The 72,089-nt window shown below is 39.1% G+C and overlaps 1 long non-coding RNA gene and 1 pseudogene across 1 annotated transcript; both read left to right on the forward strand.

Annotated features, from left to right (window-relative positions):
- Window positions 1-5,262: 5,262 nt before the first annotated feature.
- LOC144220022 (uncharacterized) lies at window positions 5,263-15,648 on the forward strand. Its single transcript, XR_013331588.1, has 3 exons — window positions 5,263-5,346; window positions 14,304-14,381; window positions 15,393-15,648. It is a non-coding gene; the product is annotated as an uncharacterized LOC144220022 (long non-coding RNA).
- Window positions 15,649-22,226: 6,578 nt separating this feature from the next.
- Window positions 22,227-52,467, forward strand: LOC144220014 (vomeronasal type-2 receptor 1-like; annotated as a pseudogene).
- The last annotated feature ends 19,622 nt before the right edge of the window (window positions 52,468-72,089 follow it).

Genomic DNA, 72,089 nt, shown 5'->3' on the forward strand with positions numbered 1-72,089 from the left:
TAAGTGTATTTGTTTTTTTTTTTTTTTTTTCCCCAGATTCTTCCATCTCTTAAATGATGCCCAAATGAAAGCTGTCCTCTAAAACTAACACTTTGAAACTCGAAGAATACAAATAGAGATGTTTCTATGTTTTCTTAAAATTTACATTTTTATATTTAAAGCCCTAAATAATAGAACCCTTGCCGTATCTTGAAGCTCAGCAGTTTTTTTCCTCAAGCATGTCTAGTCTACTAACAAGCTTATCAAAGGCTTATTCATTCTGTTACTGTGTTTGGTCTTCAGCATTACTTTTTCATTCCTTTTTTGGAATTGCCATGTCTGTGCTTACTTTACCCATCTGTTCTTGCATGTTGTCTACTTTTTCCATTAGAGCCCTCCGCATATTAGTCACATTTGTTTTAAATTCATGGTCTGATAATTTGAACACCCTTGCCATATCCGAGTCTGGTTCTGACGGTCTATATTTTCAAATTGTGTTGTTTGCCTTTGGGTATGCCTCATAATTTTGTTGAAGGCCAGATATGATGAACTGAGTGAAAAGAATGCCAACAAATAAGGCTTTAGTGATAGGGTGGTGAGGTGATAGGAGGTGTGGGGGTAAGAAAGGTGTCCTACAGTCCTATGATTGGACGTGAAGTGAGCCTGTAGCCCTGGGCTGAGAACATGGCAAGTTCTTTTTAGTATCAGATCTACTGCTCCCTACCTTAGCTGGGACAGAAAGGCTAGGGTGGAAAAGGTTGGCTATTTCCCTTTCCTTAGTAGGTTAGGCCCTCATATAATGGTTTCTCTTGAGGGCAGGTCTTGTTAAGACAGAGTGTCCTGGTATATTTCAAAGTGGTTTTTTTTCTTCTCCCACTGCTGGAAGCGTGAGGGGCTTTTTCTCTGATATCACTGTGGGAAATAGGTTCGGTTCCAGGAGGTGAAACATAAAACTATGTCCCTCCTCCCTGGAATTTTTGACTCTCATATTTGTCCACACCGAGTCTCCAACACTTCAGCAGTTGCAGTTTAGGTTTTTCTACCCTGTCCTGGTTTCCACAGAGGCTTCTGCTCTGGTAAGTCGTGATTCCTTGTACCTGCCTATCTACAATTTTGAGGGTAGCGGTTTGCCCCATGACCTCTCTTTTCTGACATATCTAAAAAGAGTTGTTGGTTTTTCTGTGGGCCCAGGTTTTTACTTGCTGGTTAGGACAAAATGGTAACTTCTAAGTGCCTTACATATCAGACTAGAAACTTGAAGCTGGTACATCAAAGAACTCTTAAAATAAAAACCTTTTAAGCTTAACTCACTCCTAAGTTCTGAAAGTACTTTTCAACGACACTAAGTAAGCAGTGTGCTTAGTAGTCTGGTGAAAAGAGTACTCAGTGTTAGGGCACAGAGGCCATGACAGTAATTGTATTTATTAACAGATAATCTCAAAACAAAACAAAATCACCCAGAACATTGAAGAGAATTGGCAAGAGAACATAACATAAAGCACCATGAATAGTTTGTAAGGAAAGTGTCAAAACATGCAAGTGACCTGAATTTATTGTAGTCAATTTTATCTGTCACTTTAGGCTGTTATGTTGTGGTAGCAAATATACCCAGGATCTCAGTGGCTTATGACAACACAAGCCTATTTTCACTCATGCTGCATATCCCCTGCAGGTCAGCTGAGCCTTTGCACAGCTTTATTCTTCAACATAGTTTGAAGGAGTGGGTGCTCTATGGGACATGCCAGTCAGAGGAAAAGAGAAGATTTTGCTCAAGAGGGCCACACAGCCCAGCCCCTCTGTTTACCTTTCTTTGCTCAAAGCAAGTCATCTGGATGCTCCTGAGTTCAGTAAGGTGGGTTTCAGGAAAAGGTACTTATAAGTCACATGGCCAAGCATGACATCAGTGTGATGGGAGGTATAACCTTTCTACAGAAAGGGGTGTAGATATTTTGAATATTAATACAATTTACTATATGGGTTCTACCAAGTTTGCCCCAGAAGTGAATTGTCTGTGTAAAATTCTCCTTAAAAATTTTTTAAAAATATAATTTATTGTCAAGTTGGCTAACATATCAGTGTATATACAGTGTGCTCTTGGTTTTGGGGATAGATTTCTGTGAAAAAAACATTTTTTAATGTTTGTTTATTTTTTGAGAGGGAGACAGCATGAGTAGGGGAGGGGCAAAGAGAGAGGGAGCCACAGAATCTGAAGCAGGATCCGAGCTCTGAGCTGTCAGCCCAAAGCCCGACACAGGGCTGGAACTCATGAATCACAAGATCATTACCTGAGCTGAACTGGATGCTTAACTAAGCCACCCAGGCACCCTTGTGTAGAATTCACTTATCCATATTGTTGCAGAACTGTGATGACTACTGGGCAGTTGTTATTGGCCACCTCCATGCTTACTTTGAGGTTGAATTCTTTGACATTCCTTTGCTAGAGGATGAGGGGACAAAGGAGCTCATCAGATAAATACTTTTGTGAGGCACCCTTGGGCATCGGGTGGGACTGAAGACACCTCACTGGCTCTCATGGTATTTACAAAACAGTGCTCTCCAGCAAGTCCTTGGGGTAAACCTTGTTCCTGGAATCTCCACTGAGGGACAGGTGGTAGAAAAATGACTCCTCTTTTATGCCACATAAATTTTGGCTCTTGAAAAGTGTGTAGCTACCCCATTGCCATCAAGTTACATCTGTGTAATAAGAAGGAAATATGCTGACAGAATTATTCCATCTGTTCATAGATGGGGCTAAATTTCTAAATAGGCAGGATTAGGAACATGTGCAAGATAGGTAAACTAATAAATGGGCAGAAAAAATGCAGGAAGTGCTTGTTCTAGCAATAGCTAGAGGACAAAACTTCAAAAGTCAGGTCAAAATATTAACGAGATACTTTATGATTCAAAGACCATAAGCTGGCAGCTCACAGGATAAATCTGGACCATATATACCTCTGTTTGGGTAACACAATGTTTTAAATATTAGGAGATGTTGGGGCACCTGGGTATCTCAGTTAAGCATCTAACTCTTGATTTCAGCTCAGGTCATGATCTCACGGTTGTCAGATGGAGCCCCACATCAGGCTCTGCACTGAGCAGGAAGCCTGCCTGAGATTCTCTCTCAGTCACTGTCTCTGCCTTCGACCCCCTTCAAAAAAAAAAAAAAATCAGGAGATGTTATATTGAAAGAACCCAGGTTTCTGGCCTTTATTGAAAAATGGTAAGGTTTGTCAACTTTTGCTGACACCCTCGTTGGCAAAATTGGCTGGAGCATTGCTGTTGCCCCCTTGAGAGGCAACATGAATCTCCAGCTCTCTACTTGGGATCTGGATGGATTAAACACCTTAATATCAAAAATAAAACTTTGAAGTTTGTGGAAGAAAATGTAAGAGACTATCTGTCATGCTGTTTGAGGATATATTCTTTAAAAATTTTTTTTTAATGTTTATTCATTTTTGAGAGAGAGAGAGTGTGAGTGAGAGAGGAGCAGAGAGAGAGGGAGACACAGAATCTGAAGCAGACTCCAGGCTCTAAGCTGTCAGCAGAGAGTCCGATGTGGGGCTTGAACCCACATACCAGGAGATCATGACCTAAGCTGAAGTCAGATGCTTAACCGACTGAGCCACACAGGCGCCTTAAGGGTAGATTCTTAAACAAGAGTCCAGATAGTCAACATTATACATTAAAAATTTATTTCTAATCAAAATTGAGGATCCTTCTTTAATTTCTGAATATAATCAGAAAAATAACTCCATTTTGCAACAATCCGGTTGGCAAAAATTACGAAATCAGGTAATAGCAAATAACAGCCAAAGATTGGGGGGACATGAGATTCCTCATAGAACTCCTCATATAGTTGCTGGTAGAACTATAAACTGCTATTCCAGTGAGCTGTCTTGGCCATGCAAGGTGAAATCAAGAATACGCATATACTATGCCTAGAAATTCCTTGCCTGAAGAAATTTCAATATCTAGAGAACCACTTGCATAGAGTTAAAAAAATTGACCTCAGAGAGGCATATTACAATGTTCATGGCAATATTATGGATACATGTATTTGTAAGAGAACACGTATGAAAAATGATGAGACTCTAAATACATTAGAGTGACTGTCTATACCTGGGGAGACATTGGGATTGGGACTAAAGAGAATTAAAATAAGACAAATTGAAATAGAACAGAATAGGGGCGCCTGGGTGGCTTAGTCGGTTAAGCGTCCGACTTTCGCTTAGGTCATGATCTCGCGGTTCGTGGGTTCGAGCCCCGCGTCGGGCTCTGTGCTGACTGCCAGCTCAGAGCCTGGAGCCTGTTTCCGTCTGTGACTCCCTCTCTCTCTGACCCTCCCCTGCTCATGCTGTCTCTCTCTCTCCTAGAAATAAATAAAAATATTAAAAAAAAAAAAGAAATAGAACAGAATAACCTTGCAGGTGCCACCAATGGTAGCAGACTATGAACTGAGAAGTAGGATCCATTCAGTTCTGTAAACCTCAAGGTATAAAACACATTAGCAAAAAATTGCTATGTTTAAATTTTTGTTCTAAGATAACCCTCTTAGTCTTTTTTCTTTTTTTCCTTTTAACTTGCGTGGATGGAATGAATTCTGTGGTTTGGTCTGACTCGAGGAGCTCCACGGCCAGATGCTAAAGTGGTCGCTGCCGTTTCCTGGACGGAGGCATACATCTATCTGTGGTCTTCCTCGTGTGTTCATTTATCTCCATCCAATAAAGTCTAACTGCCAGATGACCTATACCTCTTTTCCTAAGCAGTGCCTTTGTAGAAACCAGAGGGAAAATTCCTGCACATTAAACTACCTTACTGCTGCTGGATTTGAAGTAGCAGATGTTGGTTGGATTTTACAAGGCCCCTTTGCCCTCTTTCTTCCTTTTCTGCCTGTTTTGACATTAATCTCTGTGCAGATCTGGAAAGGTATGTGAGGCATCCCCCAAGGAACTGTGTTAATGATAAGTCCAGATCTGGGCCTCTAAAGAGTCATACCGCCTTGCATTCGCAGAGTCTGGGGGGCCCCTACTGGCCTTTTTCATATTAAAGTTTTGCAGCAACTGTGGTAATTCAGAGAGAACACACATGCAGGATTGGGAGGTAGGGCTTGTCGTCTCCTGGGCAGAGAGCCTCCTGGCAGGCTGGATTTATTGGACTTTTCACTCTCCTTTACCATTTGGATTTCCAAATACGTTTTACTAGTTCAGGCTTTAAAGCTGAGAAATTCAGCCAAATTGTAAGAAAACACTGCAGGCTTAGTCCTCCAGGATCCAAGAACAATTGCTGAACTTTTCCAACTTAGCTGTAGCAGTCTGTGCTTAAGTGTCATGCCCACCTCCACAGCCAAAGGGACATCGCGCTTATTGGGTGAGATTTTTGTGATAAACCATTGAATTAGTGTATCTTATGCCTATCTTTTCAATATGTTATGCTTAGTGTTAATATTTCTAGTTTAGTAGTAACTGAACTGATTTTACAATGCTTAACAGCAAGATTTTTTCAATCTAGTTTTGAGTCATTCATTCATTCATTCATTTGTTTGTTCATTCATTCACCAAGTGTTTTCTGAACATAGGTGTCTGGTATGTGGCTCTGACTCCAGCCAGGTAATTGTTAGGTTGTCCTCTTCCTTGGGTGATGAGATTTGTACTGTGGTTATTGGCCTGAGCTGATCATAGTTCTGTCAGGTAAATAAATGCTGGAAATTAAGTGGCCATTCTCTCGTCAAGTTGCTACATGCCTTTCAAACTATTGGAGAGTTGATATTCTTAGAGACAGGAAGAAGAAATATGGGTGTCTTATTACTGACTTAAATTTTCATTCAATAGTAAACTTCACTGCTAGGTTTTAGTAAATATTACCTGCTTTCATGCTGTGCTTGAGGAAGGCATAGAATAATGTGGGATGGAATTGTATGGTGTGGTGTGGTACCGTATCATGTGGTGTAGTATGGTGTGGTATGGTGGATAGTACAGTACTATATAGTAGGGGGACCCCAGATTCACATGGCTCAGGCATTAACTTTCCCATTAACTTCCTTTGTGATCTTAGGTAAGTGTCCTAAATTTCTGGGGCTCAGTTTACTTAAAGTTATATGAATGTTTGTAATTGGAGTTACTGAAAGAAGTGAAGTGAGGTCTGTTTGTGCTCAGCACATAGTAGATGCTCGTTAAATGTCAGCATCTCCTATGGCATTCTAAGAGAAATGTACGGTGGATAGAAAGCCCCATCCTAGTCCTCAGGAACTAATAGTCTAGTTATGAGACATAGATACTATGTATAATCACCAGAGAAAGTGCCTCTGAGAAGAAACTTAAAAGGTGTAAGCTAACTTTTTTTTTTAAAGCTTATTTATTTATTTTGAGAATGACAGCAGGGGGAGGACAAAGAAAGAGAAGGAGAGAGAGAATCCCAAGCAGGCTCTATGCTCTCAGTGTAGAGCCCAATGAGGGGCTTGAACTCATGAACCTTGAGGTCATGACCTGAGCCAAAATTAAGAGTTGGCCCCTTAACCTACTGAACCACGCAGGTGCCCAGCACAAGTTAACTTTCTCTTCTCCATCAGTACCTCCAATTCTGGAAGTGAATGACTGACTTTTCTTTAAAAATGTATTTATACTTGATGTCCAGATGGCTTTCAATAAGCCAAAAATCCTTCTTCTTGGGGAAGTGCAATGCTTGAGTTTTAAATTAGGCTCAAACACACAGCCTCACATATGAATATTAGTGACTTAAGTTTGATATCCAGGTGAAAGTTATGTAAATGATCCATCTTGTGAAAACTCATGGAACATGTTATTTCTAGTGTTTGCTAATAATTAAATAGAAATCTAGTTGGGGTGCCTGGCTGGCTCAGTCCGAAACATGTGACACTTGATCTCAGGATCATAAGTTTGAGTCCCATGTAGGGCATAGAGATTACTTAAATAAATTTAAAAAAAAACTTAAAAAAAATCTGCCTTGAAGAGATTTTATTTAATGTGTATACCCTGAAAAGCAATTTCCTTTGCCATATTATATATTAAAAGATTGAAAAGCTTCCTTACATTTACATATCTCCATGCTATTTGAGGTGCAGGTGGTAGCAATATAGCTTGAATGTGTCCTTTGGTAGTGCTGGGTTAATGCGGGTATGATCTCTTCTTGAAGTAATTTAAAATTTGCATTGGTCTATGCTGGTAGATTCAGAAGAAAAAGCAAGGACTTCAAGGCTAATGGGATTTAGATTCTAAATCTATACCGTTTAGAATGAAGTGTTCAAAATTTGGCGAGATGGTGGTAGTCACATTTGCACAGAACCTTCTAGGATCAAGGATTGATACTTCCCCCTTTTCATGATAACTATTATAAGAACATTTCTGATCATTCAAATCATCCCAGGTGGTGAGCAGTGTGAGAATGGCCACTCGATTCCTCCCTAAGGGGCATTTACTAGGAAGGTGACCCCTCGCCCCATGCCAGTTTTATCTTGGGAAGGAAATGGTTCTGGACACAGCCTGTGCCTGAGCTTGGCATGTCAAATCTTATCCTTTGGTGGTGAGCTTAGCAATGCTTTGGAAGAAGTCTTAGTGCCCAGCTATGTACCTACTGACTTTGCAGCTCACAGGGACAATGTAGCTGGAGGTTCTTTGGGGACACTTGTGCTAGTCTGAAGCCTTGAGGTGGCACTTGTGAGCTTCAACTGCATTAGTGAAGTTGGGGCGGGTGTGCAAGTAGGAGAGCAGAGGGTTGGAAATGAGGTGATTCCAGGTGTGGTGACAGTCAGAGAAAGGGACTGATGGAGTTTTTAAAAGAAGTGGGGATTGGGAAGTGCCAATCGTTCCTCCCTTCGGAGGAGCGATTCACAAATTACTCAATGGCAGAGTTGGGACTTGAACGCAGGCCTTGTTCTGCCTCCAGTGCTGACTGTCTCTCCAGTCTGACTGCCCCTAATGAGACGATGTACTTATGCACCTAGGAGAAATAGAACTATGTTACTTGGCTAGTCTTCCCCTCTGTGCTGGACTGCCCATGGCTGAGGTGTCAGGGACCACTACTCCTGAAGCCCTGCGCAGTGCCATTAGTGTGTCCTTCTAGGAGCTCCCGCATCCCCAGTATATTTTTTGAGGTGATAAATTTAAACGTTTGGCTCTTTCCTTCACTACTCTCCCTGTGTTAGAATATTCTCAGGGTGGAGAATTCAGAGCTCCACATGGCATTTTTCATAACCCCCTGAATGAACTTGCATATGTCTCAACCTCAGTGGGTGTTGGAGACAAAAATACCTATTTTACTTGCTTTACATCTTGGGTGCTAGCTTATCGTGAGAAAATGCATATAGAAGTACATTTTAATAAGACACTTTAGTAGAAATGGGAGAATACAAAACATGCAGAGGAAAGCATTTTTGAGGGTTCCTATAAGATCAGAATAAAATTTACTATTCCTTTAAAGTAAATAAGTTTGGGCACCTTGGTGGTTTATTAAGTTGAGTGACCGAATCTTGGTTTCAGCCCAGGTCATGGTCCTAGGGTTGTGGGATGGAGCCCTGCATGGGGCTCTGTATTGAGCATGGAGCCTGCTTGGGATTCTCTCTTTCTATCCCTCTGCTCCTCTCCCCTGCTTTCATGCTTGCTCGCTCCCTCCCTCACTCCCTCCCTATCTCTCTCTCACTTTCTCCCTAAAATAAATAAAATGAAAAAAACATTAATAAAGTAAATAAGTCATTCCCTATTAAAAGCCCACCCCACAGAAGGTCATCAGGAGCACACTTATTATATAAAAAGAAATTAGGTTTATATTTCTTGCCGTAACAATACTGAAAGCACTCCGAAAGAACCATGAGGAGTTAAGAGAAGCTTCTTATAGGCTATGAGTGTGTGTTGGATGATTCAAGATGGGTTGAAGAGAGTGAAGGCCAATTCTGGATTGGATGTTTCCAGAAGCAGGAGCAATTTTGTGATTGTACATCTTAACAGTACTTATTGGTCACATAGGAGAACCACAGAGGGATGGGTGTTCTTGGTAAAGCAGAGGAGTAGCAATCACTTCTGTTAGACAGAAGAGGGGGATCTTTCATCATTTTTGTGTTTGAGGCGTGGCCTTATCTTTGTCCCCTTCCAAATATGGTAAAGGAGTGGCCTCAGTTAAACATTGTTCCTACTCTGTGAGTGTGATTTATATTCAACTTGGGAGCCTCACAGCCTAGCTGCCAGTAGGGCTGGGTTTGGGGCGTATTTATTCACCCCCTTTCCCAGAAGGCAAAGAAGGAAGTCATATTCCAGGGAGTGCCAAGGCTGAGCACTAGGGCAGACTGTCCCTAACTGGGTTTTGGAAGTTGTATAAAGAACAAGAATTAAGTTACGCAAACAAAAGAGGGAATCACTACCACCACCAAAAACCAAGGAGTGGAGCCTGTCTGGGAGGGCAAGTGATGGAGTGTGGGCCTGAAGCAATTCTAGATACAGACTGCAGCTTCTTGTCAGGCTCGGATCTGTACACAGGTATGTGTGAGGAGCCCACAAAAGCCAGGCAGGATTCCTATTTCCTGACTTTAAGTCCAGTGACCAGGCTTTCTCTCCAACACCAAGGCCAAGTTATCCCTTCTTCCTCCCTATTACCTTCCCAATAGTCTAGATCTATATACATAGTCTTCATTTTAAACTTTATTTTATCTAGGTAAAAATGAGAGAGGTAAACTATTAACATTGGTTACTGCTGGGAACTGATCCATAAGGGTTTCAGAAGAAGTCATCAAACTTTGCTTTATACACTTATTTAAATTTTATGGGTTAATTTATTTTTTAATTAAGTTAAAAGTGAAACCATGTAAAAATGGCAGTGATGGTGGAATGTGTGATTTGTCGCTGCTGATGCTCTCTGAGGTATAATTTTAGAACTAATATTTCCTTTGATTTTGGAAGGGAAATTTGAAATCCCCTCTTGTGAAGAGCATGATATGGATGTCTCAGATCTGTTTAAAAGATTTTTAAAAAAAATTTAATGTGTTTTAAAAATTTATTTCTGAGAGAGAGAGAGAAAGAGACAGCGTGAGGGTAAGAGAGAGAGGGAGACACAAAATCCGAAGCAGGCTCCAGGCTCTGAGCCAGCTGTCAGCACAGAGCCTGACTCAGGGCTTCAACCCACAAACCGTCAGATCATGACCTGAGCTGAAGTCAGTTGCTTAACCGACTGGGCCACCCAGGCGCTTCAAGGTTATTTTAATAAAATGCTAAAAAATCAAGATTCTCATACAAATGTAAAATGAAAAATGGCAATGATTTTATTTGATCACTAGTTAATGTAGAACCAGTGAGCTGTAGAACCAGTTCAAGAGAATTCAAAGAGCAGACATGTATACAGACAACCAGGAATGCTGAAATGAATTTGCTTAATAAATGTAAAACTGGCTTCTTGAAGACAGATGGATATCAATTTGCACCTCTACCTGACAAAATTCATTTGCAGTCTGTAGACAACAGCCATTTGCTTTTGGAAACTTAGTATAAGAAGGACATATTGGAGTCAGTCAGATTCTTCCCAGGGACAGTATCCATATGTCCCGGTAGAGGGAGGAGGTGAGGCAGTAAAGTCTTTTTTAAGTCCTCTCTTTTGCTTTGAAAGACCAAATTTCTGAAAAATTTCAGAAAACTTTCGTTAATTAGAATACTATCCACACTTCCTTAAATGTAGACTCTGCTAAGCCAAAGAAGCGGATGGTATTACTTCTGAAGACAGATATCCTCTAGGAGAACAGCTCTGGCTCTGATTCTAAATGCTATATAGTCTCCTTAGTTCAAGCTCCACGTAGTTTAAAATCCTGAGGGACTAGTCTGAGGTTTGCTTTGCAACTCCTTTCTTCATAGATGGTGAAAATTAGTACTATAAATAAGATTCTGGTAGTGCTGGGGTGGGTGTGACTTATAACAGCAACTATATCCCAGGCATCTAAGAAGTATCATTAAGATATTTAGTTAAATTAAACTCTTATTTATTATTTAGACTGCTAGGTTCTAAGAGGAAAATGGAAAAATTGTGCATTCTGTTATGGGTTATTGAAATTGCAAATCTGGCGCATTTTGAAGATCTCTCTCAACCACAGTTTGAGTGAATGAATCAATGGACAAAGAAATATCATTGCCAGATTTGAGTTATTGTATGTTTCTCAGTAACTTAAATAAAATTTATTTTAGGCCCCAGATATCTCCATCATGGTGATTTCTAAAGAATTGGATTTGGTTCAGGGTTGTGTGATAATCTTGTGCTATTCAAGCAACTTTGATTGAGAGTGCATGATTGTGAGCCAAGCAAACTTATTAGCTTGTTTTATTAAACTGCATTTGTACAATGAGACAAATTGGGTTTTCCAGGTTTCAAAGTGCTTCTCAGCCATTCAGAAGTGACTTGGGCAATAAAGCCACAATAATCAGATATTACTGAATACTTGACAATTGTACATGGAAAACTATATACTGATAATTGCACTTACTAAATAGTATAGAGACATTTTCAATGCTAGTAAAACATATGGTATTAAACAGATCATTTAAAATGTACATGTACCTTTTTTTTTGTAGCTATATCTGCTGGCTGGTTTTAATGTGCATGTGTATGATAGCCCCTATATTTTCACCTAAGATTTTTGTCAAGATTTTTGTTGGTTTGAACTATGCCCTTACTCTGAAATCCAGAACATATTTTCCAAGGTTTTAATAAATAAATTCTACCCAGTGCAACATTGCCATCCACGGTTAGTCTGGCATCTCAGCAATGACTTCCTTCAAGGAGATCTAAAATGCTGGAGGTAGAGTTTTATTGTTATTGTAGGAAAAGAAGATAATGGATATCCTTCATTCAGTGTTTTTTTTCTGCACATGAAATTCAAATAGGTGAGTGAATGACTACCTTCATAGTTAGGGGACAAAGAAACACTTAGTTTCTAATGTTAGCTAGGTACTCCACTGTGTGCCAGTGACTATGTTGAGTGCTTTAACTGCTATTTCTATTTTTTTTAATGTTTTATTTATTTCTGAGAAAGAGAGACAACTTGAGCAGGGGAGGGTCAGAGAGAGAGGGAGACACAGAATCTGAAACAGGCTCCAGGCTCTGAGCTGGCAGTCAGCACACAGCCCCAAGTGTGGGCTTGAACCCATACACTGTGAGATCATGACCTGAGCCGAAGTCGGACGCTTAACCGACTGAGCCACCCAAGCGCCCCTATAACTGTTATTTCATAGTCATGATTAATCCTCATCACAAGATTAGTATTGTCTCTATTTTTTTATGTATCAGAAAACTGAAATGTAGAATAGTTAAATGACTTGCCCAAGGTCATGCGGTTGGTAAGTGGTGCACCCGTGGCTCCAAACCCTGGAGACAGAGCCTCAAACTTTACCATTGCTGTTGTAAAGAAGTGAGTATTTTAAAATGATTCCTCATGAACTTGCCTTTTGGGAATTAAAAAAAAAATTGTTTTCTGTAGTCCTTCCACCATTAGGGCTAGATCATAAAAGGCTTTCTCTGCTAAGGAAGGGAAAAGATATTCATCTACCTGTAGAAAACGGCACTTGTGGGGATGACCACTGGGTGTTTTATGGAAACCAACTTGACAATAAACTATTAAAAAATAAAAATGAAGCTCATGGGCTGAGTCATGCATTAGAGAATTGTCGAATAAATATGTTGTACACCTGAAACTAATATAACATTGTATATTTTATTTATTTATTTTGGAGAGATAGAGAGCTAGAGACAACATGAGCAGGGGAGGGTGAAGAGAGAGGGAGACACAGAATCTGAAACAGGCTCCAGGCTCTGAGCTGTCAGCACAGAGCCCGACGCGGGGCTCAAACCCATAAATTGTGAGATCATGACCTGAACTGAAGTAGGATGCTTAACCGACTGAGCCATCCAGTGCCCCTAACATTGTATGTCAATTATACTTCAATAAAAATTTTGATTAATGAGAAAAAAAGGAAAAGTTCATTGGATAGGTAAGAAGGAGGCTATGACATAGAATTGCTTCCAGAAGGGAATGTTAAGTAGAAAATACTTCCCATGCTATGGGAAGAAAGGAGCTGAGAGAGGAGAGCCAGACAAGAGTTTCTTGGCTCTCTGTGTCCTCGGGGTTGAACGGGGTGGATGTGGTTAAGCATCTAAACAGGTTTGGGCTGTCAGAGGGTATCCAGGCTGGTAAGACTACATGTTGTTGAGGGAAGCCTTGAGTTTGTTATGGCACCTTGTTCAACAGAGTGCCATGGCATGGGCTCAGTTTAGAAGTAATGTCAGGGAGGGGTGCCTAGGCAGTGCAATCAGATAAGTGTCTGACTCTTGATTCCACCTCAGGTCATGCTCTCATGGTTGTTGAGATTGAGTCCCATGTCAGGCTCTGAGCTGACAGTGTGGAGCCTGCTTGGGATTCTCTCTCCCCCACTTTTTCTGTCCCTCCCCTGCTCGTGTATGCATTACTGTTATTAATTGATATATTTTGAACTAACAGTTGGAGGACTTTATATGTATAAAATAAGCATGTGCAAAGCTATGTATATGGTTTTATGAAGCATCACACCATCATTCTTTTAAAATCCAAGCTGTGTACCTTAATGTGTTATTGCATATTGCCTCATTTTCCATTTTACTTAGTTTTGTTAATTCTTTCCATCTAAATGATCATTTCTAGGCAGGCACTGTGTCTTATGGTGCATAAATAATAGAGGTTCTAAGATGATATGTATAGTACTTACAAAAGCTATAAAAATGTGAACTGGAGATCAGAAATACTCATTTATAACCAATTTACAAGCCAGAAAATTTCTTGAAAGCAATGCTGAACAAATTATACAGGAAAAGCTGGACACATAGAAATTAGAAATTAAATCAAATCCAATCAAGGGTTTAAAAATTCTGAATCTTTTTCCTTTATTTTCTCATTTCTTTCATTGTTTAATTTTATTTTTTTGCCTTTTCTCCCTTATTATTATAGAAACAGTGCAGCCTTAGGCTCACTGCAGATAAGACAAATAAAAGGATAAGCATAATGAATACTAATTATTCTATATACTTTAAAACTTGATAGATAGCCTTCCAGATAATTGTTAATACATTTTTTAAAAATGATCAAACCACACCTATTCTTTTGAAAATTATCAGAGGCTATACAACCAATTCCATCCTGTGGACATTTAGGTTGTTTCCAATTAACCCTCTTATTGGATATCCAGGTTGTTTTCAATTGGTCCCTTTTGTTGGATATTAGATTTTTTCCAACTCATTACTATTGTATTGCTACTGTCACATATCACTACAAATTTAGTAGCTTAACACAACACAAACTTACTCTCTTACAGTTCTGGAGGTCAGAAATCTGAATCAGTTTCATTGGGCTGAAGTCAAGATGTCAGCAAAGCTGATTCCTTCTGGAGGCTGTGAGTGGACAGTTCATTCCCCTGTCTATTCCAGCTTCTAAAGGCTGCCAGCATCCTACTCTCTGCTTTTGTCACATTGTCTTCTCTTTGGTATGGTATCTCCCCCTCTTTTTCTCTTATGAGGATACTTGTGAGTACATCCTTGGACCTACCTGGGTAATGCAGGCTACACTCCCAATCTCAAGATCCTTAACCACATCTGCAAAGTGCCTTTTGTGATATCATGTACCATGTTCCCAGGTTTGGGGAATTAAAATATGCATGTCTTGAGGGGCCATTATTCAGCTAGCCAGAAACAAACATTATAAACACTGTGAACAGGAAAATAGTCTGGGGAAAATTATAGGAAAAATCATCCTGAAAATTTTATGAAAAGTGGTAACAATGTTTAAAGACTTAGGAGCAGACATAAGTCTCAAAATTTCTAATACTGCTTAAAATAGGGACCAGCAGTGTCCATTTTAACCAAGACATTTCAACCAGTTTGAGGTCTTGACCAGCCTGTTTTCCACCACTTACCCAAAGTCCACCATGTAAAGACAAAGTAAATAAGGTAGAGTGGGGGTGGGGTTGGTTGGTGCATATCAGGATATGAGTCTCAGAAGAAGTGAAAAGTAAGCAGAGATATGAAGGAAAAGAAGTGGCTCAGGTGATGAGGCCTAAGGGAGAAAGGTCCTGACATGGGGAATGTGGTGCATATGTGAGTGAGGAAAGACCTAGAGATGAGAGAGTGTCCTGAGTTTCAGGCACTGATGGCAGGATTATGTGGCTAATAGAGTATTTGAGTTGTCAGTAGGAGGGGGGTGCTGCAAAAGAGGAAGCTGGTTAGTTAAGTAAGAGCTGGATCAAGATGGGCCTTGTAAGGCCTGTTGTGTGTAGATTTTATCTTAAGACAATTGCAGAGCCCTTGAAAATGACTGGGGTCTTCTAGTACATGAATTTAATGTTGCTAATACGGCAACACTCCCCAAACTGATCTATATTAGTCTGTCTGTCTTTTTTTTAAATTAGCTCTATGCCCAGTGTGGGCCCTGAACTCATGGTCCTGATATCAAGAGTCACATGCTATCGAAGAATGAAACTAGATCATTTTCTCACACCATTCACAAAAATAAACTCAAAATGGATAAAGGACCTGAACGTGAGACAGGAACCTATCAACACCCTAGAGGAGAAAGCAGGAAACAACCTCCTGGACCTCCACCGCAGCAACTTCTTACTTGACACATCCCCAAAAGCAAGGGAATCAAGAGCAAAAATAAATGATTGGGACCTCATCAAGATTAANCATTTTTTAAAAAGTCACGTGCTATACCAACTGAGCCGGTCAGACACCCCTCCACATTGATCAAGAGTCTTTCTTCCTTTTTTCCCTAAAAATTAATGAGCTAATGATTCTAAAATGAAATAGAAAGGGCTCAGAATTATTAAAACAGTCTTGAAAAAGAACAAAAGGTTTGGAGGACTTAAAGTTCCTGATTTTAGAATTTATGTCAAAACTAGAGTAATGAAATAGCACAACAGTGGCATCAAGATAGCTAGACATAGAGACCAATGGAATAAAAGTCCTTGCATTCACAGCCAGTTGAGTTTTGACAACGGAGCCAAGATAATTCAATGGGGAAATAAATAATCTTTCCAGCTAATGGTATTAGGATAGTCAGTTATTTACAATTTAAACAATGACAGCATGAACTTTGGCCTGACTGTATATCATACATAAATGTCAACCCAAAATGTGTTGTAAACCTAAATTTAAGAGTTAAAATTCGAAAGTATCTAGAAGAAAATGTATAGTTTTCTTTGAGCTATTGAGCTAATCAGCTATTAGGAACATGCAAATCAGAACCACAATGAGATACCACCTCATATCCATACTATAATACCTGCTAATGGCTATGGTAAAAGAAGGCTAATATAATACCAAGTAGTGGCAAAGCTGTGGAGATGTTGGGACTGTCACACATTGCTGCAGGCAATTGTTCTAAAGTGGTTCAGCCACTTTAGAAAACAGTGTGGCACCTTCTCAAAATGTTAAACATACAGTTTAACCATATGACTCAGCAATTCCACTTAGGTATCTACGCCAGAGAATTAAAATGTACTTCCTCACAAAGCCTAGTATGACAATGTTTCTGGCAGCATTTCTCGTACCAGGCAAAGAATGGAAAGAACGCAAATGCCCGTCAACCGATGAATGGATAAATAAGATGTGGTAAATCCATACAATGGAATGTTACGGGCAATAAAAAGGAAAGAATAAAAAGAGTAAGTACTGATGCATGCTAAAACATGGATGAACCTTGAAAACATGCTATATGGAAGAAGCCAGTAAGAATGATCACATAGTGCATAATTCTATTTATATAAATATCCAGAATAGGGAAACCTGCAGCAGCAGAAAAGTAAGCCAGTGGTTGATTAGATTAGGTTTGAGAGTAGAGGTGGGGGAAAGGAATGATTACTAATGGTTATGGGCTGCTTCTGGGGGTGATGAAAATGTTCTAAAATTAGATGTGGCAATGGTTGCACAAGTCTGTAAATATGCTAAGAATTTGAATTGCATGCTCTAAGTAGGTGAATTTTATGATATGTAGATTATATCTCAGTAAATGGGCGCCTGGGTGGCTTAGTCAGTTAAGCCTCCGACTTCAGCTCAGGTCATGATCTCTCGTTCGTGGGTTCAAGCCCCACGTCGGGCTCTGTGCTGACAGCTCAGAGCCTAGAGCCTGCTTCAGAGTCTGTGTCTCCCTCTCTCTCTGCCCCTCCCCCTCTCCTGCTGTCTCTCTCTCTCTCTCAAAAATAAATAAAACATTTTAAAAAAAGATTATATCTCAGTAAAGATATAAGAATACTTTTTAAGAGTGTACTGGGGATTGACATAGTAAACTTCCATCAGTGTGGGAACAGATTAGAAGGAGGACAGGATTGGAGGCAGGCAGGCATATTAAATTTTTCAGGTGTGAGTTAAAGCTGGCCATGCTGTTTTAATTTCAAGTTTTATTAAAAATAGATGCTTATTCTCTAGAAGACTGTGATTATAATAGTTTCCCAGCTCTAGTCAATTGCTTACCATCTTCACAATGTTTGTTATAGCCACAGCACACCGTAGCTCTGTCACATGTGATGCATCCGCAGAGAAAGGATGCTTTAGGTTTTATATGGTAAGAGTTTGCTGCTTAGCGAGTCAACTGATTTAGAGGCAAGGGATTAATCAAGCTGTCAAATTGTTTCCCTGGAAATAGATGCAGCAGAAGAGATAGTAACCTGTGGCTTTCTGAGTTCAGCAAGGCAGCTGTTTAAAATTTTTTATGCCTGCAACATCTAAGTGTCTCTCTCCTTGACTCTAATTGAGGGCTTTCTCTATTTAGATGTACAGGAGGCTCTCTGTAACAAGTACTTAGTATTGACATGTTTTAAAAAAATTCCCTAAGCCTGCTTTTTATGTATCCCAAGGCCACTCATCAACAACTTGTGCTTCACCCAATAATACACTTATGAAAACTAATTTATTTTCAGTCTTCCTTTCTTCTCATGATAAAGATACAGGCAAACCATAATTTCCTAATGTCACAAAATTCAATACAAGTAGTAATTTTTTTTAACTGTTGGAGACATACATTAAAAAGCACTAGTATATACTTTGTAAAGCAAAAACAGCAATTTAAACAAATAATGCTTATTTCTTGACTGCTTAGGACAACTCTGGATGAGATATAAGAAGATGAAGTAGGATTAATGTATCCATCCATCTGAAGGTATGGCATGGATATTACCTAGGATTCTAAATGCTTATAAAGCTAAGAGAATGATAGACAGGAAGGTAAAAGTCAAATAATACCTGACAAACTGTATCTGACCAAGTGCCTGTAACCCGGCCATGAGGTCACTGATCGCTCTAATGCTTGGGCTTTTTAGAAGCAAACAGAAAGAAGTGTCATCTGCAGTTGATTTGGAATTTGAGCTTTCCCTGTAAATTTTATAACAACCTTTAAATACTCTTTTGGCTTTTATTAATAAGATGGTTCTCATAAACTTTAGAGGCTCAGGTGTTTCCTTTGCTTGAAGACAGAGACAAGTCTGTACAGAATGTGTTACTGTTCCTGGAAGGGAGCCTGACCTTCACCAGGGCCCTTAGAGAACAGCTAGGACCAAACAAGTCCAGGGGTAGGTGGTGAAAACATACAGACTCAGATTTAGGAGTCTGAGTGTGGCCACATGGGACTCAATATTCATGGCCATTTGCACAAATATTCATCTGGTATCTTTTGCTTTGATGGAGAATTCTTGAAATCAGAGTCCAATGGAAATGGTAACTAGGTTCAAAGTATTATTGAAGGAACAATCTCATCTCGACCGTTAACAAAACAACTTGCTACTTCTTGCTCTGGCAACATATTGTTGAGCTATCATTGAATATGAGCCTTGGAACTAGAAAATCACTGACTCCTTAGGACTCATGGACTCTGAAAAAGACCATTAGTCCAAAGCCACCTGTTTTGAGCTGGGGGGCTGAGAGTCCAAAGAGATGAAGAGAGAGCTGGGTAGTGAAGAAGCTGGATCTAGGATCTACCCTTTAGACTTGGTCTGTGTCCTCTCTAGCACAAGGGCTTTGTGATCTGCACGTTATCATGTCCTAGCTGTGAGAACTCACGTTTCTCCATTTGTAAAATGAACAAAAGAAAACCAGTCAAGTAGGATGTTATAGGGAAAAAATGAGGTGTTGAGCATGCATTTAATAAAAACCCTCTGTGCCAGAGCAGTGATGTTGTTTTCCTATTCTTTGCCTCATCTTTGATGAATTCTACTACATTGGAGGTTGTAGTCATTGTGGCCCTGGTAAAATATACTATCACCCTGGGAATTATAAAAACATTGGAGACCAGAGGCTGCTGCACAAGTCAGAAGGCTCATCAACATTAAATCTTGTTCCTGACCTAGAGGAAGAATAATGTACGTGGAAACAATCTGCAAAATGTAAAATGCTATAAAAATGCTGGTTTTTGTTATTAATGTAAATTAATCTATTTTAGTGATTTTTTTAGTGGTCCCTAGAACAGCTTTTGCCCAGAGGATTAAGACAAATCAGCTTTGGTGATAAACATATCTTTGTACAAGGGTAGCCCTTGGCAACAAGAGGGGTAATTGCATAGAAACAGCTGCCTTCTTTCTGGTGAGAGAGAGAGAGAGAGCAAAAAGGAGTGAGGAATACTTCCAAATAGTTCCCAGAAAGACCATGGACTAAACCTTTATGGTTCAAGAGAGGTTTTCTCAGACTATTGGTGAGAAGTGGTCTGTCACCCAGGGTGCCAATTTGTTTGGATGAAGCCAGACTCTGAAGCATATCTGGGAAGAGAGTCCTCTGGAAATGTGTCTTTTTCCATAAGTCTTTTCAGTATCATTTTGAAAGTCTGAGGGTAGAACCTGTGACCATCCACATCTTACAAAGCTGAGATTAGGGGTGCCTGGGTGGCTCAGTCAGTTAAACGTCCAACTTTGGCTCAGGTCATGATCTCACCATTCATGGGTTCGAGCCCCGCATAGGGCTCTGTGCTGACGGCTACCTCAGAGCCTGGAGCCTGCTTCAGATTCTATACCTCCCTCTCTCTCTGACCCTCCCCTGCTCACACACTCTCTCTCTCTCAGAAATAAATAAAAAAACATTAAAAAAAAAAAAAAAAGAAAGCTGAGCCTAGTCAGCAGATGTCATTCAAAGGCCAGGGGTATTTTCACCTGTGAAGGCCTTGTTGGCTGTGGGGAGACTGAGGCATGGGAAGTAATAATAGGAGAGACTCTCTTTTGGGATTTCCCCGTGATAGGGTAGAGATTACACTTAACCAACAAATATGAGCTGGAAATCCTTCAGTGGGTTGAGGTGAAGGAAATAACTTCTGTGTGGAAGTTGGCGGGACGCACATGACTGATAATGCTAATGATATGAGGGTGGTGTGTGTGTGTGTGTGTGTGTGTGTGTGTGTGTGTATGTGTGTCAGGGGTGGTATTGGAATTGAATGTGCATGTGTGGAGGAGTTATAAAAAGATGTGGGAGGGGTGTTTGGGTGGCTCAGTCAGTTAAGCGTCTGACTTCGTCTCAGGTCATGATCTTGGTTCCTGGGTTTGAATCCCATGTGGGGCTCTGTGCTGACAGCTCAGATCCTGGATCCTGCTTCGGATTCTGTGTCTCCCTCTCTGCCCCACCCCTGGTTGTGCTCTGTCTCTCTCTCTCAAAAGTAAATAAACATTAAAAAAATTTTCTTAAAGATGTGGGAGTTTTTTCAGTATTCTTTCTTTGTTTATAGAAGAAATATAAGAGTATTGTGAACATATAGGAAAACAGAAAGATATAAAGAAGAAAATTAAAATCACCTGATTCTACCACCGAAAATTAATTAATAATACTATATGGATGTTGATCTGGACTGGAAGTGAACACGGAAATATGACAACTATTGGTTTGTTAAAATAGTGGGGAAAGGGATTTTTTTTGTCTTTTTTCCTTTTTTGAATTTCAGTTTGCAGTGTTATTTTCTTGTGTTTTTAATGGAAATATATGGATGAAAAAGAACTATAACAGATTGGTAATTTTTATAAATTTAGTTCGTACCTGTATATACCGCTTTGTTCTCTGTTATCTTCACTTTTAGCATATTGTGAGCTTTTCCCTCATGAGTAAATATTTTTCTAAAAAATAGCTCCTTTGCATTTCATCATGTGAATATAGATTACAATTGATCTTAGAAATTCTCTATTGTATATATTTTTAGTTCCATCTTTACTTTTGTAAATAAAACTGTACTTAAAATCCTTATACACCATGTTTGTGTGAATCTCTATTCCTTCCCTGAGATAACTATTTCAAAGTGAAATCACATTATCAAAGGGTATACACATTTTTCATGTTCCTGATACATTTTATTGGGTTGTTCTCTGAAAATAGTCTATGAATTTATACTCCCAAAGGAGATGTTTGAGTAGCATCGAAGATGGAGCCTGGGGATCTATGATGAGTTGACGTGAAGAAAGAAGAAATTGGGAGACATCTCTCAGAGGGGGCTAGCAAGAAGGCAGGAGAGGAGTTTCTCATGAAAGCACCCCAAAAGTCTCAGACATTTGTGTCTGAACCAGTGACAAAAGTGGGCAAAGTGAGCTGAGGGCAGCACTTCACCTTGAAGAGAAGGTCAAAGAGAATGATGTATGTGGAAAATAAACTCTTGATCGAACTCTTATGGGCTTTATGAAACTGTTCTAGGGTGGCTTACGGGGAGTCACCGAGGAGGACCTGAGGCCCAGAAGTGAGGCGACTTGTCCACATCACGCTAACGCAAGTGACAGAATGCAGACTCAAAACAACGTCTTCCAAGTCCTCCATGGTTTTCCACTTGACTTTTCCTATACCTCTAAGTAAAGAGGTTGGCCTTTCTTAAAATACTTGGTGATGAAGCAGAATGCCCGTCCTCACCTTTGGGGCAAGAGCAGCTCCCACAAGGATGGCTGAAGTGAGACTGAATGAGGCTGAGATAGGATAAACAAGAAAGGGACAGTTTTTACAAAGTGAAATCACTCTTTCAAACTCAAAACCCACTATTTTGCCATCATATATTATTGCTAAGCACAAAAGAGACTTTTATGAGGCTCATTTCAAAAGGATTACTCAGCTTCGAGTCCAGGTTGATGAATTGCAGGTGAGTGGAAGGCCCTGTGATTGATTGAGACGTGGCAATTATGTAGCAAGTGGTGCAAGCTGAGCCCACAGGGACCCATGCACACACTCACTGTAACACTCTATTAAGGTGCCTCCATAAAACTTCTAACACTGGACATTTCTGCCAAACTCACCTTATTAACATGGCCAGCAGAAAGAAATGCTTGGTTCTAGGATTTCTTGCTTTTTTATGGGCTGAATTAGGCATTGAACACAAAGAAGAGAAAGAGGAAGAACATACCCGTCGTTTCCTGGGCAAGTTTGATCTGAACGGGTATGTAGATGCCAGAACCCATTCACCTGTTACTGGAGGATTGTTGCCTATTCACTACAGGACCATCCCATCAAATGAGTCTGATTTGGAGCCAGTATTAGCAAAAGGTGAAGGGAAACTGCTTTTCTTGTCTTCTTTTCACATCAAGCACAGTGGTGGGCGTGAAGGAATGTGTGAGGGGTGGGAGTCAGAGTCTGGAGCTGGCGCCATGAAACCAGCCCTGACTGTGACACTATTTATTTGATGCAGGATAGGTACTATCTGTTTCCAGGTCTCAGTTTCTCCAGGGTGGACACTCTAGGATTACTTAGAAACAAGAAAATCTTGATCTCAACTGTGTCCTTCCCTACTCCCGTACTGCAGAAAGAAAAATGACAGGCTTTGTATAACTGTAAAACATGGCTTTTCAGAGAGTGGTCTGCGTACCAACAGCACCTAAAAGCTTGTTAAAGATGTGGACTCTCAGGCTGCATCCCACATCTGCTGAATCAGAATCAGCATTTTGACAAGGCTTCCTGGTGATTCATGTACGTTAAAGTTGGGGAAGTACCAGTGTAGAGTTATGCAGTGTTGCAGCCTTCTGTGAATTGTCAGTAGACTAAAATCTCCTCAAGTGGAAACACAGTGTGAGGATACCGATTTTATTTCTGAGCTGATATTCATAGTAAGATTCCTTCCCCTGGGAGGTTTCTGCCCTACTTGTCTCTCACCAAAATTGCCATGTCAGGAAATGGGTCCCATGACTGATAATCTGGATTTACTAATAATGCTTTGTAAGAAAGACAAACAGGGCTTAGGTTTGCATGCATGCATGCATGCGTGCGCACACACACATACACACACTTTAGATATGAAAAGTGCCAGAAATTGAAACAAAGGAAAACAGCTGTCCACTATGTTACTACCATTACAAAGCAGCCCTTTTCCTATATTCTTGCTCAGCCCTTTATACAAATGCAGCTATAATTTTTACATAGTTGTGACCATAGCATGGACACAATTCATTATATAGTAAGCATTTCTATAATGCTGGATGATAATTATGATTATAAATGCATGCTGTAAAAATCTTAGCACCTTCTTATACAATTAAATCTTTACTGATCACAACTCTTTTACTTTTATTTCATTCTACATATTGGAAATATCATTAGAAGAGTAGATAAACAGTAATGTTGTTGGCAAAAGGAAAAGATTGCAATCTATAACTACTTATTTTTTTCCTGGGCCTTCTAATTCTTTTCCAATCTTACAGCTGCACAAAGGAAATAAGGATGAGAAGGGCTTTTGCTGACAGCTACATTGTTGTAGAGTCAGTTAACTATTTATCACAGAAGTTTACACATTCAATCCCTAAAATATAAAATGAAAACTAGAGTTTGTATACTATTATTTTGTAAATGGAATCACTTAAGTTGTTCCTCGCCTTTCATCAGAAATTCTTGTTATCTTTCTAACAAAGACCAACTAGATAAAAAAGCCAATATATAAGTTTTTAATAAAAATCTACCCCTCTCATTAAAAAAATAATTTGGCATGTCCATTGTGTTTGAAACAGTGGTGAGAAGTAAGTATGTCCCATTTAAAAACTAATTCACTATTCAGGGATATTTTTCCTACATAGGGCACCTATTCTTATTTTTTTTTAATGTTTATTTATTTTGGGGGGAGAGTAGCTGAGAGAGATAGGGACAGAGGATCCAAAGTGGGCTCTGCAATGACAGCAGAGAGCACAATACAGGGTACAAACTCACAAAATGTGAGACAATGATCTGAACTGAAGTCGGATGCTTAACCGATTGAGCCACCCAGGCACCACCCCCCACCCACTGACCTGTTCTTATTTAATTTTCAGAGGAGTCTGATAGTTGCTTTATATGTTCTGTCCAGCAGTTTTCTTTGTAATCAGTAGAAGAGATAAGGTGTGTGCTTATTCCATCTTTAACTTGAACCTTAGGAGTCTCTGAAAGGATTTCTTCAGCATCTTCTGACTTTCAGTGTTACTGCTGAGAAGTCTGTGACACTTTGATTCATGATATTGTGTGTTAAGCTTATTTCATGTGGTCCGGAGCATCCAGAAACCCAGTTCCTCATCCTGAATGTGGCTCAGTAATGCAAGGCATCGTTATGGGGGCTGGTCTGGTCTTCCAGACTCATTTGACTGAAACCCATATTGTCCATCTTTATGCTATACAAAGCTAAAACTTTCCTCAGCACCTTAGTCCATCTTGAAAATACTTATACATTTTGGATATTAACCTTCCATGTTTTAAAAATTGACACATAGTCTTCAAGATTATAATTCATTTTCACCTGTACCATCAGCAGTTTCTTCCCATCTCCGTCCAACCCCAGTGTTCTCCAAGACTCCTTTTTAAAAGTTTTTTAAAATATTTATTTACTTTTGAGAGAGAGGGAGAGACACAGAGTGAGAGCGGGGAAGGTACAGAGAGAGAGGGAGACACAGAATCTAAAGCAGGCTCCAGGCTCCGAGCTGTCAGCACAGAGCCCTATGAGAGATCATGACCTGAGTTGAAGTCGGATGCTCAACCGACTAAGCCACCCAGATGCTCCTCTCCAAGATTCTTAACACTCCTCCCTGTGTTGCAACTTTCCCTCTCAGTGAGACAGTCCCACTGAGACTGGCCTGGCCTGGGACGTGCTCAGAAGCCAAGCCTGGTCTAATCAAATCTCAAAATACTTGATTTTAGCATCATCAACATACCTTTCCTGATCTAGAAATTTAAGTTGGGGTTTGGAGAAGTCTCATGTTCTAATGTTGCCAAGGTACTAGTTTTGCTTGGCCATCAGCTAAAGCATACAAAAGAGGGAGAATTTTCTGTTACTTTGAAAATGTTGTTCAGGGAAGAGAAAGGCAGTAAAATGGGAGGTGAAAATGTATTTTAATTCTTATTTTGGTTGATCTAAATGAGGTTAGGATTTAGAGAAATTTTCTGGGGGAAAAGGTATATGTTGTACAACAGTACTTGAATATCATAGTGGAAATCAGAGAATGAAAGAAAAATCATCCCAAATCTCACCCTTTCCAGTAATTATCTTGTGCTCATTTAAAATATTTCCCTGTTGAGAGGCACCTGGGCACCTCAGTCAGTTAAGTCCGACATGGGCTCAGGTCATGATCTCACTGTTTGTGAGTTTGAGCCCTGCATCAGGCTCTGTGCTGACAGCTCAGATTCTGTGTCTCCCTCTCTCCATTCCTCTCCTGCTCATACTCTGTGTCTCTCTCTCTCGCTCTCTCTTTTTCTCTCTATCTCTCTCAAAAATAAATAAGCATTAAAAATTTTTAAAAATTCCCTGTTGGTACTTAACCAAATGTTCACATAATTTGTATGTAGTTTTAATTATAGTATGGAAATAACATTGCATATGGCCTGTTTCACTTAATATTATATGCATGCTGCTGTGTAATCTAATTATAGTTTTTTTAATGATGGAAAATGTTCCCATCAAGTCACTATACCATAATTTGTTATCATTGTATATGTAAGTTCTAGTTCTTCAATATTATAGATAATTCTGTAATTAATAGTTTGGGGGCATACATAGCCTTTTCCTTTGAGAAGAATAGTTTGTTCAGATAAATTCTCAGGGGCAGAATTATTGATTCAAAGTAGGTAAACGCTTTCCTAGCTCTTGAAATATATTGTTATGTTACCTTAAAAAAGATATTGCTAAGATACTGGGTGGCTCAGTCAGTTAAGCACTAGACCCTTGATTTCCTCTCAGGTCATTATCTCATGGTTCATGGGATTGAGTCTCCCATCAGACTCCTGCTTGGGATTCTCTCTCTCCCTGTCTCTCTGCCTCTCCCCCACTCTCTTGCTCTCTCCCTATTTCTTAAATTAAAGAAATATTTAAAAAAGATATTGCTTGGCACAAAGACACATTGGCCAATGGAATAGAATAGAGAACTCAGAATTGGGACCACAAATGTATGGCCAACTAATCTTTGACAAAGCAGGAAAGAGTATCCAATGGAAAAAAAGACAGCCTCTTTAACAGATGGTGCTGGGAGAACTGGACAGCAACATGCAGAAGAATGAAACTAGATCATTTTCTCACACCATACACAAAAATAAACTCAAAATGGATAAAGGACCTGAATGTGAGACAGGAAACCATCAAAACCCTAGAAGAGAAAGCAGGAAAAAACCTCCTTGACCTCAACCACAGCAATTTCTTACTTGACACATCCCCAAAGGTAAGGGAATCAAGAGCAAAAATGAACTACTGGGACATCATCAAGATAAAAAGCTTCTGCGCGGCAAAGGAAACAATCAATAAAATAGGCAACTGACGGAATGGGAAAGATAGTTGCAAATGACATATCAGATAAAGGCCTAGTATCCCAAATCTATAAGGAACTCACCAAACTCCACACCTGAAAAACAAATAATCCAGTGAAGAAATGGGCAGAAGACATGAACAGACACTTTTCCAAAGAGGACATCCAGATGGCCAACAGACACATGAAATGATGCTCGTCCCTCATCATCAGGGAAATACAAATCAAAACTACACTGAGATACCACCTCATGCCCGTCAGAGTGGCTATAATGAACAAATCAAGAGACTCTAGATGCTGGCGAGGATGTGGAGAAATGGGCACCCTCCTACACTGTTGGTGGGAATGTAAACTGGTGCAACCCCTCTGGAAAACAGTATGGAGGTTCCTCAAAAAATTAACAATAGAACTCCCCTCTGACCCAGCAGTAGCACTGCTAGGAATTTGCCCAAGGGATACAGGAGTGCTGATGCATAGGGGCACATGTACCCCAATGTTCATAGCAACACTCTCCACAATAGCTAAAACATGGAAAGAGCCTAAGTGTCCATCAACTGATGAATGGATCAAGAAGATGTGGTATATTTATACAATGGAATACTACATGGCAATGGGAAAGAATGAAATCTGGCCGTGTGTAGCAACATGGATGGACCTTGAGGGTGTTATGCTGAGCGAAATAAGTCAGGCAGAGAAGGACAGATACCATATGTTTGCATGTATAGGCAGATTAGGAGGAAGTTAATGGAGGACCATGAGGGAGAAGAGGGGGAAAGATAGTTGGGGAGAGGGAGAGAGGCAAACCATGAAGAGACTCTTGAATGCTGAGAAGAAACTGAGGGCTGATAGGGGTGGAGAAGAGGGAAAGGGGGGTGATGGGCATGGGGGAAGGCACTTGTTGGGATGAGCACTGGGTGTTATATGGAAACCAACTTGACAATAAACTACTTAAGAATTAAAAAGATATGCTATACTCATTTCAAAAATATATATGCCAATTTATATAGCCTCCATGTAAATTTGGAAACCAACTATCACAGGATGACGAAACCTTTCATGCTCTGGCACCTTCTGGTTGTCCAGTCTCCATTTCTCTGTGTCACACCCACTCCCACTTTTATCCTCCAAACGTACTGATCTTTCCATTCCTAGAATGTATCATGTACTATTTCTGAGAACATGCCTTCACACCTATAGTCCCCTCTGTCTGCAGCTTGCATCCCTGTTTTTGTGTCCTTCTTCAAGCCTCATCTTGGCCGTTATGTCCTCTAGGGTGAGGAGTCCATCCTCAGGGCCCCTATGTTTATTCCTCTCATTATTTTTATAATTTGGTGCATTGGTTGGCTCTTTTTCTGTTTCTTCACCTGTACGCTGCGGTTCCTATCTTGTTCTGTTATACCTATAAGGTCTAGCACTAGTGGGACTCAGTAACTATTTAATTAAATAAATAAAAGACAAAGTCAGCCTAAATGAAAAAACCCAACTAAAGAAATACTAATCTGCAAGCAGGGCTATTTGATATTAGACATTTAATCAAAAACATTTATTGAGAAGAAGATACAGAGTTAGATACTATAGCTAAGAAGATATTAAGACAAACATTCTTGAGGTCCTTGCTTTTAAATAGATTTAGTTAAAACTGGGGAGGACAGGAGTTGGGAATAGAATAGTTATTCTTCAATGGAGAAGAAACTGAACAAAAATGTGGTGATGGATTATAAGAGAAATATTTTTCCCTTTAATGGCTGGGGGATAAAGGCAGAGGCATCTTCATCATGGTTTCATTTTTCATTTTTCAATTAAAAAATTTCTCAGCATTACAATCAGATCATGGCAGGAAAAATGATTAAATTGGAGTCATAGGCTATATAGTATAGATGAATTTTATATTCTTCTTTGATGCTCTTTTATCATATTTTCACATACTTACATACTTTTTATTATAATTAATAGGAAAGTAAAGAGGAGGTAAAGGAGAGCCCTATGGCATCAAGGACTCCCAATGAATGGGGAAGATGTGTGGAGGGATTATTTAGTACCCTGTGTGCTGGAGAGAATTGAGAATATAAAGATACTTTTGTGAAAAGACATAATCAGCAGTTTGGGGAGATTATATCATATGAAAGATATATAGAGCAAGAAATTGTCCAAAAAAGGTACTTCTCAGCCCAAGCCAATCAACAGTGAAAACAATTCATATGTGAGCCCTTAAAGTCTGCAATATCATTTATGCAATATTCACATGCTCACACAAGTGAGGTGCCTGCTGATATTCTGGAAAAATGCTCTCAGTACCACCCCCACTAAAGGTTGCTCTCCTGAACCCCAAAGTTCCACCTACTGGCCAAAGCCTTACAAAAGCTCTTTCTTTTTCAGGTTGAAATTTCAGGGATTCTGCTGGATGAAAACCAAATCCACACAATCAAGGAGATTAACAAGAGGAAGGATATTTTGCCCAACATCACTTTGGGCTTTCAGAATTTGATGCCTGTTTCAGCATCTCCAAATCTGTGGGATCATCATTGGTATTCTTTACAGGGCAGCAAGAAAACAAGACCAATTTTAGAAACAGTACTGGAGCATTTCTGGCAGGAATTTTTGGAGCAAGCGGATCGTCCTTATCAGCTGTGCTATCAAGAATGCTAGGGTTGTATTATTTACCACAGGTAATACTCCGGTATCTCAGAATACTATGCTGGGTACTAATTTATAAACAAACAAAAGCTATGTTTGTGGAAACTGCAGTAAATAGTAAGGTACTCAGGTGAGGCTGATGTAAGTTGCAGAGACAAACAGGGACAATGGTGAAGTTACTGCCCCTCATTACTCTGTTCAGTCTAACTTCAGCAAGTGTGACTTGAGGACTACGTAAAGGTGATTTCAGACTCTTCTCTATCCCTTAGGGCCCCACTTTAATTTTTGGCTTGAGCCTGTGAGTTATTGATTTGTAAGTTAACACCTCACTAGGCACAACACAGAGGCACAGAGTAGGTGATGGAGAAATACTAACCTGTTAGTTGTTTGCTAGATGGTATAAGGAATTCATTTTGTTCCTTGCCTATATTAAATATTCATGACTTTTTTTGTTCCATATGCTAACATAGTGAAATGAGCCTCGGAATTTCACAAGATAGCTAGAATTTTGGACTGTTAACTTTATGAATTATTTTAACTTAAAAAATTTTTTACTTGAAGTTTTTGTTTTAATTCCAGTTAGTTCACTAATATAATAGTGTTATATTATAGTACAATATAGTAATTTAACAATTCCATGCATCACTCGGTCCTTATCACAAGTGTATTCCTTAATCCCCATCACCCATTTTATACATCCCTCCGCCCACCTCCCCTCTGGTAACCATCAGATTATTTTAAATTCAGAGACAGATTATATGTTTCAACTTAAGAATAGATGACATAAGTGAGAATGGATTATTAAGAAAATATAAATAAACTTTCTAGAGATGGGTCATTAAAGTATAGTCAGGATTTATTAATGTGAATGATGACTAAGCTTATTTGTGTTACTAAATTAGTGGGAGAATTTGAAACAGTCGTTAAACATAGCATTTATATAGCATTTCTTACAAAGTTGCGAATTCAAATGAAGAAGGAACAGAAAAATACTGAGAAAAAGGGCAAATGAGTGGATGGGGGTTGGATGACACAGCTAACACCTTAGCTGTGGGCTTCATGCAGTTCAGTTGAACAGTTGCTGTGAGCTCTATTTTCCACCAAAAACCAACGGTGGTCCAGTCACTGGCTAGAAACCTCTAGATTGATTTTCTTGTTTAAATCCTTGAAGTAAATATGCAAAGACGGTAAAAGTAATCTTCTATATGACACTTTCACATTGGTTGTTTTTTCATTTAATATACTGATCATATTAACATTTTTATATTATATATTAATATGCATAATATGTGTATTATTCATTCTAATATACTGAGTATATATTAAGTGTACTTAAGGTACTTAAGATGTAGATATCATTACACTGATTTTATATGAGGTAACTGAGGTTCAGAGGGTTTAAGTAAATTGTCCACAATCTTAACACTGATTATGTAGCCAGAATTAAAAATCAGGTATCCCTGCTTCCTAAATGAGATTCTTTCTTACCTATGACTTCCATGCTGCTGCTGCTAGTGAGTTTCCAAAGAAGAATGTAAGCTTCAGCTAATAGAGTAAGAAGAGGACAAATGGCATAGAAAAGAGAATAGGAATATTTTGTCACTCACATAGGAATTGACAGTCATGGAGCTATGGAATTATAACATACCTATTGAAGGTGATGTATTAGTAACAAGAGATGGAGTGGGCAAGAATGTAGCATATCTTCCTCATTGCAGAGTCAGTGAGGCTGGGGATAAGGTACAGCAGAAATGCATGTAAGACTGTCAGGAAATCATGGTACTGATGGAAATATATACAAGGATCACTGGCAAAATGAACAAAAAGTACCGTTTCATTTATTTAGACAAGTACCTATAAAATGAGGGCTTCTAGACCTTTGTTGGAGAACGTAGCTAGACCTGCAGGTGCTGTGGAACTTTCTACCACCTTCCTCCAGTAAGTTTCAGGACCTAAACACTCACAAGTCCTGGCAGAGAGAAACAAGGAAAGAGAAGAGAAAGGGAAAGTAATGGTGGTGGAAAGACACACACACATACATACAAGAGAGGCAGAGGGAAGGAGGGAGAACAAGAGAGAACTGAACCTTCCACATGGACTGTGAGTCCACTCATGAGAAGACAAAGCTGAGGAAGAGCCTTGACCCCCACACCCAGCGTCATGAGAACGTAGACGAAAAGGCAAGTGACCTATTTTTCAGTGCTGTGACTCCAGCTCTGAAAAGGGGTGCATTGAATGTCATCACCCTGATAATCGGCAACTCTGACTCCCCTGGGGTGGAGTGAGGAAAGGGTACATAGGGAGGCCAGTGTTCCTTCGCACGGTCCCCACCCATGAGGTAGGGAGTACAAGGTGTTTGTGGAAGGATGTGAGAATGAAAGGAGAACTGTTCAGTCCCTTCTTTCTCCAATAAAAATACTCAGAGGTTCTATAATTTGAAATTGGTCTATTGTTTTCTAATAACTACGCGAATATTTTCAATTGTAGGTGAGTTACACCTCTACCCGCTCGATTCTTAGTAACAAACACCAGTTTCCATCTTACCTTTGCACAGTAGCCAGTGATAAGATCCAGTCGGATGCCATGGTACGACTTATCTAACACCTTGGTTGGATCTGGATAGGCACATTAGCAACTGATAATGATTATGGAAAATATGGAGTGAAAACTTTTAAGGAAAGAATGGAGAGTGCCAATCTCCGCCTTGCGTTCTCTGAAATTACTCCCAAAGTCTATTCTAATGAGAAAATGCAGAAGGCTGTTGATGCTGTGAAGAACTCCACTGCCAGGGTCGTTGTGCTTTATGCATCTGATATTGACCTCAGTCCTTATGAGCTGGAATGGCTCACCATAGCATAACTGACAGAACATGGATAACGAGTGGAGCCTGGATTACCTCTGCCCTCATTGCAAAGCCTGAATATTTCCCATATTTTGGTGGAGGTATTGGATTTGCAATACCAAGAGCTGATATACCAGGATTCAAAGAATTTCTTTATGATATACATCCTGGAAAGGATCCAAATGATGTCCTGACCATTGAATTCTGGAAAACGGCTTTTAACTGTACTTGGCCGGATATTAGTGTTCCTTACAATATTGACCATAAAGTGAATACGACTGGTAAGGAAGACAGATTACATGCCATGTCTGATGAATTTTGTATTGGAGAGGAGAAGTTGGAAGATCTTAAAAATACCTATCTGGATGTGTCTCAGCTAAGAATCACAATGTCAAACGAGCTGTATATTCTATGGCTTACGCCTTGGATGGTCTAACTAGATGTGAAGAAGGACATGGCCATATATGCCAGGAAACACCTGTGCATATAAACCTGACTTTGAGCCTTGGCAGGTAAGTTATTGGTTTGTTTCTTGTACTTCATGATAGAGCATGACATTAAAAGAATTCATACTAATAAAAAAAACTTTGACTTGCTTTTGTATTTAATAGATATAATTTTATCACATGTCCACCTAAAAGAATAGCTTGCTTGTGTGACCTAAATGAGCATTTTTAAGTTCCTATTTGGGGGGAGGAGGTTGGAGCCTTTACACTTTTTTCTATTTTTTAATTTTTTTCTTTTTAAATTTTTATTTAAATTCTAGTTAGTTAACATTTAGTGCAATATTGGTTTCAGGAGTAGACTTCGGTGATTCATCATTACATACAACACCCAGTTTGTTAACAGAATTCTTATTAGGTTTGTTGTGAATGATAGGAAATACTCCCCAAACAGTACCTTATGCAAAATAGTTTTTTAAAAAAATTTATTCATGTAAGTGAAGTTTAGAGATTAACATTTTAAGACTGAAAGAGTGACATAGAGCTACAGATTCCTTCTACTTTGTTTCACAGTTCTCAGTACGTGGGTTCACTTCATCATCTCAAATGGCTACTTGGACTTCAACCATCATGTCCATACTGTGTACAGCAGGAAGGAGAAAGGGCAATGATGTGTACATCCCTCCATTTAAGGCTATTTCCTGGAAATTAAATACAATTTTCCTTACATCCCATTAGCCAGAATTTAGTTACATGGTCATAGCTAGCTGTGAGGGAAACTTTAGCCTTTATGCAAAGTGGGAGGGGCCACGCACTGGCATGAAGGCCAGAAGGAGAGGACTAATGGGGGTCACCTTGGAAATATGGTTCTCCTCTCTCCTGTCTCAATTCTGATGTCCAAGCAATTCATGTTGGGACACAGTAGCCTAAATGATCGCAGCAAGAAGCACACCTAATCAGAGTGCTCCTTTGCTTACAGCCTTCAGTCCCTCCCCTCTTACGTGTAAACAATAAAGGATGGCATCTGTGGTATGGCCACAGACCAGATGATTTTATTGTTCCTTCAATGACTCTCAGCACTTTATTCTCTAGCAACACCAAATTGCCTGTCATTCCCAACAGAGTCCACAGTAGTCTGAACCACCACATCTTTATTTTTATTTTCAAATTGATCCCACAATGCATATCAATTTGTGTCTACTTAGTCTCCTCCAGTATGTGGTAGTTCTCCATTCCTCCTTGTTTTCCATGACTTTGCTATTATTTTATAAGTGTTGGCCAGTTGTTTTTTAAGTGTTTTAAATTGAGGGGCACCTGGGTGGCTCAGTTAAGCTTCCCGCTCTTGATTTGGCTTAGATCATGAACTTGTGGTTTGTATGATGGAGCCCCATGTTGGGCTCCACACTGACAGTACCTCCTTGAAATTCTCTCCCTCTCTCTTTGCCTCTACCCTGCTCACCCACTCTTTCTCTCTCTCAAAATAAATAAATAAACTAAGGAAAAACAGAATATTTTTCAATTTGGGTTTTTCTAATTTTTTTCTCATGAATACATTGAGGTTATGCATTTTTGGCAAAAGTATATATTTTTGATATGGTATATCCTTTTAAAAATTTCTGAAAAAAATTTTTTAGGGGAGCCTGGGTGGCTCAGTCAGTTAAGCATTCAACTTCAGCTCAGGTCATGATCTCACGGCTGTGGGTTTGAGCCCCGCATCGGACTCTGTGCTGGCAGCTAGCTCAGAGCCTGGTCTTTGTCTTCAGATTCTGTGTCTCCCTCTCTCTCTGACCCTCCTCTGCTCGCTTGGTCTCTCTCTGCCTCTCAAAAATAAATAAAAAACATAAAAAATTTTAATAAAAATTAAAAAAAAATGTTTGTTTATTTTTGAGAGAGGCACAGAGCACAAGTGAGAGAGGGGCAGAGAGAGAGGGAGACACAGAATCTAAAGCAGGCTCCAGGCTCTGAGCTGTCAGCACAGAGCCCAACCCGGGGCTCAAACCCACAGACCGTGAGATCGTGACCTGAGCTGAAGTCAGATGCTTAATCAATTGAGCCACCCAGGCGCCCCTAAAAATTTCTTTTTTAGTTTATTTATTTTGAGAGAGAGACAGACAGAGAGGCAACGTGAGTAGAGAGGGGTGGAGAGAGGGAGAAAGAATCCTAAGCAGGCTCCATGCTGTCACCGCAGAACTAGTTGCAGGGCTCGATTTTTCCAAATGTGAGATCATGACCTGAGCTGAAACCAGGAGTCAGACGTTTAATGTATCTTTTTTATGCCTCATAGCAGGAGGTACATGATGTCATTATGTCTTATTTTTGACATTAACTTTCATTACTAAGTAACAGTGATGTCACCAGGCTTTTCCACTGTAAAGTGTGTTTCCCTTTGTAATTATCTTGCGGGGGCAATGTTTTGAGGATCTGAAAATAAAGTTTCCAATCATGACTTTGCCCACAAATTTTAACATCCATTGATGATGATTTTTGCCTGAAACAACCATTACTGTTTTGTTTAAAAATGGTGACTTTCTATTTCCTTCATTTCTTCTACATTTATTAACCGGAATTCTACTCTCTCCCTCTGATTTAATTATATCAATGTAGACTCAATGATATTTATTTCCATTCTATGAGCAGAATAATGCACAACTATCATTATTTCTTCTGCTGCTCAGAATTTCCCAGATTTGACTATTGGGAGCCACTTTGAGCTAGCTCTTGTTTCCTTTTGGTACATCTTTATCATGTCTGAGTACTTTCTTATTTTCTGGAACCCCAAGATGTTCCAGGCTCATCTTGTACTTTCTCTGCCTTAGGTCAATAGTCAAGTCAGCCATTTCTGTAAAGAGTCCTGTTTCCATTTATTGGAGAATGAAATTTGTAAAGCAAGACCTGAGTGCAAGGTGTATTTCTTGGTACTGGGGAAATTGTGGTAGATTCAGAATGAGAAATTAAGTTATATTTTAAAGTCTTGGGGTAGTTCCTTCATTTTAAGAGAAATCCTTTGGATACCTGTTTTATAAGAAAAAGGATCCTATATGGTAAATATCAATCATCTAATTCATTATTTTAATATTTCAATATAATAATTTAAATTACTCAAAGAGCAACAAATACATATTAGAATTGCACAGAAGAGACTTTAAGGGTCAAAGGACCACATAGTGTCAGGGTATATTTTGTGGGATAGTCCATGACAGGATTCATGCTCCCTGACACATAGCCCATAAGATGTCAGTAAGTCAAACCCGAAAAGCAGTACCTCACACTAGAGAGGGTTAACAGGCTGATTAAGAATGCTTCATAAATGTGTCGAAGTAAATTTTTAAAATTTATTTAAAACTAAAATAACAATGCATTCCATACTCATTCTTCTCAGCTTGTCCCATTAGCAGATTTGATCAGAATATATATATTTGATAAAAACCTTTTACTCTTGTGGCTTATTTGGACATATCTCTAAATTCTTATGTATAGCTGGGTGGTAGGGAGCTGTACCCTACCATCCAGTGGTGATAAACAGATGAAATTGTGACAGCATTGTTCTAGAGAATGGTCAGGGACTGGTAGGCTTTGAACATTTCCTTTCTTAACTCTTCTGAAGATTGGAAAGGGAAAAAAATTCCTCTTCCCAATGGACTTGCCAGTAAAAGTCACCCTCATGAACTTTGATGTAGATTTCATGTTGGTTGAGAACAGCATATGGCAAAAGGAAGAAGGAGAGATAAAAGGGTAGGTGACCTGGAGTGGCCCTACTCCAGAGTGAATGGTGATTATTTTAATACTTATCTTGGTATATTGACTTACTAAAGACTTAAAGTTATATTAATTTCTATAACAGAGGTAGGGCAGGAATAATTGCCCTCTTCTTACATACCAGGAATCTAGTGCTTGTTAAGATATATGACTTGCCCAAAGTCATGACATTTGAATTTTTTTTATGTTTTTTTATTTATTTCTAGGAGAGAGAGAGAGAGAGACAGCGTGAGCAGGGGAGGGTCAGAGAGAGAGGGAGTCACAGACTGAAACAGGCTCCAGGCTCTGAGCTGGCAGTCAGCACAGAGCTCGATGCGGGGCTCGAACCCACAAACCACGAGATCATGACCTAAGCGAAAGTCGGACGCTTAACCGACTAAGCCACCCAGGCGTCCCAGTCATGACATTTGAAAGAACAAGAATATGATATCAGCTCATCAGACATCATAATTCCGGCTGCTTCCACCAAGTTGTTTGGCCTCCCTGGTTTGTGGAGGAATCCTTGTCCCACATGTTATTCTCTTGGGTTAGAATCTCCTTGTCCCCAGTATTTTTCAGGTGAATTCCTACTAATTTTTAAAAAAACTCAGCTCAGATAGCCACTTCCTGGGGAAACCTATATTTTCCTAAGGCAATTAGTTAGCCACTCTCTCTCCCATGCTTTTTCAACACTCTTTCCATGCAGTAACATAGAGGCATATTGAATTTTATTATTTGTACCTGTTTATTTGTTTAACCTCTCCACTGGATTGTAAGCTTTGCAAGGTAGGGAGTGGATCTGGTTGATCTTCATGTCTCTACCATCAGACATATAGGGAAGGGAATTGTAAGGGGGGTAGACTGGTATCCATAAGTGGAAGAAATCTAGGGGGGAAGGTTCCCTAGATATGGAGATATTAGGAAATATTAGGCACCGCTCTGCCTAACCAATGCTGTTTAATAGGAATGTATGAGCCACATAGGCAATTTAAAATTTTCTAGTAACTAAATTAAAAAAAATTTAAAAACCAGATGAAATTAAATTTAATAAGTTTTATTTGATCCAGAATAGCATTTTAACATGTAGTCATAATCATGATAATATATAAAATAATGTAAAATAATTAATGATGGTTTACACTTTTTTAAACTAGGTCTTTGCAAATCAGTGTGCATTTTATACTTAAAGCTCATCTCAATTTGGCCAGCCACTTTCAAGTTTTCAATTGTCGCATATGGCCAGAAGTTGTTGTATTGGATAGCAGAGGTAGGGAGGAAAAGGAAAAAATCCAGTCACATGAATTAGATATGAATTCTGAGATTTTCTTTATAAACCCTGTTTTTTAGGCAATCAAATATTTACAAATTGCTTTTTGCCTCCTCTTTTTCTAGTTAAATGTACTGTTTGAACACACTTAAGTTTACCACCCATAATGGAGAGAGAATAGAAATTGATGAAAATGGAGATGTGACTGGGTACTATGATATTCTAAATTGGCAATTAGTTGATAATGGAGAGGTTGCCTTTGTGAAGGTTGGAGAATATATATTCACAAACTCTACGTTTGAGCTCCTGATGAAAAAGAATGCAACAGTATTTTGGAACACTGAATCATTAAAGGTTAGTTACTTGGACATCTTATTTTGTTTATATACACAACGAATTACATGTCTATATTGCTTCAGGCACTGTGGAATATCAGACATCGAGAGTTAGTTATTCCAGTCAATTTTTTCAAATATAATACAAGTATAATATTTGTACAAGTACAAATATACTTTTCAAGAATAGTGTATCTTTTCTATTTACAGATTCTGGTCTTTTGTTTTTGGAACATTCTCTTGGACTGTAGTTTTAAATGTTAGTTTTATCATTTGACTTTTCTTCAAGTACTCCAATCAAAGGGTATGATTTCCTTGGTCTGTCTTCTATTTTATCTGTTTTTCTCTCTGATCGTTTTTGCCTTTTTCTTTATTTCACTCTTATTCTTTTGGCTGTTTTCCAGCCTTTATTCAATGCCCCTTATTAAATTTTCACTCAAGTATATTTGTTTTTGAGTGCCTTGTAACTCTTATCTTAATTTCTTGTTTTTTTTTAATTTTTTAAAAAATGTTTTATTTATTTCTAGGAGAGAGAGAGAGACAGCATGAGCAGGGGAGGGTCAGAGAGAGAGGGAGTCACAGACTGAAACAGGCTCCAGGCTCTGAGCTGGCAGTCAGCACAGAGCCCAACGCGGGGCCCGAACCCACGAACCCCGAGATCATGACCTAAGGGAAAGTCGGACGCTTAACCGACTAAGCCACCCAGGCGCCCCTTATCTTAATTTCTGAAATGGTATTATTTTGTCTTTAGTTTCTTTCCTGAACTAAAAAATAATTTTTTAAAATTTTTTCCAGTTTTGTGTTTATTTATATTTTTAAATTTTTAAATACCTAACTCAACATATTTTTGCACAGCTCCAAGTGCTTTTTTGAGAATATTTAATTGTAGTGCTAGAACATTTATTTAAAATGCTATGGCACCTGGATGGCTCAGTTGGTTAAGCATCTGACTCTTGATCTTGGCTCAACCTAAGTCTTGATCTCAGTGTCCTGAGTTCAACCCTTACATTGGGCTCCACACTGGGCATGAGGACTTCTTAAAAAAATTAAAAAATAAAATGCCATTACATTATTTTTCTGGTTAATGATTATGCATGTATATGTGTTGATGGGAATTTAAATCTACGGGAATTTTTTTCTGCTGGAATGTTTTTATTTTTATTTTCTATTTTCTTCTTACAGTAAACTTACCTAAAGGCACAATTCTATTTTTGTTCATAGACAAAGATAGGAGTTTTGGTGTTTTACAAATCCCTATTTCAAAACTGTCGTCTTCTACTAGTAGAGTGGAGTAGTTCATTTAAGATAATGACATTTGTGGTAAGAGAAGGCTTAATGTTTCTCTTGGTTTTATGAGTCACTCTTGGTAGGATTCTTAATTTTCCCTTCTTCTTTCCCTTTCTACTGAATCTCAGAAAGTCACCTCTCCCTCTTCATATACCTTCTAGTCCCATAGAAGTGGTGCTGTCCTGAGATGGGCACCTTGAGTCTCACTTTCTGTAGCCAGTGCTGTCTCTACATGGTCTTGAACCTGTTTCAATGCCGACTGGGACATTGTCTTCCTAGGAGTGATTCGTTTGTTCTCCATCAGACTTAGATTCTCTGTTCCCCTTATTCTTCTCTGCATAGTTTCTTAAGATTCCATTCATTTTCCACATACCCAGAGATGAGTGAGGAACTCTAGAGATGGCCTTGCTGGGATTTAATAATGGCTATTTCTCTATATACAAGTACTTCAAAGTTCATAGTATTCTCAGGTTCTTTATACTAAAGTTGTAGTCATGTGTGGTTTTATTTTGTTTTGTTTTTAAAGTTTGTGTGGTGTTTTTGAGAGGATGTGTGGAAAAAGTCACAGTTTAGCACCTACCATTATCCTCTGGTCTTTCTCTCTCTTTCTGATGGTAGTTCTAGAGGGATTTAATTTCTGCATCCTTTTTTTTCCCTTATTTATTCTCAGGGCCAAAGTGTGGAAGGGAGGACTTACAAACTCATAATATGATTTGGGCTAGGGAACACTAGCTACCAGTATAGTATGTGGATGTGTGCACATGTATCTCAGCAAGCTTTGATGTTCAACAAGCTTTGATGTATCATTGAATAAATCTTCTATCAAGAGATTATAGGAGAGACAGATGAGTTTCCAAAATACTGTCTCTAAAATTGTTCTGAGAGGTAGTAAACATAAAGTTTGAGGGTTAAATGCATTATCTTTGGATGTAATGTTTACTGTACATAAACACTGTTATATTCCTTATAATTCCCATTATTATTATTTATTGATTGTGAATTATTGTTGTTTATGTCATTGTTTATTTTATTATTATAATTCTTAAAATTTTTTTAATGTTTTATTTATTTCTGAGAGAGGGAGAGAGACAGCATGAGCAGGGGAGGGTCAGAGAGAGAGGGAGATACAGAATCCTAAGACAGTCTCCAGACTCTGAGCTAGCTGTCAGCACAGAGCCCAACATGGGGCTCGAACCCATGAACCGTGAGATCATGACTTGAGCTGAAGTCTGACGCTTAACCAACTGAGCCACCCAGGTGCCCCTATTATTATAATTCTTTTTTCTCTTCTTCCTATAGCAACAGGAGGTCTTTGATATGCAGGACTGAGAAGCAGTTGGTGAGCTAGAGACTGGGTCCTCTGGGTACACTAGGGAAAGACAGCCCCTGAAGTAATGGAGAAAAATAGGGGAAACCTTGTCACTTACCAGAAGAAACCCCGTGACTTCCAGATAGCTGAACTTTTTACCCTTCATGAAATATTAGTTCTAGGAGAGCAGGACTACGGCCTTTGATATTCCAGTTCAGTGTTTACTACAGGGTGACCTGCTGCGTCACAGTAAAATGATCAGGTGGCTGAAAAGCACTGACAATTTAATCTTCCATGTGGATCTCCAAATGAAAGGATCCAGCAGGAGTCAAAGAGCGGAAAATGGGAGTCTGTGCAGCCAGCGTTTTTTCTTTAACAGTGCAGACTTATTTCAGGGTGCAGGGTCTGTTTTCATCTTGTTTCTTGTTCATGTATCTTCTCTCTTCTTGTGTGGCCCTTTAAAAGTTCTTTTTTGATTTTTATTTAGTTTTGAGAAAGAGAGAGACAGAGAGACAGAGCATGAGCAGGGGAGGGGCAGAGAGATTGACACAGAATCCAAAGCAGGCTCCAGGTTCTGAGCTGTCAGCACAGAGCCCAAGGCCGGACTTGAACTCACGAGCCCTGAGATCATGACCTGAGCTGAAGTCAGAGGCTTAACCGACTGAGCCACCCAGGTGCCCCTGGTGTGGCCCTTTAGACCTGAGATGTTGGGGGCACCTGGGTGGCTTAGTTGGTTAAGCGTCCGACTTTCGCTTAGGTCATGATCTCACGGTTTGTGGGTTTGAGCCCCGCGTCAGGCTCTGTGCTGACTGCCAGCTCAGAGCCTGGAGCCTGTTTCAGTCTGTGACTCCCTCTCTCTCTGACCCTCCCCTGCTCACACTGTCTCTCTCTCTCTGTCTCCTAGAAATAAATAAACATTTAAAAAAAAAAAAAAGAAAAGAAAAAAAGAAAAGACCTGAGATGTGATATACCCAAACAGTCTTCCAAATCCTGCTGGGAAAATATCTAAGAATAAAATAACAAAGAAATTAAGATTTCTGAGCTCCTGTCCTATGCCAGACACCTAGAAGATCTTTTTTTTTTTAATCTCTCTTTTCATCTCTTTTTATTCTTTTTTTGCTCTCTGCTTTTCATGGGTGGCAGTAAACATTTATAAACTCCTACATACTCACAGAAGCACACACACCTACACACACGTCCCTCCCTTTCTTGGCCCATCCTTAGGCAGCACTCAAACATTATGACAGGGTATAAAACGAAAATCTTATCAGTGTGTGCCACCGGAAGGGCCACAGCTCTCTTCTGTATTTTATTTCTTTGACCTCGAGCTGTACAGTCCAAATAAGTAGCCCACATTCACATGTAGCTTATACAATTTAAATTAATTAAACTTAAATAAAATTAAAAATTCAGTTCCTTAGTCACATTGGCCACATTTCAAGTGTTCAAGAGCCACCTGCGGCTAGGAGTACAGTACTAGACATAAAACACTTCTACTGCCTTAGGCCTAGAGTATAAACTATCTTCTGTAGTCTAGAGCTCTCTCCCTCAATGAAGTCTGAGGCTTTTCACTTTGTATTCCTACTGCTAGGCATATAGCAGGTACTTAATATAATTATTTTGCATGAAAAAAGAGTTGTTACTGCTTGTATAGGTTCATAGAATCCTCATTTTAGTAAAATTTAATGGAAGAATAATAAAATGTAGTAGTTGATTTTTAGTTAATAATGTTTCACTAGAAAATAATAATCTTATTTTTTTTCTTATTAAAATTGGGGTCATATTTGGATACTGAAATTGGTTCAAATGACTTCGATACGAATTTACTAAGCATCTACTATGCTTACTATGCATCTACAAGCCCACCTCTTGTTAAGGACTGCAAAAAACCACTGCCCTGAATGCCAGTCCAGGATGGCAACATAGGAGGACCCTGACCTCACCTCCTCCATGGACACACCAAATCTACACCTGCTTATAGAGCAGTTCCTCCTGAAGAGGAACGGGGGTGGGGGGATGGGGCGATTGAACAGCTTCTGCACAAGAAAAGATAGAGGCCACACTGAGAACACAGGAGAGATGGAGACTCGGTAACAAAGGGAACCCCCGCCCCAACACTGGAAGCTGCAAGGAGGAGGGATAGTACCCTGAGATGACCTCAAGCAGGGTTGTCTGCCCAAGGGCACATAGAAAAAAAAGCTGAGATTTAAAAGAGCAACTAGGGAATATGAAGGGACGAGCCCTAGAACCCTGTCTAAAGGTGGGGAGCTGCTGGAGCTCTCTTTGAATCGGAGGGGCTAGTGAGTGCTGGGGTTTATGTTTCCTCTCCACCTTGAGAGTGTGAACAGGAACAGGATCTGTGCACCCTACTGGCCTGCTGCCTCAGTGTTTCCTGGGCCCACACCAGCTCCAGCCACCCCACCAAGGAGGACATAGGTCAGTGCCCACCAGGACATCCCTAGTCAGTGCTCACGATGGCTCCAGCACTCAGACCAAGATGATGCAGGAACACAGCACCCTAGAACACTCCAGGCCCAAGTCACTTCAGCTCCAGATGGCTTGCTAGGGTACCCCTGGTACAGTGCTGTCTGAGATCTCCTGGCTATGCCTGCCTTAGCTCCAGCTACCCTGCCAAAGTGCCCCCTGTGCAGAGTGGCTTGGGAATGCCTGGTGTGTGCCTGCCTCCATTCTAGCCATCCAACCAGGGGCCCCCTGCATGGGGCCCCCTGGGACCTCCCAGCCTACACTCCTCCAGCTGCCCCACCAGGGCAAACCCTGTGCTCAGCACCCTAGGGCACCCTGGCTTATCCCCACTTCAGCTGGAGCTGTCCTGCCAAGGCACCCTCTCTGTGGAGAGTGCCAGGACCACCCCAGTCCCAGAACCCACTTCAGCTCTGGCCATCTTAGCAGGGCGGCTCCATTACAGGTAACTCCATTACAGGTAACTCCATTTCAGAGTACTCTGGGAGCCCCAGCCCACACCAGACACAGCTCTGGCGAGCCAGCCAAAGTCACGAGGCACAGCCTACACAGGGGACAACCAGGCATAAGACTATTCCTTCAAGTGTAGGAGAAGTGGCAGTTTTGCCTAATGTATATAAACAAACATAGAAAGTTAAGCAAAATCGGGAGACAAGAATATGCCTCAAATGAAAGAACAAGAGAAAACCTCAGAAGAAGAACTAAATGAAATTAAGCAATATGCCTGATGAAGAGTTTAAAGTAATGATCATAAAGGTGCTCATGGGATTGAGAGAAAAGTGGAAGAACTCTCTTTAACAAAGAGATAGAAAATGTAAAAAAAGAACCAATCAGAGTTGAAGAATATAATAACTGAAATGAAAAATACACTAAAGGGAATCAAGAGTAGATTAGAAGATGCAGAAGAACAGATCAGACATCTGGAAAAGAAGGTAAGGGAAAGCACCCCAGCAAAACAGCAAAATTAAAAAAGTATTAAAATTAAAAAAAATATTTATGTATTTTTGAGAGAAAGAGAGACAGAGTGTGAGGGGGGAGGGGCAGAGAGAGAGGGAGACACAGAATCTGAAGCAGCCTTCAGGCTCTGAGCTGTCAGCACAGAGCCTGATGCTGGGCTTGAACCCATGAACTGTGAGATCATGACCTGACCTACAGTTGTATGCTTAACCAACCTAGCCACCCTGATGCTCCAGAAAAAAGTGTTTAGAAAAAGGAAGATAGGTGAAGAGATCTCTTGTAAAAATCTTCAACAAAATATTAGCAAACCATAGTCAACAATGCATTAAAAGGATCATTCACCACAATCAAGTGAGATTTATTCTGGGGATGGAAGGATAGTTCAATATTCACAAATCATTCAACACGATACACCATATAAACAAAATGAAGGATAAAAATCATATGATCATGTCAATGGATGCAGAAACAGCATTTGGCAAAGTGTAACATTTGTCATGACAAAAACTCAACAAAGTTGGTTTAGAGGGAACATACCTTAATATAATAAATACCATATATGAAAAACACCTCAGCTAACATTATACTCAGTGGTGAAAAACTGAGAGCTTTTCCTCTAAGGTCAGGAGCAAGACAAGAGCGTCCATGCTTACTACTTTTAGTCAAAATAGTGGGATTTCTAGCCACAACAATCAGAAAAGAAAAAGAAATAAAAGCATATGAATTGGTAAGAAAGAAGTTCAACTGTTATGATTTGCAGATGATCTGATACTAATCACAGAAAACCCTGAAGACGCCACCGAAAAACTATTAGAAGTAATAAATGAATTTGCTGAAATTACAGGATACAAAATCAATACACAGAAATTGGTTGTGTTTATAAACACTAGTAACAAAGCAGAAAGAGGAATTCAGAAAATAGTCCCATTTACAATTGAACCAAAAAGAATTAAATACCTAGGAATAAACTTGATCAAGGACATGAAAAACCTAGACTCTGAAAACTATAAAACATTGATAAAAAAAAATTGAAGACAGCTTAACAAATAGAAATATATTCCATGCTCATGGGTTGGAAGAATTAATATTATTAAAATGTCTATAATACCCAAAGGAATCTACAGATTCAATGCAATCCCTATTAAATACCAGCCACATTTTTCTTAGAACTAAAACAAATAATACTAAAATTTGTATGGAACCACAAAAGAGCCTGAATAGTCAAAGCAATCTTGAGAAAGAAGAACAAAGCTGGAGGTATAATGAAATTTCAAGATATACTACAGAGCTGTAGTAATCAAAACAGCATGGTATTAGCACAAAAATAGACACATGGAATCAATAGCACAGAATAGAGAGCCCAGAAATAAACCCGTGCTTATTGACAACAAAGGAGGCAAGCGTATACAATGGAGAAAATACAATTTCTTCAATAAATGGTACTATGAAAACTGGACATGCAAAAGAATGAAACTGGACCACTTTCTTATACCATACACAAAAATAAACTCAAAATGGATTAAAGACCTAATTATGAGACATGAAACCATAAAACTCCTAAAAGAAAACTTAGGCAATAATTTCTTTGACATCAGCCTTAGTAACGCTTTACTAGATATGTCTTCTCAGACAAGGGAAACGAGCAATAAATAAATAAATAAATAAATAAATAAATAAATAAAAGCTTCTGCACAAAACAAAGGGACCCATTAACACAATGAAAAGTCAACACAGTGAATGGGAAAAGATATTGCAAATGACATATCTGATAAGGGCCTAGGGTCCAAAATATATAAATAATTTATACAACTTTTACACCATAAAACAAATAATCCAACTAAAAAAATGGGCAAAGGACCTAAAAAGACATTTTTTTCAAAAAAAAAAACCACATACAGATGGCAAACACATGAAAAGATGCTCAAAGTTACTCATCATCAGGGAAATGCAAATGAAAACTGTGGTGAGATATTGCCTTATATCTGTCAGAATGGTTACAATAAAAATATTAAGAAATAATAAGTGTTGGCAAGCATGTGGAGAAAAAGGAACACTTGTGTACTGTTGTGTACTATTGGTGGGAATGTAAGTTGGTGCAGCCACTGTGGAGAACAGTACTGATTTTCCTAAAAAAATTAAATAGAAATACCATATGATCCAATAATTCTGCTATTGGGTGTTTACCCAAAGGAAATAAAAACAAAAACACCAATTCAAAAAGATGTATGCTCCTCTATGTTTATTGCAGAATTATTTACAATAGTCAAGATATGGAAGCAACGCAAGTGTCCATCCATAGATGAAGAAGAAGTGGTTTGTATATGTATATAATGGAATATTACTCAGACATAAAAAAGAATGAGATCTTGCCATTTGCAATAACATAGATGGACCTAGAAAGTGTTATTCTAGGTGAAATAAGTTAGAGAGAGAAAGGCAAACAAACTGATGATTGCCAGAGAGAAGAGGAGTGAGGAGAATAGATGAAACAAGTGAAGGGGAGTGGGAGGTACAGGCTTCCAGTTATGGAATGAATATGTCATGGGGAATGAAAGAGCATAGGCAATATAGTCAATGGTACTATAATAGTGTATGGTGGCAGATGGTAGCTATACTTGTGGTGGGCATAGGGTGACATACAGACTTGTGGAATCACTATGTTGTACGTCTGAAACTAACATAACATTGTCAGCTATACTTTAAAAAAGAAAAAAAAATGTGGGATCAAAGCAGGAGTTCTCCCTGGTCAAAAATTGGATAATTTGAGCATCAAGAAAGAAAAGAAATGCAGTAAAATAAAACACATTTTTAAATCCTTAAGTTCATAATGATATTCTCCTCCTTCCAAAATTGATCAGCTTTGGAGGATTCTTTGGAACTAACCTGTTATTTCACAAACTACTAAATAAAGGGAAAGAAATACAAAACAAAAGCAAACACACACACACACACACACACACACACACAACCTCAAAATACTGCCTTCACAGTACCTACAATAAAATCAATTAATTAACTGAGCCAATATTTATTGAGCACAATATTATAGATGCTAGACACTATCTTAAGAACTGGGGATACATCACTATACAAAACAGAACAAATCTCTACTAACAGAACTAACATTTCAGTGGGAGGAAATAGGCAATAAACAAGAAATACCCCTATGTTATCTTAAAGGATGATGGTGCTGTAAAGAAAAAGTTGTAAGGATTAAGATAGGGAATGATGGAGGAGGGGGTATAATTTCACATTATATGGTCAGGGAAGGACTCACTGAGGTGACATTTGAATAAAAACTTAAAGAGAAGTGAATCCATGCATTATCTAGGGGAGGAGAATTTTGGGCAGAGGAAATGGCAACTTCTAGGCCCTGAGGTAGGGGCATTGTTGGCATTTTGTAGAAATTGCAAAGAGGTCACTGTGGCTAGAAGTGAGGGAGGAGAATAATGGGAGATGAGGAACAGAGGCGAGAGAGTAGATCACATAGGGTCTTATTGGCTACATCAGGACTTTGGCTTTAACACTGAGTGAAAAGGGGGAGCCACAGAAGAGTCTTGAGAGAGGAGAGTAATGGTCTCTTTTAGGGTTAAAAAAATTATCTGCCATGTTGCAGATAGGCTGAAGGAGTGGGCTGGGGTGAATAAGAGTAGAAAAAGGTAAACAATTAGAAGACCAATAAAATAATCCAAAATAATGCGGGTGCTGAAACAAAGATAGATGTGATGGAAGTGGCACATAATAGTCACATTCTGGATGTCTTACTGGACTTGGAAGTGTCTGCATCAAATAATTAGTGGACAGTATCAGATATGACTTAACTCATGATGGAAAACTGAATCTGGAGGTTGGTGAGCAGATGGAGCTGAGTAAAGGGGAGGATATATATATGCAAGTAATACAAGATGAAGTTGGAAGTTATGGATGAGAATGTTGGTGTCAGTGACAGAAATGGGGAATTTGGGAAGAGGAATAGGGTTAATGGGGATCGTTTTGGACATGTTGAATTGGAGTTGATGGTAGAAATGCAAAGTAGGGATATGTTGGAAGTTTCGGATATGGAATTAGAAGTCAGGTGGGATATGTTGGTAGAAATCAAAATTTGGGAGTTCTTATATAGAACTGATGGTTGAAAAAAAAGAGTGAATGAGCTGCTTTATATCAAGAGATAAAAGCAGAGGATTAAGGAACAAACCTAAGAAAATGCCCACAGTGATGAGGAAGGTGGAGGATGTAGAGCTGAAAAAATAAATAAAAGGCCTAATGGAAGCCAAGAGAGTCTGCATCTCAAGGAAGGGTTGATCGAGGGTGCCAGATAGTGAAGAGAAACAACAGAGAATGTAGCTAGAGGAAAAGCTAGCAGACACGCCAAGAAACATTTTAATGTTTTACTTATTTCGAGAGAAAGAGAGACAGTGTGAGCAGGGGAGGGTCAGAGAGAAAGAGAGGGAGACACAGAATCTGAAACAGGCTCCAGACTCTGAGCTGGCTGTCAGGACAGAGCCCAGCACGGGGCTCGAACCCATGAACCGTGAGATCATGACCTGAGCCAAAGTCGGGCGCTTAACCGACTGGGCCACCCAGGCGCCCCTGATGATTTTCGAAGAAAGGTATATAAAGAGCTCTTTTCAGAAGACTAGGTCAGGAGAGAGGAAATCCAGTTCATTCAGTGGTCACACACACATACACACACCTTGTAAGAAGCCTATCTATTGTGGATAACAATACATATTTCAGTAATATTACCATACCATATCTGATCTCAGAGATGTTTAATATTTTTATTGTTATCTAATTCATATTTCACCTGCAAAACCCAACATAGGAAGATTCTGGTTTCCAGAATAAATGTAAATATGATTATTCACTTTTCAAAATAAATCTTTCCTTAATGGAAACAACATTTTATCTCCCTTTTACATAGGAAGCTTTTCATTTACATTAAGATATAGACTGATTTATAAACATTGCATTTGTACCGGGTTTGAAGGTGTATATCCATGTAGAATATAAAGGGAGACCTGCATTTACCATTGAGCTTTCTAAACTCCTTTTTGTGAGAAAATATTCCAGTGTCATGCCTTGTCCATGTTTCCTTTTCTGCCCTGCCAATTTTTCCCATGGAAAAGATCTTTTGTTTTTCTTTTCTACTGACCCTCTTTAACTTACAGACTATGTTGGGATGGCCTTGTGAGAAGAAATCTTTTTCAGGCTCTCCAGATAATTCTTGGGGTCACAGGCTCCCCACAAGCAGAAACAGTTTTGGCAAATTGTCCTTTCCCCAGACTATCATGGGCATGAAGGCTGGTCTGAGGTCCCAAAGTTGGAAAGAGCTAGCTTTAAGGTGAATCTGAATTTCTAGAATCAACCATAAGATTGACTTTTAGCAAAATTCCTCTCTAGACTCTCCAGGTGTCATTCATTCTCTTTGGCATTCTTGCCTAGCTATCCTGGGTTTCCTGAGATATCACAAAGCCAATAGAAATCCAAACATGAACTCTTTGTTTTTGTTTTTGTGTTTTTTATTTTTTCCAGTGGAGACAAAAGGTTTTGTTATATGCATTGATTGAATTTGTCTTTGCTGGCTTCCCCACTCAGTGTGTACTGATCTATGTCATCCTGCGACCCGGAAGGAGATTCGTCAAGGGGAACCAATATGTTGCTTTGACTGCATCCCATGTGCTGATGGACATGTGTCACGGGAACCAGGTAGAGATGATCATATTTTTCATTGATATTGAAATACAATTAGAGTAAGCACGCTTTGGTAAAGAGGGGTTTAGGAGCTATCTTTATAAATACGTGTAAACAACTTGTAACAAAAATCATTACAATCCTTTGAACTGTTGGATATTCTGTGCAGTGTGAAAAAAACCCATAATGTTGGGTTTCAGTTCTGAAGCTGCTACTGTTGGGAATTTAACAGAAAGGATTTAACAGAAGAAAATTTTTAAAAATGAAATGTGAAATGTGAATAAATGGCTTCATAAAAAGTACTTAAAATTATTTCAATTTCTAAAATACATTAACTATTATTTATGTAAAAAAATTGTGAATAATTGGAAAAATAGGTGAATTACAGTTCTGTGTTCTACTGAATTATCTCAGTTTGGAACTATAAGACCTAGAATTCCATCCCCAAAGACAATGGAATTAGGGCCATAATTACTCAAGGTTTGTAAGATGAATTTTACAGATGAATTCTTTAGTGCTCCACGAATTCTTTTCCACAACCTGCTGAATTTCTGCTCTTCATGCCAGGATTTTGGCTGGGTTTGGTTGCTTACCTTTATGAAGCATCTTGGAGTAGGTATACTTTTATCTCTGCTTATCTCTATCTTTAAAGATAACTCAAAAGCTGTACTTATCCTTGCCCAAAGGCCCTCCATAACAATTTATTTCAAGAATTTTTAAAAATGTAAAAATTCCCCAAATAGAAAATAAGCACAGTGTAACCTGAACAACTCCCTGAACCTCACATGACTCAGTCTCTGAAGAGTTTTAGCAAGAGAAGTCTAGTCCAGCAGTGAGAAGTAGTTAAAAGGGAATTTCAATCATCACCTGTACATTTGAAAGAACATTAAAGTGATCCATTTGATAATTTACTATGAATTCATCTCAAATACCTTTTTCTTACATTGTAACACACTCCCATGGAACTTTGTCAACACAGTTGTTTTTGGTTTTGTTTCCTTTCTTTAAAAAAAACTGTTTTAAATGCTTGTTGATTTACTTGTGTGTGAGAGAGCGTGAGAAGAGCTGGGGAGGGGCAGAGAGAGAGGGAGACACAGAGTTTGAAGCAGACTCTAGGCTCTGAGCTGTCAGCAAAGAGCCCAAAACAGGGCTCAAACCCACAAACTGTGGGATCGTGACCTGAGCCAAAGTCAGAATCTTAACTGACTGAGTTTCCCAGGGACTGTTGTTTCCCTTCTTATTCTCAGTCCTTCATGCTTGTTCTCTGGAATCAGCCTCTGGAGGGTAGGGAGGGGAAAGCTGAAGGAACAAAGACAAGATTCCCTTCATTAGGTGGCAGTAATGTTGAATGGAAGACTGAAAACACTTGTATTTTAATCAGCCTTCTCACAATTCTCTTGATTGTTTCACCTGAGTAGCTTTAATTTTCTCATCCATGGTAAGCCATTTGTGGATTCTCAGGTTTATGAGGATACACACCTCCCTTCTCAATGGGATAATGGGAAGAGAAAGAAAAGAGGCATCTTACTGGAAAAGGCCCATATAGGAAAGGCTGAAACCAAGAAGGCAGACCACCTTCCCACAACTAAAAATAATTCTCAATATGTAATATTGGTTGCACACTCTAAGACGATTGTATTGCTGTTTATTTCCTCTTCCTTCCTTCCTTTCTTTCTTTCTCCCTTTTTCTTCCTTCCTGCCTTCCTTCCTTCCTTCCTTCCTTCCTTCCTTTTTCTTTCTAGATTTTGTATATTCTGTATAAAGGGATCTCAATGAGTCCTGCCCTAAGTCTTTGACTGCTCAGAATTAATCCTCTGTTCTTTATTCATTAGGGCAAAGGGAGTGTGAACAATGTGGTGACGATTATTGGTCAAATGCATAAAAGAGTGAGTGCATGCCAAAAGAGGTGGAATTCCTTGTTTACAATGAGGCCCTGGGATTCCTGCTTGCCATTCTCCCTATCTTTGGGGTGCTTGTGGTCTTGGCAGTCACAATTGTGTACGTGATACACAGGCATACTCCACTTGTGAACGCCAATGACTGGGAGCTGAGCTTTCTCATTCAGCTTTCTCTTGTCATCACACTGCCATCTTCCATGCTTTTCATTGGCAAGCTGAACAACTGGTCCTGCATGACCCGCCATGTCACTTTGGCAGTGAGTGGGCTTTTCTCTTTGTCTGTCTTGCATTCTTGGAAAGACGATTTCACTGTTTTTAACCTGCAGAATTTCTATATCCAAAGCCCGGCTCCTATCCATCCACTTCCTTTATCAAAAAATCATTGTGCTAATCTCTGTTCTAGTTGAGATCTTCATACTCATAGCCTACTTAGTATTGGAGCCTCCAAGAGTGTACAAGAACATAGAATCTTGAAATATAAAGATTATTCTGGAATGTGATGAAGGTTCTATAGAATTTTCCCAAATCTGTGTTTGGGATTGATGTCTTCCTGGCCTTGCTATGCTTTCTTACAACCTTTGTTGCTTGCCAGTTGCCAAATAATTACTATGAAAGAAAATGCTTAACCTTTGAGATGCTGGTCTTTTTCATCGTCTGCATCTCTTTTGTCATTGCTTACCTGAGCACCAAAGGCAAATTCAAAGTAGCTGTGGAAATATTTGCAGTCTTGGCATTCAGCTGTGGTTTGTTGGGTTGTATATTTGCTCTCAAGTGTTTCATTATTCTGCTGAGGCCAATGAGGAATACTGATGAGACTGTTGGTGGAAGAGTCCCCACTATAAATAAGAGCACCCAACTGACTTCAGCTTCTGTGAGCAGTAGGCTTAATAATACCACAGTGTCAACTGTTCTGAATGACTAGGGTATTGAGTTACATGTGTCCTTCAAAGCTGCAATGGTGACACGGTTCAATGTTCCCTCTCAGGTTGCTCCTGCAGCAGCTGCCTGATGCTCTGGGGTAATATTGAGGATTTGGGCTCTAGTAGTATTGTCCTAGCCTGAGATATGAAATCTCATACTTTAAGATACCATTAAGCATGAATTAGAATACCTGTTACTACTGAAACTGTAAACCACTACATTCAAACATTTCATAATACTTTGGTATAAGGAATTGATACGAGAGGGTACAAATAATCTAAAATAATGGGTGAAAAAGTGGGCTCATAAATATGTTTCTTTTTATATCATGGGTGTCTGATCTAGAAATTTACATTAATCAAAGTCACCTTGTGGGGATCAACAGAGACATCTTGTTAATGCCTCTGTGGAATAGATAGATTTTCTGTATCTGAGGTAAGAATTACATGCAAAGCTCATAAACTTTCCTTTGGAGCAGGGCATTTGGTAAGAGAATTTATGTTTCAAAGGACTCTACAGCATACAGATGATATTGGAGGAACTGAGATGTGAACAAAGCTCAGGTCCTTCTTGAATTCATAATGGGAATAGACAAGTTTCTTCCAGAGGGAAGGCAAGACCTACTTCCTCCAGATTTTCGTAGATAATAGTAGTAAAATATTTGAGTTTCAAAACATTCTTCTGTTTATAAAATAAAAATGAGGGGAATTAAGATATCAGCAAAGCAGCTATTAAGTTGACTGTAAGTGAATACTCAATAGCAAAAAAAGCAAGTGTTTACCTAGAGCAGGTATTAGAATGCAAGATTTTTTAGTATAAATTAAATGCTGGATATTTACTCTTTGATCATCCAGAGTTAACTAAAATGTTATAAAATATTTTGAATCTTCTTCCAGCTATGAAACTTAAAAATGATCTACATATATTTATGTGCCTATGAATTAAATGTGTGGAAAAACAGAATTTGTAGAAATGCTGATAAACCAAGTACCCATGTGCATACTTGACTCTAGGAAACCAGTAGAATACGAAACTCTCTTTTCAAAGGAAGTTATGAAGTCTTGTGAATATCTGTTAACCGAACTAGGTAGAGAGATTTATATAGGCTGTTGGAGCAGAAAATGAAACCATAATGACTAGTTTAGCAGGACAAGTCTGTCAGGAATATATTAATTTTTAAAGAAAGATGATTCCAGACCAGGTGAAGGGGATAAGATTCCTGTAATTTAAATAAGACGTTTACACCACAGTTCAGCAAAGGCCAAAAGTGAGCTCATTTCGTGGAGGGCTAATGGTATCCCAGTGCTTTCTGGGTCAGCATCTATTCATCCACCCATCTCCCAAAACTTCTACAGTGCTTTGTATCATGGCCCTAGGACTCTTAGAGAAGAGCCTATATCATAGCGTGAAGAGTGGGGAGATTGCTCTCTTTGTCCCTGTACTTGACCAAGGAATGGACTTTGGGAAAGAGAGGGTGGTTTGTCAAGGGAAATGAGAATCGAGTCAATCTCTTGTTCAGTAATGCATGCACTTGAGTTTTCTCAATGATCCATCTTGGAATTTTTAAAAATGCTGAAAGATGACTCAAATCTAGTGATTTGCCTTACTTTTATATTCAAAATATTTTAATCTCAAAGTAATCTTTTCTACTGAATATGTATCTAAAAAGGTAATTCCAGAAGGCCACTCAGGCAATATCAAAGACTTCATTATCTCCTTTCATACCAGGTGGTTCAGTAATACTGTCTTATTGGACTTGTGTTCTTTGCAATTATTTATTTTTCTGATCAGCAATATGTTTGGTATACTAGAGAGAATAAATGTTATTAAAAAACAAAGTATCTGGGTGCCTAGGTGGCTCAGTCATTTAAGCATCTGACTTTGGCTCAGGTCATGATCTCATGGTTTGTGAGTTCAAGCTCCACATGGAGCTATGTGCTGACAGCTCAGAGCCTGGAGCTGCTTCAGATTTTATCTCTCTCTCTCTCTCTCTCTCTCTGCCCCTCCCCTGCTCAGGCTCTGTCTCTCTCTCTCTCAAAAATGAATAATAAAACATTAAGAAAGAAATTTAAAAAGTATCAACTGAATTTGCATGCTTAACTTTAATATTTACTTGTAAAGTTTTATAATTTTAAGATGCAGCTTTTATCTAAAATGGTCTGAAGTTATCACTTGTTGACTTGGTACACATATATTGTCATAAAGACTGGCCTATGACAGATAAATTGAATAATATGTGGTGGTCTAATTTTTAATATTGATCTATTCAATTATTTATCAGGTATTAAAAGGTTCTTATAGCATTAAAAGATATTTTTTCTCCTTGGGCAAATGTGTTATTTATTTATTTTATTTTATTTAAATTCCATTTAGCATATGGTATAATATTAGTTTCAGGTGTACAAGTTAGTGATTCAACACTTGCGTGCAACATCCAGTGCTCATCACAATGAGTCCACGCCTTAATCCCCATCACCTATTTCACCCACCCCCATTCCCCCACCCGCATCCCCTCTGGTAACGGTTTGTTCTCTATAGTTAAGAGTCTTTTTCTTGGTTTTCCTTTCTCTTTTTCCCCCTATGATCATTTGTTTTGCTATATGTATTTATTTATTCAGAGAGAGAGAGAGAGAGAGAGAGAGAGAGCAAGCATGAGTGTAGTAAGGCCAGAAAGCAAGAGACAGAAAGAATCCCCAGCAGACTCAATGGTGTAGCACAGAGCCCAACTCGGGGCTCAGTCTCGCAAACCATGAAGTCAAGAGCCTGATGCTTAGCCAACTGGGCCGCCTAGGTGGCCCTGTTTTGTTTCGTAAATTCAACATATGAGTGAAATTGTATGTTATCTTTCTCTGATTGACTTATTTTGCTTAGCATAATACTCTCTAGTTCTATCCACATCATTGGAAATGGCAAGCTTTCATTCAAATGTGTCATTTAAAATTTAATTCTAGTAAAAAAAAAAAGACTAGAATCTCTATCAGCAAATGTTGTCTCATAAGAGAATCTCATATAGAAGTCACTAATGACACTCCCTGCTGTGGCTGAGCATTTGCTGGTAACCACATGCTGGGCCTTGGGGAACAGTTCAGAAGTAATTTCAGGGTGTTACATCAAAATAATGCAATTGCTGGCTTGATGAGTAGCATAAAGACTAATTGTTTGAAAGAAAAATAATTAGGAAACAACATTGTATTCAAGGCTGACCTAGACACATGCAGGTTTGAGCACTTTGGGAAAAAGAAGTGTTTATCAAAGCTGCTCAAGCCCACAATGTAAGATTGATTTGTTTGGGTTAAAGCAAAGAAAGCTCTTGATATAAAGCAAATATATTATCAAAAAGGGAAAGACATTCCAATAGCCAGACAAACTGGATGCCTGAAATTCCTAGAATTACCTTCTATTTTCCTGATTGCATCTTTCTGTTTCCCTCTAATGTGCTACTAGTACTTCATCCCTCCCTCCCTCCCTCCCTCCATCCATCTATCCATCCATCACTGAAGGGATGGTGTGCATCAGATTCAGAGTTAGGCATAGAAGATATACAAAGACAAGGCTTGTCCCCCACTTCCCAGTACTTGCCATCATTTGAGATGAAAGGTAATAAAATGTTATCAAGCTGTGATTGTGGGAGCATGGAGGTCAAGGAGGTGACACTTGAATACATTCCTGAAGGACAAGAAGGAATTAGCCATAGGTAAGAAAGATAAGCTAATGTATGCATTCTCCCTACCCTAGTGGTGGAGCACGGTAGGTGCCACCTTGACTTTCCTTTTTTCTAAAGTCCTTTAGGACTTTATCTGTGCCTCTTTTGTGTCATTGCTCATTCTCTGCCTCATACTAGGGTTATCTGCTTCCATATCTTTTCTCTGTTGCGGCATTATAACTTGTTAAGGGACCACTTCTATGTATATAAAGTAATCTTTATAGTCTTAACATCATAGAATATAACTTGCATTTAAGTGGTCCCCATTGATTTTTTTTAAATGAATGGATGGCTGAATAAAGTTATTAAGAGAGCTAACCGGTCAACTAGAAAGGCCCAGGGGTGATGTTTCTATGTAAACTGAGGAGGACTGGAGAATAGGAGGAATGGAGGAGGTGGGAAGAGGCTGTTAGGGAAACCTGGTGGGTAGGGACCAGTTTAAAAGCAACAAACACTTCACTGGGAAGAGAAGGGAAAGCAGGACTAAGAGGAAGGGGGTGAGTTGAAATGGAGTGGGCAGTCTTAAAAGGAATTTTCCAATGGTATTCATTTGACTATTTTCCGATGGTATTTTCTCCTTCCTATAGTCTCATTTTTGAAGAAATGCTGTTTTATCCCCTCTACAATGTCTCCCCTTTGGAGCTGTCATTGTGAAGCAGCTATTTGGAACATCTAAAGGGAGAGTAATTATTTATAATCTCAAGGTACAATTATTAACAATTTATGTAAAAAATCTTTGTGAATTTTACTCATTTACATTTTTAGAGGATTGTTACACATTTCCCCTTATAGTTTTGGAAAAACAATTTAAATAGAAAAGACATAATGTGAAAATGCAAATAAACCAGATACATTAGTTATGGTAGGTTAACTGTGGCACGAACAACCCCTAAATCTCAGGTGTTTAACAGATTGATACATAACGTGTGTGAAGTATGTGAGACGAAGTCGCAAGTGCTATTGGTCAGACTGCTGTCCTGGACAGCCCTCTTCCAGGCAGTGATTCAGGGGCGTTGCTGGATAATTTGTGTTTGCCCCACCACACCCCCGTTTGCCACTTTCCCCACTCTGCTCTGTGCTCCAATAGTCTCCATCACATGAATTCCCTTATCCTGTGGCTTCCAGTGGGTTTTGCCAATGAGAGGCACCAATGGGACACTGGACAGTGAGGAGAGAGGTCAAGGTCTTTGCTCTTTCAGCCATGGCTCATTCCTCTCCCGTGGCCCCTCTCCTGTGACGACAGCTCTCACCAGGGGCCACATTGGCTTACGCATCTCCTCCTCCTTTCAGGCCTGAGTGTAAGAGCAACTTTTCATTGTTCCTTCTCCCATGGGGTTCACTGTCCTTTGTTAGATTCCCTTAACTTTGCCTGTTCAGGTCAATAGTCCTTTTTTTGTTTTTCTTTTCTAACTTTTATTTAAATTCCAGTGAGCTAACATACAGTGTAATATTAGTTTCAGGTGTACAATTTAGTGATTCAACACTTCCATACAATACCCGGTGCTCATCACAAGTGCCCTCCTTAACCTGTTTAGCACCCACTTCCCCACATCCCCTCCCCTCTGGTTACCCTCACTTTGTTCTCTATAGTTAAGGGTCTGTTTCTTGGTTTTCTTCTCTTTTTTCCCTACCCTATGTTCATTTGTTTTATATGTTAACTCTCTTCTCTTCTGAGTGTGCCAGCGTTTCCTACTGGTACCCTGAATCCTACTGTGACCCAAGTTCCTTTTGCCTCATGATGACATCTTCAGTGCAAGCTGGAAGTATACTTCATAGGCTCTACTTCATGGGTGAATGTACATAGACTGTGGGAAGGTCTTATGGTAGTTAGTCTGGGGTCTGGGACTTAGGAACTCTTGAAACTATTATATAAGAATACCTCTCAAGGTCAAAGCCTCCACTGAGGAGGAAATACTAGGAGGAAGATCCAAACTGATCAGGACAAGACAGCAGGGACAAAGAAAGAAAGTGTTCAAATCCATATAATCAAGGTAAATGTTACTTAAACCTGTGTCATCTTGAAACATAAATACACCTGGACATGAATGAGAACAGAGGTTTTAGATGATTTAGGATAACGATCATGGTCAGTTATTTTTGCTAACGGGGTGAAGCAATGGCAAAGATAATCTCAAATTACTCATAAGATATTACTGTCGTATGACTGTATCGATAAACGTTCCAGGACTGTTTCATGTGTTTGCTACAAAATGATATGACATGTGGCTGCCCATTTTGCCAGCAATGCACCATCACTCAGAAAATTTGCCTCATGGAAATGCCTTTGGAGTTTGACACATATTGTTTTGAATACCCTCAGTTGTGAAGAACCTTTACTTTTTCAGAATGGAATTTTTAAAATTTTTATTTAGTGTTAAACATTGAAAGAAAATATAAGGGAAAAACAAGGTATGTAAAAGGCTGAATAGAATAAGGAGAAAGGTAAAGTAAAACAAAAACACAATGTTGATCACCACGTTAGAAAACTATTTTCAGCATCTACTGAAAAGGAACATATGTATATGAATATATATATGAATATATATATATGAATATATATATACATACATACATTGGGTATATATATATATATACCCTATGACCCAGCAAATCCAAATCCATTCCCAGGAATATACTAACTTAACTATGTCTGTATGCTTACCAATAAAATGAATAGGATATTTGTGATCGCCCAACCACCCAAATGCCCATCAGCAGAAGAGCTAAATAAATCAAGATAAACCCACACAGTGGGATACTGTGCAGCAATGAGAATGAACAGGCTGCTTTGTGGGGAAAACACTTTAGGGTTTTATGGTTGAGAGCTGGGAGACCAATTTAGAAGTGATTATTGTCATCTGGGCAAGAGATCAAGCGATCATCTCAGACCAAGAGCAGAACTCTCAACAATTTGTCGCTAACTGGACACTGTCACAATTTAGACATTTGACAGCTAGATTTCAAAGTAAATATTCAAAAGAAAAGGGGGACATATCAGAAGGCTACAATTTAAGTACTTACCACCAATTCCAAAAATAATCCCATTATTTTGAACTGGCTTTTACTGCCTTTTGAAATTCTGATTAATAAAGGGATCATTTAAGCTGATAAAGCCACCTGGGTAGAAAACGATTTTCTCAGAGTGGTTGCCAGAGCTCACCAGTAATTGACAAATATGAATGAAAAGTTCCTGTTTTTTCTTTCCCATTTTAAAGTTCAAATCTCTCTGAGTAAACACTTTTTCTCCTTTCTGTCTTTATTTTATAGAGTAATTCTTTCACAAGTGCTGCTGGCAAAGAGAGTCTTGTTCTAGGCAGGATTAAGAGAAAGAAAATGGATGCAGATGCTGTTCCTGTTTTCTAAAAATGAGGGGGTAACACAGAAGCCATCGCTTGGTACAAACGATGTGTGAAACGGAAAGACCTTTGTGTCACTTATAGATGGGATGATATGCAAAGGATTTAGAGTTACAGCCTAACCAGCAAATGCCTTTTTCCCTCCTCCTAAAGACTTTCAACTTGATTTCTACCTTTGTCTTTGAAGCTGCTCTCCATGGTGTCCCACATTTTGGGGCTGGGGTGTATTGATTTATAGGTCAAACATAAGGGTTTCTCAGGCAAAGTACAAATTACTACTTTCTTCTTAGGTTGTTTTTATGTTTTTGTTGTTTTCTCTATCAACTGCAGTTTCATAGTAAATCTTCCCACAGTGTTAATCAGACTGATGGAATTGCCAGCATCCTCAGTGAGGGCCTTGGCTGGGGAAGACAAAGACACAATGATTTAATTTGGTGCCCTGGCCTCAGAACTGGCTGGACGTGATAGAGCAAAATGACTAAAAGCAAAGAGTTTAGAATAACATGGTTTGGGACCAATAGTACAATTTCTTGCTGTTTAATCCTAGGCATGTTCTTTTACTTCTCTAAGCACAAAGCCTGGCGTAACACTCAATAATTGTTAGTGTCTTTGTTCAGGCTGCTGTCACAAAATGCCACAGACTGGGTGGCTTATAAACAAAAACCATTTCTTTTTCATTGTTCTGAAGCCTGAAAAGTCTGAAGATTATTGCATTGGAAGATTCAATGTCTCGTGTAGGTTTGCTTTTACATGCTGGAAGGGATCTCTCTGGGGTCACTAATTCCTAACAAGCTAATGTCCCAAAGGCCCCACCTCCTAATACCATCATCTTGGGGGTTGACATTTCAACTTATGAATTTTGAGGGGGATGCAAACATTCAGACTGTAGCAGCTAGTTATACAAATTATTTTATGAACTACTGCTAATATTATTAGCTAGTTGGCCCTGATTTCTATTTAGTCCCAGCCCCATGCACTGAGTATTGTAAACTCCAGGGGGCGCAGTGGGCCCTGCTCTAACTTCTGTGATAGTGGCACTTCTGGGCCACAGAGTTTCTGAAATCAGAAACTTAGGGCTCGTTATCAACATTTTCTTTTCCTTCAGCTGCCTCCTCCATCCTCCTTCTAAGCTCCACGAACAGCACAATTGTCTACCAATTTCTGTCGACTCCAAAATCAATATGGCTCTCAGATCAGTCCTTTCCCCTTTGTTCACCCAATCCATCAGACACCCTTGCCTTGGTAGTGTTAGTTCCTCTTACTTTGCTTCTCTCTGCAGCAAGAATCCTCTAAAATGTATGTTTAATTTTGTCCCTTTCTGGCTAAAATCCTTCAGCATTATGTTCTTGTTTTCTGTTTATCTCTCCTACCTGAAACTCTTTCTTCCTTGACCCTTTGGGACTTCCCTTCCCTCTAGCTAGATTATTTATAATTCCCTGAATTCATCTTCTCTGAGAAAAGGTAACTCCTTTCTGAATATTCCTTCCTTCTCTTTCTTTTGCCAACTATCTGTCTCCAATCCATGAAGACTCACTTCTCTGTGGAAGCTTTCTGAGCAGGCTCTCTCTGCTAAGTCGGCATGGGGGAACTTTTCATGTTTTGTAACTCTCCACATCTGCTTTGATTATGGCACTTACCATCTTGTATTGTAATGACTTTTGGAAGAGACCTCGCATCGGGAGCTTAGGGAGCTCTGTACTGCTCATCTCTTTATTTCTTGGTCCTGGTAGAGGACCTGACTCAGGATAGGTGCTCAGTGCATGCATTCTGAATATCTTTGGCAGCTGCTATACTGGGAGGCTGGCATTTTGCATCAGTATAAACAAGATACAAATGGAACTATACATATGTTTTTGTTCATTTTTGAAGTTCCTATGCATTACTGACATCAAGTTGTATTTTATATTAGGTCATGGTTGTGGCTGCATGAAACCTTTCTCAAACATGGCTCTGCTCGGTAATAAATGCCATGCTAAAGGGTACTTAAAACACCATTACAGAATCTGAGATGAGTTGCCTCTGGAGAAACAGTCTTTAGCCTATGGACAGAGCCACCATAGGAGCACCTGGGTGGCTCAGTCAATTAAGTGGCCGACTTTAGTTCAGGTCATAGTCTCGTGGTCCATGGGTTTGAGCCCACATCGGGCTCTGTGCTGACAACTCAGAGCCTGGAGCCTGATTTGGATACTGTGTCTCCCTCTCTCTCTTCTCCTCCCCCACTCCTGCTCTGTTACTCTTTCTCAAAATTAAAATAAACACTAAAAAAATATTTTTAAAAACCACCATAAGCAATAGTCACCCATCAAGGTCAACATAGTATGCTGCCAGCTTAGAGCCTTCCATCCACTGGCCTGGGCCACAGCAGCTAAAGCTGGTTTAATATAAACTTCTTTAAACCACTAAGATAAAAATGCCTTGCCTACCCACTAAAGTTCAAGGCTCACAACTATATTTCCTGGCTCAACCAAAAGCCTCTCTGCATGAGTATTTTGTCCTCCCCAATGCCATACTTTTGCTTAATTTTTAGTGTGGGAATTTTCATTTCCCAGCCCATGAAATGTTGCAGTCATTGGCAACGCACCAAACAAAGTATAGCCTCCTTTCTGGGTTTATAACAAATTACGATAAAAGTTAAACAGCAGCAGATTAAAGGCCAAATGCATCTTTTTTAGGATAAACAGAGTTGAGGATGAACTTATTGAGAGTCAAATGGATTTCCTAAATCTGATTCCAAGAATTAAGGTAACTGGGGGCGCCTGGCTCAGTCCGTTAAGTGTCTGACTTCAGCTTAGGTCATGATCTCATGGTCCTTGAGTTCAAGCCCCGCGTAGGGCTCTGTGCTGACAGCTCGGAGCCTGGAGCCTGCTTTGGATTCTGTATCTTCCTCTCTCTCTGCCCCTCCCCCACTCATGCTCTATGTCTCTCTCTGAAAAAATGAATAAATATTTTTAAGAAAAGAATTAAGGTGACTGATCCCTCTAGTCACTGGCAATGCAGGACTGAGGCAGCCCCTCCCCACTCTCATGAGAAACTTCCTAGGGAACGCTCGGGTCATAGGAAAATAAGGAACCATTCCTACACCCTGTGGACATTTCACTCCCAAAGAAAATGATAGATAAGGTGTCTGAGCTCAGCTGTGTCACTCCACTTTCCCTCGGGGTAAGCGAGTTGTGGAGAGATGCCAAAGGTATTAAACTAGATGAACTTCCTCAGTACAGCAGGAGTCATGAGTAGGGAAGAAGTGTTCCCATTTAACACCAGCGGTGATAGGGGCTCAAATAACTCTTGTGGTTTAATCAGTAAAAACATGTATTAGGTGCTGTTGTTCCACCTTGGTATTTTGTTCCTTTTAGTTCCTGTATTTGCCTGCTGTACTGGATGGCATATGGATCAACACATAATAATTTTGCAGAGAAGATGGGATGAAACATTTATAGATAGCTTACCATGAGCTCTAATGGTGCTCACATAAAATATCTGTCATGTTTCATCCCTGTGTTTTAATGCTACTAATTATGACACAGACCGAAAAAGCTTAGGAAAAAAAATAATGACCTTTTTTAATGATCTTTTTGCATTGTTTTCAACTTAAAGGAAGTAAAGTATCCATAAAAATAGATTGACTCAATTTGCTTTCAAACTGTAACCTCCTTTTAGACTTCCAATGTAAAGGCCAGTAAGTGGATACCTAGCATTGACCTTGACACATTAATGTTGCATTTTAAAAGCAGGGTAATGTGGGGCCATGTAATGTTTCTCAGATTTAGAAGCCGGATCACTTAATAATATCACTGTCCCTATCACTATACAGTATCAAGTGCCTTCTGAACTGGAGGCTGGTGTTTTGGGTGAGTGTAACCAAGATAGAGGGAATTAGTGAGGGTAGCTGACCCTTCAGAAAGTCTTAGGACCTATGATATAAAACTGTGCCAACTGGCAGGTTTCTGTATCCAAGATGCCCACAGAAAGGGGTGGTGAAAAAGAAGTGGTGTGCTTCTATTTGCCCATTGATGTCCAGTGGCTATTTTGCTGGTAGAGTGGGCTGTAGGATCTGGGTTGGAGTAGGTGACTTACAATTTCTTTTTTTTTTTTTTTTATAGAAGTTAATGACAAGAGTTAGGATTCCATTCGTCAGTTTGAAAACTCACCATAGTTTTGCTCATTTCTTGTGGTGATCCCAACACTAAAGTCCATTTGCCAGTGAGGGAAAAGGAAAATGGAGAGGTGAGCTGTGGAAGAATGAACACACGGGCATCGCCTTGGGGTCTTACATTCCAGCCAGGGAAACAAACAGATGTGCACAGCCATTCAAAGAGTGCAAGAAGTTTGGTCAGTTGAAAGAGACAGTTTAAGGGCCTGTAAAATACTTTGGTCATATCACTTACTATCCCTGAGAACTTTATCCTTTCTGCGTCTAAATTTCTTCATTTGTCGTAAGGGTGTCCCGAATAGTACCTATCTCATAGAATTGAGAAGATTATATGAGATGATGCTTATAAGGTGCTTGTGATGCCAGCTTTAAAATACTGCATGCTAGACTGGTGGCTAGGTGCCACCTGTCTAATAGCCATTAAACTATTGTAAAGCAATGTGCCTGGATGGTGTTTTCTCTGGTTCCTGCAGAAGAGGTTTATTGAGTTCACATTCTTAGTATAAAATGCAAAATGAGCTTTTACATACTAACATAGGTGGAAATTAGTTCAAGTTTTCTGGAATAACAAAACTTTCTGGAATAAAGAAATAAAACATTAAACATTTTTTAAAAAAAATTTTAAATGTCTTTATTTTGAGAGACAGAGAACGAGCAGGGGAGACGCAGAGAGAAAGGGAGACACAGAATCCGAAGCAGGCTCCAGGCTCTGAGCTGTCAGCACAGAGCCCAACGTGGGGCTTGAACCCACAGACTGTGAGTTCATGACCTGAGCCGAAGCCAGATGCCCAACTGACTGAGCCACCCAGGCGCCCCTAAAAAAATTTTTTTTAAATAAGCTTAAAAAAACTTTTTAAAGTATATTTCTAGATGACATTGGAACTCTACAAATCAGATGTGAACAATGATTATTTCTGGAAGCTGGGATCATGTATAATTTTAAACTCACCATTTAGTTTTCCTGTATTTACTGATTTTCTTTTAAAATGTAAAAATGAGGACAATTCAAATTTAGTTTTAATTATACAAGTGATAACACATATTTTCACTGTAATAAAATAGCCAAACAATATAGAAGTTTAGAGTAAAAAGCGAAAGTCTGATTTCCATTGCCTTTCCTCCAAGTGCCACAAATACTGATTGATGCTCACTAGTTACATTTTTGGGGGATCTCTCCAGAACCCTTTCTGGAGGGCGGTCAGGAACACCACAACCCTTCTACAGATTGCAAGCCATAGAGTGGCCACTTTTTTTCAACCATTTTTTCCTGGGCTCTTCTGGTTGCAGTGTTCTGATTAATGTGAGGCTTCTCTGAGGCTTTCTGGGTTCCCCTGGCTTTGCCAAGGGAACAGGATCTCCCTAGGAATTCCTCATGACCCTCCCTTCCACTCTTCCAACCCCGAGGGCATCTGATACTGTATCCTTTTCTTCTCTCCTCCTTCTCTGTCTATAAAAATGGTGTCACTTCCTCCTTAGGTGGGTATTAACTCTTGAATTTTCTTTATGTTTGGATTTTGAAATTTTTAAGCTCAGCTGGCCAAGCCTTGGTTTATAAGGGAATCTTTAGAGTAATGGCTTTCATTCTCAATATATTTTGGCTTTCAAGACTTTCTCTTCTCCTACCCTTCCCTCATCCCCTTCTTTCCTCTCTTCTTGCTATGGACAAAAGCTTTCTTATTTATAAGTCCTCTGCTAACACCAAATCATTCTTTCATTTTGTATTTTTGCTGAAACAATCTTCAGTTTCTTGTTGAATTGGAAGGAATTCACATACAAGGAAGGGGGTAAAAAAGAGCACAGAAACATATTTAAAAATTTTTTCCTTTCAAAGCCTAGAGTTAAAAAAGGTTACACTGTACATATAGATTTTTTAAGGTCAGATTTACAAGGAGTAAACTCATCCTTTTTAGGTGTACAATCAATGGTCTTTGTCAAGGTCATACAAAATCGTGTAACCAAGACCACAACCAAGATGTGGAACATTTTCATCACTCCCAACAGTTTCTTCATGTCCCTTTGTAATCAACCTCTTCTCTCACCCCTCAGCCTCTGGCAGCCATTGATGTGACCTATAGCTTTTGCCTTTTCTATAAAGTGATATAAATTACAGTAGGTAATGGCTTCTTTTACTTAGCATAATGCTTTTGATATTCATCAGTGTCGTACTTGAGTAGTTCAATCTTTTATTGCAAGGCAGCATTACATTGTATGGATATAGAATAATTTATCCATTTACCAGCTGGCCAGTTGTTTCTAGTCTTTTGATAATTATGAACAAAACTACTATATAAACATTCACATATAGTTCTTTCTGTGGACATCTATTTTCATTTCTCTTCATTAAATATCTAGAAGTGGGGTTGCTAGGTAGTATGTATATATGGTTAACTTTAAATGAAATGTGAAAATGTTTTCCAAAGTGGCTGTACCATTTTGTATTACCACCAGCAAAGTTTGAGAGTTCCAGTTGCTCCACATCTGTAATAACACTTGCTATTGTCAGGCATATTTCTTTCTTTTTCCTTTTTTTTAAATCTTAGCTTTTCTAGTAGGTATAGAGTAGAATCTCACTGTGGCCTCAGTTTGTGTTTCTCTAATTTTTAATGATGTCTAGCATTATTTTGGGTATTTATCTAATACTGGTATCTCTTCTTTGGTGAAGCATCTATTCAAACAATTTGCCCACTTTAAAAAACGGATTTTTTAATTATTGAATTGAAAGAGCTCTTTATATATTTTGAGTACAAGACTTCTATCACGGAATATTTTTTTCCGGTCTGTAGTTTGTCTTTTCATTTACTTAGTAATATCTTTTGATGAACACTAATTCTCAGTTTTGATGAGGTCCAGTTCATTGATTTTTTCTTATACAGCTTGTGTTTTTTGTGTAATACCTCAGAAATCTTTGTCTAACCCAAGATTGCAAATAATTTTTTTCTATGTTTTCTTAGAAAGTTTTATGGTTTTAGGGTTTACATTTTGGTGTATGATCTATTTTGAGTTAATTTTTTGTACATGGTTTATGTTAAGGTTTACATTTTTCCATTTGTTCCAGCACCATTAATTGAAAAAACTATCCTTTCTCCATTGTATTACCTTGATACCTTTGTCAGAAATCATTTGGCCATATACCTATAAGCTTACTTCTGGACTTTGTTCTGTTCTGTTAATCCACATGCCTTTCATTATACTAACACGATACTCTCTTGATTATTGTGGTTTTATAGGATGTCTTGAAATCAGGTAGTATAAATCCCCCAGCTTTGTTTCTCCAAAATTATTTTGGCTATTCTAAGTCCTTTGCTTTTCTATATAAATATAAATATTCAGCTAGTTAATTTCTACAAGAAAAGTAGGCTGGAATTTTTATTGGGATTGCATTGAATTGATAGGTCATATTGGGAAGAATTAATAGTTTAACAATACGAAGTCTTCCCATCTATGAAAACAGTATATATGTTTATTCACTTAGATCTTTTTTGATCTATCTCATCATTGTTTTGTAGCTTTAGCATACAAATTGAGCACATGCGTTGTTAGATCTATCCCTAAGTATTTTATGATTTTTGATGCTATTTTAAATGTCAGCTTTTTACTTAAGATTTCAATTTAAAATTTTTCATTTATAGAGATGAAATTGACATTTGTATACTGACCTTGCATTTTGCAGCTTTGCTAAACACACTTATAATTCTATTAGCATTTTTGTAAATTTTTGAGATTTGCCTTATAGACAGCTTTCTTTCTTTATTTCCAATCTTCTTATGTTACATTGTTTTTGCTGTTTCACATAGACTAAGCCCTCCAGTACAATATTTAATAGAGTAGTAAATGCAGACATCCTTGTATGAATATTTTCAATCTTTTGAATTATTGTCACCTTATAGATGGATATGGTGTATCATTTTTAAAATTTGCATTCCCTGACTACTACTGAAGTTGAATGCCTTTTAATATATTTACTGGCTATTTGTCAGTTTTTTTGAGAATTGCTTCCGTATATCCTTTGTAAATTTCCCCTTCACTTGTTAAGCTTCTCTTATTTGATTTGTACATATTTCTGATGCATTCTGGTTATTAATGTTGTGGATGTTGCAACTATTTTCTCCCAGGATGTTGCTCAGCTTAACTTACTATGGTCGGCTTTGGGACATAGAAGTCTTAAATGTTATGGAGTCACATGTGTCAGGCTTTTTTTTTTTTAACACTTTTTTTTTTAATATTTTTATTTATTTCTAGGAGAGAGAGAGAGACAGCGCGAGCAGGGGAGGGTCAGAGAGAGAGGGAGTCACAGACTGAAACAGGCTCCAGGCTCTGAGCTGGCAGTCAGCACAGAGCCCGACGCGGGGCCCGAACCCACGAACCGCGAGATCATGACCTAAGCAAAAGTCGGACGCTTAACCGACTAAGCCACCCAGGCGCCCCTCATGTGTCAGGCTTTTTATCCTTTTATGATTTCTGAGTTTGTAGCTCGCTTACAAGGGCTTTTCCATTCCAAGACAATACAAATATTTTATAATTTATTCTGACATTTTTATAGTTTTACTTTTTACATTTAGCTCTTTATAATCCATCTGGATTTTTTTTTCTTTCTGTGTGGTGTCAGAAAGGTGTAGCTTTATAGTTGTTTAAATGGTTAACCAGTGGTCCCAACAGTCATTTAATTGAATATCTTATATTTTCTCCACCACTTTGAAATGCCATCTCTGTCTTTTACTAAGTGTGTTCATATCAACGAATGTTCATATGTTATTGAGTGTCTTTCTGGATTTGTATTTTTGTCCCTTTGCCCTATTTTTCTAAATTTTTGCTGGTACCATATGATTTATTGATTTATTTATTGATTGATTTTTGAGAAAGAGAGAGAGAGAGAGCATAAGTGAGTGAGGGGCAGAAAGAGAGGGAGAGAGAGAGGAAAAGAGAGTCTCCGGAGCCCAAAGTGGGGCTTGAACTCACCAACTGTGAGATCATGACCTGAGCAGAAGCCAGATGCTTAACCAACCGCTCCACCCAGAGGCCCCTAGTACCACATGGTTTTTTTTCTAGGGAATTTCGTATGTTTTGCCATCTCATAGAGGAATTCTACTGTGGCAGTCCAGTGGAGAGGCTTGACTCAACTTCCATTTCAATCTTTTCCAAAAGTAGGCTAAAGGTCACATTGCCTAGATTTTCTTACAGTTACAGTTCTGTTTGAAATTTATTATTTAGTTTTTACTTTATTTTTTTAAGTTTATTTATTTTTGAGAGAGTGAGTGAGTAGGGTAGAGGCAGAGAGACAGGGAGACAGAGAATCCTAAGCAGGCTCCGCACTGTTAGCACAGAGCCCGTCGTGGGGCTAGTACTCATGAACTGTGAGACCATGACCTGAGCTGAAATCAAGAGTCAGATGCTTAACTGATTGAGCCACCCAGGTGCCCCTGAAATTTACTATTTAGAAGGCAAAAGAGGAATACAGTATTCTGGAGGCTATTCTTTACCGTCTTTACTGGTGAACACAGAGGGGGCACTTTTGCTTTTTCTCCAGTGATTATAGCAGAGTGCCATTGTCTAACCCCACATTCTGGTATAGATTGTGTCAAATGAGGGGCATTATGCGGTTAGTAACTTTATGACTCTGTGAGGCAGCTGCTCCATTGGTGGCCTAATTCTGTATTGAGCCTTTGGGAGGTGTTCCTGGGAACGCAGCCTAGCTTGGGTTTTGTTCACCTTCCCGGTGGATCTGCTACAGCACTGAATATCTAGAAGGATTCTCCTTGTGCTAATTAGATAGATTTTGTTTTCTGAAATGAGCCCTGACACAATACACCTGCCATTATATTTATTCTCTATCAAGTGGCAGATAGGGGTGTAAGGAAGTCTTAATTATTATAATGCTCTTTTGTCTTTTTACCTTTTAGCAATGTATGTATTCCTACTACTACTAAAATCCAAGCTCACAAACCTTGTGAGGGAAGAAAATTGTACTGCAGACTTTGTAGGGAGATGGATTAGACTAGTGTTTTTGTACCTCTTGGTAAAACTTAAGTTCTCCATAGAGACTTCACTTTTCCTACCAAAGTTTGTCTCAGTTGTTATTTTACAATTTTTTTTCCAGTTCTTTCCCTGTAGCTCCTACCTTCTAAATCTTTCACTTACCTCCCCCTTTCCCACATGTCATTTGATTAAGTTTACTACAATATTAAAATACTTCAGAATACACAAACTCATATGAGATGTTTCCTTGAGAGAAATAAGTCACACAGGTGTGCACTAGGTAACTGGTATCACAACATGGGGTTTAGAATTCTGAGCAGTAGTTGGCAAGTGTCCTTTTCAAATTTGCAAAGACCAAGACCCAGTCAGCTTGGCTTGTGATTAAAGAAAGCCAAATGATTAGCTTCTTTAGGATGTATCTGTGTCAGTTATTAAAATATTGGCCTTACCTACCTTTGATACTTTGTGATGTTGGGGCTGAGACTGCAAACTGCGGTTCTGCTTTGCTAGTGGCTCTCCACTAGATTCTGTCGGTAGGGGGCGCTAGAGGGAGCCTGGAGGTCGGAGGCGGGAGAAGGACTTCCTTTCTGCTTGCCCTCTGATTCTGAGAGCACTATCTGGGCAGTTTCTTTACACTGGTGGCCCAGTTATTCCCGTCGTAGCAGCTGAGTCCATTTGGTACTTACTCTAACGCATGTAAAACCATCTTCATCGTGTGTCCCCTCAGAGATCCTGCCTGATGCCCCCGGAGTATTGTCCATCCGGTTCACTCTTGTATCTTCAGCCTCTAGAATAATGTTCAGTTACAGAAGGTGCCTAATGAATATCTTATGAATGAATGAATAAATTTAAACCGACCAGAAATATTTCAAATGTAGTAGATTTCAAATGTCAAAAGAAATTCTCTCCTCAGCTCCTTTAAATCCAGACAGTATCGTAGGGGCTTTGCAGTAATCTTACTAAAGTAGGCATTAATTGCTCCATTTTTAGATGAGGAAATTGAGGTTCAAAAGCTTAAGTAGATCAAATAACCAGCTTTACTATCTTACACACAACAGAATTGGGGCTCAAACACTGCATCTGTCTGAGTCCTAAACCGGGCCTCTTTCCCCCACCCCCTACGATAATTGTGAAATTTTAAGGACCTATGGGGAGAGTCATTGACAAAGTATATATATTCTGCTGTTACATATGTATACATTGAATATGTAACAATGAGGAAACATTTGTTAGAAATAACACTATTATAATTTTCATGTATAAATGAAAACTCATGGAAATTGGTAATAAAAGAGGCTTTCTAAACTGAGAATGAGTCACAGCATACATTCTGGGGAGTCAGGAGATGTGGGTTCTATTTCTGGCTCTGAGGCTAATTAGCTCTTCCACGCTGGGTGTGTCTGAGGACCTCCCTGTGTCTCACTTCTCTGGTCTACAAGGTGAGGGAGCCAGTCTCTAAGACGCTGATGCATATACTGTTTAACCTTGTAACTTGGCAATTCTCTCCATGATATAAAAATGAAGTAGCTTATCCCATGCAGGCAGTGGGAATCCTCCAAATGCAAGTCAGGTAATAAATAACTAAAAACTAAGACCCAGTAGTCTTCCTTTGAAATGTTTGTGTTGCCACCCATGAAAATCTATTCTTAAAATTTATGACTGTGCTCTAAAAGGAATTTGCAAAAACATTAAGTAATGTAACATTTTTTAAAAACCTAGATTGAGGCTAAAAGGATTTCTTAAGGTCTGTATTGCTTAGGAACTATTTTTCAGATTGAAAAATTGAATGGAGGATTCTGTTTTCTGTTACTGGCATCATGGAAGGATCTATTGAGAGGTTTTTTTTTCAATTAGGTGAATGAAGTAAGGCTTTTTATTTATTTGTCCTTGAATTATTTCTAATAGGAGACACCCAAATATTTTGAATAAATTCTCCTTTGTGGCTTTGTAACTCAGTTATTATTTGGGGGAGCCATCAAAAGGTTTTTAAAAATGACTCAATCTGGGGCACCTGGGTGGCTCAGTATGTTGAGCATCCATCTTCAGCTCAGGTTATGATCTCATGGTTCATGAGTTCAAGCCCCCCATCAGGCTAGCTTGCATTTTCTTGAAAAGAAATAAAACATTTAAAAAATAACTCAACCAATTAAAAAGAATAGTTATATCACAAATTAAAATCCGTGAAATCTCTGTCCATTCATTGATACCTGGGCAGAGGGGCCCCTTGACATTCTCATGGATTGGGGTATCTAAACTGTGAGCACGATAGTGTACAGGTAATAAAGATGCTGGCTCCTTTCCCTCTAAGGTGCCACTTCTCTTTCCCACCTGCGGGGGAGGCAGTGAGAGAGAGGAGGGCAGAATTTCAGTACGAAGAGCCCTGGATTGGGACTTGGCAGGCCTGAGTTCTAGTTCCACCCTCGTCAGGGCTTTGTTGTTGT

Source organism: Crocuta crocuta, unplaced genomic scaffold, assembly GCF_008692635.1.
Source record: "Crocuta crocuta isolate KB4526 unplaced genomic scaffold, BGI_CrCroc_1.0 scaffold19, whole genome shotgun sequence".
NCBI lineage: Eukaryota > Metazoa > Chordata > Mammalia > Carnivora > Hyaenidae > Crocuta > Crocuta crocuta.